Below are 72,089 nucleotides of genomic sequence, written 5' to 3' on the forward strand. Positions count from 1 at the left end.
CGACCTCCGAAGCCTCACAGAGAAAGTCCGATTCCTTCTGCACCTGAGATTCCTTCCCCAAAATGGAAGCAAGCCCTCTTTATAATAATAATAACAACAACAACAACAACAACAGTAGCAGTAGTAGTAGTAGTAATAGTAGTAATAATAATACCACAGGTCGAATTTTGTGCCTCAGGGACTATTCTGAGGGTACTATCAGTATGCAAATTACAAAATGGAAGCCCAGAGAAGTTGAGTAACTTCTTGATGTCACACAGCCAGTAAGTCATGGCACCAGGACTTGAGCAGAAGAAGCATCGTCAAGCCCAACACCCCCACCTCCCAAGGTGGTTCCAGGTATCATGCCACCCTGGCTTCCCCCCACTTCCCACAGCCCTCCCCGGAACTGGACTCACTGCTCCACACAAGGTCCCGCCCCCCAGGGCAGAAGGAGTGGGGCTGGTGGTCCTTCCCCATCGCTACCCTCACCCCACCAGCTGTTCCCAACCCTTAGGCCCCCAGAACACTGTCTCCCCCACTCTCTGCCCTCTTGGGCTCACTCAGTCCAAGGCAAACCATGTCCTAGTAAAGTTACTGAATGTCTTTTCTTGAAAGATACTGAGACTATGTCATTTCCCTTTTCTTAACTGTCTTTCCTTTTATGATATGATAATCAAGGTCTATTTTTGGCCCTAGGGCTAATATCCTCAACTGGCAAAATAAAACTTGGCCCACCCCAAGTGGTCCCGAGATTGAGAGAAGTAGACTTTACCAATCTGTGAAAGCCCAAGGGCCAGGGGACTTGGCTGTCCCCCCTTCAGCAGGACCCTACCTGCCGGCCCCTAGAGTTTCTCAGTGCTGCCCCAGGGGGATGACCTCATGGAGGAGACCTGCCTCTCCTGTCTCAACTTCAGGGTGGCTCCCCGAAGAGTTCCAGAAAAAAACACCTTCACCCCCAGCCACCCCCTGGCCCACTTACAAAAATGATCTGGTGTCTTTACCCACTCGCCAGACAAACCCGTGCTCCTCAGGTGTACTCTAAGGCAGAGGTGACAGGCTGGCTGGGAGGAGCCCCTGCCTCTGGGAGCAGATATAAGGCTTCAGCCCTAGAAGGAGGGCAGGATGGGGGTGGCCCTGAGAGCGTGGCATGGGAGTCTCGATGCCCAGTGCTCAGGGCAAGAGGCAGGAGGAGGGACAAAAGGGAGCCCTGAGCCAGAACCGAGGCAGGACTGGGCAAGGGGGTGAGGGGGCAACGCTGAGGGTCTATGGAAATGGCGGACAAAATCCAGACAGGGGCCTTCTTGTATCTCTTGACTTAAGGCTCTGGCTGAATCGCCCTCCCTCTCACACCCTTACACATGCACACTCACACACACTCACACACTTTATTACACACACCCCTACTCACATTCCTCACACTCATACTCACACTCTTACACTAACACACAATCTCTCCCATCCACTCGTACACAGGTACGCACACACACACACACACACACTCACACATCCCACTCCACAAGTGGTCCCTGGGAGTGATAATCTTTCAACCACGGGGTCAGTGGTCCCAGCACACCCCCAGGGGCCAGGTCACGTGTCCAGCCCCACACGGCTACTCCAGCCGGGCCTCAGGCCGCCCCACCCCAGTCTAATCTGGATTGGGGAACTGGCCTTCCTGTGACTCAGACACAGACCCTGCTTGGGTAACACGACACTGGAGGACGATTTGATACTTGTAATCATTCACCAGCATCTGGCCTGTCTGGGGAACAAAGGCAAGTTAACAGGGAACAGAGCTGTGGCCGGCCTGCCAGGGCCTCTGCCATCCTGCGTGTCCACAGCCGTGCCTCCACAGGCCTGCGCTGCCTCGAGCCACGGAGGTCAGCGAGCAAACGTGGGCAAAGGGCCACTCCTCCGTGTGTATGGAGACGTGCGGTGGCCGCGGGCAGGGAAGCGCCAGCCCTTCTCTTTAGCTCTTAATGCAACAGCCGCACAAAACCAGTGCCGCATCCGGGAGAAGCCTGCTGCCCAAACTCACTAACCCAGGGTGCAGGGTGCCTGTCTCCTCCCTGCTGCATCCCAGCACCTCACGGAAGAACTAAGTCTCCCCAGAACTCAGCTCCATCACCCCATTGGGTCCTGAAGCAGCACCAAGAGTACCCATTTTGCAGATGAGAAAACTGAGTCTCAGTGAGGTCAGATGACTTGTCCAGTGATCGGCCTCTGACTGGTGGAGCCCAGAGTGGAACCTAGGCACGCTGACCCCCAAGGCCAGGCTGATGAATCAAACAGTAGACCCTCAATGTTGGTGGGATGAATTTTTAAAGTTCCCTGGGTGATTATGAGGAACAGCTGGGTTTGAGTATATCCATCCCACCCGAAACCCCAGTGGACTTCCCCCCAAAATCTGCCCCCTTCCTGATTCCTGATAAAATAGTCATCCTGTATGGAAAGCTCACTCCGGGTCAGGCACCAGGCATGTTCCAGACACTTTACACAAATGGATTCACTGACTCCTCCCTTGCAGCCCATTAGACAGAGGAGGAAACTGAGGCACAGAGCAACGAGGTGGCACAGCCCTAAGAGGCAGGGCTAGGATTTAGAGCCAGGCAGGGCTTTGCCCCTCCCCCCCCCAGGCAGCGGCCCTGAGCACTGCCACCCCGCCCCACCCCCAGCCCCAGGCACAGCAGCGCTGTCCAGCAGTGTGATTTTTATCTTGACAAGTGGCCCTTTCACAATTGCTATTTCCCCTCCAGAGCCCAAAGCGGAAATTAGAAGGGGAGAAAAAGAAAGAGGACGACAGCAGGGCCTGATGGATGTGCCCAGCTGGATCACACCTTGAAACCAAAACTCCATTCTCCTTTGTCTGCGCAAACAATGTGTGCGAGAGGTGGGCAGGAAGAGCAGGCCATTCACCCCGCCCTGGCAGGAGAGCCTGGCACACCCCAGGCCTAGCAGGTACCCTCCAGCCCAGGAAGCCAGCAGGGGGCGGAGCGGGGGCAGGTGCACGCACGGGGTTCCCAACGGCTAAATCACAGAGGCGGGGAGCTGGGCACCCAGCCCTGGGGAGGACTCCAGAGACCCACAGAAAGGCTGCAGAGAAGACTTTTAGATCACCACATCCCTCCCACCTGTAAACAACCCTGAAAGATTATCAGGAAAAACATTTCCGAGGTGGCTTTAAATCACCTGAGACACTCAGATCGACACACCCTGAAACCAGCCTAAGCCTCTCGGTCGTAGGTTCCCCTACACGGGATGACTGTCTAGGGGATACAGAGGTGGGAGCGAATCTGCAAGGGGCTTCCAGGAATGAGCCAGACACACACACACAAAGTGTGACACCGGGCAGATTGTCTTGCCACAAAGCCCAGCAGGTCTGTGTTTGACGAGTCGGCATGAGGATGATACTAATACCAATAAAAAGCTAACATTTATCCACCATTTACTATGGGCCAGGCACATTCATGTCATCCTCCCAACAACCCAATGACAGAGGCTCTCCATAAAAACCCCTATTTTACAGATGAGAAACTGAGGCCCAGACTGGTTAAGTAACGTGTCCAAGATCACACAGCTAGTAGTAAGTGACAGAGCGAGGATCTGAGCCCAATGGCCCGGCTCTGGCAGATGGATGCCAGCAAGGTTGGGGATTCGGAGGCCTGAGGCAGGGACCGGTCAGGGGGCATTGGAGATGTTTGCATAGAGCAAGAGGATTCTGGGTGGAGAAGAGGCAATGGCCCTGTTCCTGCCCTGTGCCCTGCCCTTCAGGAACACTAAGTACCCATCTCTCTGCTGAGATTGCATCCCGCCCAAGCCCCCCGGCCCGAAGTGAGGAGAACAGGAACGCGGTGCACGGAGAGCCCAGCGCCTCGCTAGATGTCAGCTGCTATGGGGCTCATGAACGAATCACACGTCCTCACTCATGCCAGCAAAGCTGCCAGCAAAGCGCCACTCTTTCTGAGCCACCAGCCTGGGCACCTTTTGTTGTGCGGGGCAACTCGGCGCCCTCCAGTGCCTCCACCAGTAACCTGTGGCGCCCGCTAGCTCAGCCATCAATCTTCACCCGCACCTCCAAGACGTCTGCTCGCCCCTGGGAAACCCTGCTGAATTTACGAGCTCCAGAGTCCAGCTTCACCGGCGAGGGAAGAAAGGGATAGTGTTGCCCATCAGGGACCTCGTGCTCAGAAGCCATAAACCACGCTGGTGACAGCTACGTGGCGGGTCGAAGGCCCTGGCGGGTCATTTGCGCTCTGCTTAATGGCCACGGGGATGAGGCAGTCGCTGTTTGAGATCCCCGGGTGGGCCACTACCGAAGCTTTAAATCTGCCACAGGAGGTTAAGGAAGGAGCTGCCTCTTTCATCTTCTTTTTGGGGTGCCTGATTGCAGCCTTCTCATGTTTCTCTCTCGTTCCTTCTGGTTTGTTCTACCTCAGTTGGCAAGATGGCCACGGCGCTCCCAACACACACAGTGAATTTCTAACTTGGGGACCCAGGGAAGTGACAACCGCTGCATTTCCCAATCTTTTTTTTAATTGTCTTTGGAACAATAGTTTGCTGTGCTCCAAAGCACACCGGCTCATCTCCGATGAGGCAAAGCATAAGGAATGAGGGGGTGGGAGGGGGGCAGCCGAGGCCACCACAGGGAGCAAGCCGTGGGCAGTTGCGGGTCTGGAGGCCACCACCAGGGAGCTGGGGTCCTTCGTATCTCCACCGGCCCTGCCAGCCACAGTGTGGTCTGAGCCACAACCCCTTGACTCCTCTCCCCCTGGACCCCTACCTCAAGCCCATTAAATGGCCACTGAAAGCAAGAGCTAGACCAGTCTTCTTGCCTTGTGCTGTGGCAAAGAAGTATTGCGTGTGGTCTTAACCAGGGAGTAATCTCATATTACCAAAGGCAAATATGGTCTTACTTGGTCTAAGACTCTGTGTGTGTGTGTGAGAGAGAGAGAGAGAAAGACAGACAGACAGACAGACAAACAGAATTAAGGGCAAAAGGGAGTATTAGATGAACTATCCACTGCACAAGGAAAGAAAGATCTAGCATCTCTTGACAGGCTGTGAATGCCCTTTAATTAAGTAATAAATTTGGGACCAGGGACATGAGGCTCAGTCAAGAAACGCTCGGTTTAAGCACCCATTCATCAGTTTGCCTCTGTCAGGGCACTCCGTGTCACCGTTGCCGAGACTCACCAGCGCATGGGCACTGGGGATAGAGGTGGCCCAAGCGCACATTCTGGTTTGCTTCCAGCTCTTTCCATGTTGAGAGAAACAGAGGCCGAGGGAGACAGAGGCAGGGAGACAGCGACAGCACAGAGGGAGCGCTGTAATTCCATCAAAGGGCTCAGGTGGCTATAACCCACCAGCCACGGCCTTCAGCTTCTGGTTCACCCTTCGCCATTACAAGCTGGATGTCACCTGTTGGGGACAAGTTCTCCAGAACTTTCCAGGAGGTCAATTCAACAGGTAAAGAAATCCACGGAGAATGTGTCCTCTGAAGCTGCCTTCCCCACCAGGTAATGTGGGCTTAAGCACCCTGTTATCCACCTATGATTGGGAAGGAGAGAGGAGGATTTTAGGCCATGAAAGGGTCCCGTTATCAATACCTGAAGCCACATCAGCAATGACCCTACTCTGCCGTCAGCACCTCCTGCAGAAAACGAGGGTAGGGGATTTGGAGACCCTCAGGGCAAGCGTTTCTTCAAGAGCATCCACTCACACTTTTCTTATTATTTCTAATTTGTGCACCTGTCAACACTTCCCAAGACAACAAACAAAATACCAAGGAATAAAAGAGCAATGTGTTCCCTGGCGCATTTATTTCCAGATGCCCTTGTACCTTTCTCTGTCCACCAAAGGGACCTTTTCCAGCTGCCAAAGTCGGTCTCAGGATGGGGATTTTGAGCCCACTCCTGAGCAGGGCTAACTTGTTCCTCCACAGGTCAACATTAAAGGTTAAGGCCCAGGATAGGGTCTAACAAATTATCCTGACCCATGGAGCTGATTTTGGGCTGATTTCCCTCCCGCCTCCCGAGGATGGCAAGTTGCAGGTACACTGTTCTGAATATCGGCCTCTTGCCTTTGATCCTCTGCCCTGTGTCTCTCAGACGTGCAGTCGGAGCCGCAGCCTGGGACCGGCACGCATCAGACAAGGCTTCTGGCTCCTCTTGGTAAGACCTCAATTTAACTTAATGGACTACACAGGGAACAATTTCTATATGATTAATTAATTAGGGTCCTACTAGGAAGGATAATAATATAATGACTTAAATAAGACTGCAAGGCCTAGCTGCCGGTTTATAAAAAGAATACCAAGAATAGCACAATTCAAAAGACATTCAAGAAAAGGGAGCGTGGAGGAGTGGACCCAGCTCAGACTAATGCCAGGCTTAGTTCAGAGGGGTTCAAACTCAGAGCCTGACTTTCAACCGGAGAGTTGCCTGCCTTCTCTGAGCTGTTTCCTCCCTCAGATAAATGGAAGGATTGAGGAATATTTGTCAGGGCTGTTGTGGAAATCCAATAGGTGAATATATGAAAATTGCCCGGGATAAAACAGGCTTCAAATGCGTGGAAAATATTGCTCAAGAAATTCCAGCACAATAGCTGGTACTAAGGATGGAAATAAATGGAAAGAGGTCTGGCAAACATGGTCATTCTGTTTTATCAGCAAGCATCTTCTTTGTCATTGCACTTTGAATCTGCACACTCACCTCAAGTCCTTAGAAAGTAAGTGGAGGGAAAATCCCAACAAGAAGCATCTTAGTTGATTACAGATGAGTAAATGGTTATCATTTACAGACGAATAAAGGTGATTCTAGTTAGTAGGTTTGTTGGTTAGTATTGGATTTGTGCACATTAGCATATTAGTGAATGGTCCAGAAGCATCTCAGGGCCCCTCTGTGGCTTACCCACACTGCTGCTTCTGCCCATCCCCCATGCTCTTGGCCATATCACCACTCAAGGTCTCCCACCTTGGGTCCCTCAACTGTCCTGGTGCTGCGGACCCAATCCCTCAGGACCTTGATAGATAACTCCTCATCTTTTTTTTTTTTTAAAGATTTTATTTATTTATTTGACAAAGAGACACAGCGAGAGAGGGAACACAAGCAGGGGGAGTGGGAGAGGGAGAAGCAGGCTTCCCGCTGAGCGCGGAGCCCGATGCGGGGCTCGATCCCAGGACCCTGGGACCATGACCTGAGCCGAAGGCAGACGCTTAACAACTGAGCCACCCATGTGCCCTAGATAACGCCTCATCTTTTTTTTTTTTAAAAGATTTTATTTATTTATTTGACAAAGAGACACAGCGAGAGAGGGGACACAAGCAAGGGGAGTGGGAGAGGGAGAAGCAGGCTTCCCGCCGAGCAGGGAGCCTGACATGGGGCTCGATCCCAGGACCCTGGAATCATGACCTGAGCCGAAGGCAGACGCTTAACGACTGAGCCACCTAGGCGCCCCAAAAGAAATCTTTATTTTTTAATTTTCTTTTTTCTTTTTTATTTATTCATTTGAGACACAGAGATACAGAGAGGGAACATGAGCAGGGAGAGAGGCAGAGGGAGAGGGAGAAGCAGGCTCCCCACTGAGCCAGGAGCCCGATGTGGGACTTGATCCCAGGACCCTGGGATCATGACCTGAGCTGAAGGCAGACCCTTAACCATCTGAGCCACCCAGGTGCCCCCAAAGAAATCTTTTATTTATTTATTATTTATCTATCTATCTATTTATTTATTTATTCATTTTAGACGCCGAGATACAGAGAGAGAACATGAGCAGGGAGAGAGGCAGAGGGAGAGGGAGAAGCAGGCTTCCCGCAGAGCGGGGAACCCGATGCGGGGCTCGATCCCAGGACCCTGGGACCATGACCTGAGCCGAAGGCAGACGCTTAACGACTGAGCCACCCAGGCACCCTAGATAACTCCTCATCTAAAGACCAGCTAGTAAATATTTTAGGCTTTGCAGGCCATGGAGTCTATGTCACAACTACTCAACTCTGCGCAGTGTGGAAGCAGCCATGGAAATTTGCCAATGAGTGTGGCTGTGTTCCAATAAAACTTTATTTACAAAAACAGGTGATGGGACAGATTTAGCCCAAGAATCGAAATAGTTCTTAGGTGTTCATGGATTGTAATAATTAATATATTGGATCTAGAATATCGGCCTCTTGCCTTTGATCCTGGCTCACTTACTCACTTCCTGGCTGGGGCTTTTCATACTTTAAGTCATGATCAATGGGGGACATCTCAGACACTGGGAAAAGTCCAACATAAAAGATACATTGAGACATAGGTGCCTTTTAGTGTCTCTAAGTCACAACACATGTATCTAAAGCCCACCACACCTTGTCGTCTGGAATGCTGGCATTTTCAGATCACAGAAAGATCTCAAGCTAGACTAGATCACTGGCTCTCAAGCCTGAGAGTGCAACACAGATTTACTAGGCCCCACTCCCAGAGTTTTTGATGCAGAAGGTCTGGGGCGGAGCCAGAGGATTGAAGTAGCTAACAAACTCCTGGGCAATGCTGACGCTGCTGGTCCGCGGACCAGGCTTTGAGAATCACTGCGCTACATGTCAAAAACGTAAAGATATACTGCCACCTAGTGGATGGTCGTTAGAAGTACCCAGTGCCAACTATTCATTTGATTTTAAAGTGCACTAAAAATTAAACATCTTTTGTCGTGGAGAAGAGTCAAATTCATAAAACAAATTTGTCATTTGTATACTGGGATTCCATAACCATATTCCAAGCTTCTGTAAAGAAATAAGGTGTCACGTTATTTACACTAACATGGCAGCAATTTTAAATCAACCTAAACCAGAAACAGATTATTTTCCACCAGGGAAAAACACTTTAAATATCTAAATAGAATAAAAACGCTGCTGGCTCTGTTCTCTGGCCACTCTCTCCTTTCCAGATGCACATACCTCTTCTGAAAGGAAAATCCACGCCCCAGCCTTCCAATCTGCTGTTGACCAACTGCCTTGACCTGGTGCAAGTGATAAAATTCAGCAGGAGACTGGCCAAAATTAGCGTGTTTCAGACCCTGGACTTTGTGATCTTTGCACACACCGAACAGTAGCCATGAGAAAGGACCCTAGTGATGGGCAACCGTGTAAATATTTGTGCTCCAACATACTAAAAATGCAAGTACCCACTCCCACCTACCCATCCCAGCAAAAGACCTGGGTCTCTAACCGCACCTGGCACAAAATACAGCGCACTACAGTCACCGATAGCAGATGATGGGACTCCATGCTTGACGAGCTGCTGGGTTTTTGTCAGCGTGGAGAAACGTATTAGGGCCGTGCTACAAAGGATGGAGTGGTACCCGGAGAACGGAAATGACAGGGACCGGAACGGTTTTTGATGCCAACAGTTTATATTTGATCTCCAGATGTGATGCAGCTGACAGCTAATTAGTTTGACTTAGATCTACACAGATCTCCCCTTCTTTTTCCACACATGCTGTGGGCATGCTAGTGTGAAAATGTGTCTGCCTGGGGTTGTGCTTTGATTGAGAATTCTCTGGAATGTACACACGCGGAACCCCTGAGAACTCTGGAGCCTGGGCTCGTGGAGCATCTGGTGGGACAGTCTTTCCCTCGTGCCTGGCCCCAGAGCAGGTCATGAATGCAGTGGTCTTCTTTATTCGAGCGGCTGATTCCAGCCCAACAAGCTGGAGCCAATCGCTCAGCTTCATGGTTCTGTGTACGAGGCCACCATTAACTGCAAACTTCAGTGGTCAAGAGCTACTGGATGTGAATTCTGTGTCTACTAATGAAAAAGCAACCGTGGTACTCGAGCTGGTGAGCCGTTGGGGAAGAACGAGAACCGCGCAGAGCCAGACGGAAGCCTTCGCCGACACAAGAGGCAACACAGGGACGCAGTTCCTGGCTTCTTCTTCGTGGCCAGACTCCAATGTCACAGCTCCGGGGGACAGCAGGGACATCAGGGTCCTCCTCCCCTCCGGCCCCAGAGGCCCAGAGCCAACACGAATGGGGCCCTGCTATGTGCTAGGCGGTTTCAGAAGTGCTTGGAAGGTGCCATCATTACCCTTATTGTGGAGACGAGGAATCCGAGACAGGAAACTGATTGCCCCGGGTCAACAGTAGGACAAACTGGCATTTGATCCTGGAAGTCCTTCTCCAAAGACTATGCTCTTCACCACTACACCAGAAGACTTCAGGCATCGGCCTTGCTCTAAGTCATCCCTGGCAATCCACCCCCTGTTGAGTGGTCTTGGGAACGACACGTGTGGTCTTCACTCCCCTGTGGTGGAATTACACCTCAGCCCTCACCACGACTCCATAGTGGACTAAGTGGATTTCCTTGCCCCCTGACTTTGGGCTTGGCCATGTGACTTGCTTTGACCAGTGGGATGTTTCACCATGTGCTTCAAGCAGGGGCTTGAAACGTGTTTGTGCCATCTGCCTACGCCCCTGTCCTACTGGGCCCTAGAGTGAGATTCGTGGAGCCTGCCCAAACTGGACTGAAGCCCAAAGCCAGACACACCTGAACCCAGCCTTAATCGGCAAACTCCAGCCAACCCAGTGGTTGTTGACTATACCACATGATGTGCCGATATAGATCATGATCATGTTCTAGTCAATGATACACCAGGAAAGCTTTCCAGAAAAAAATGGAGACTCCAGAGAAGAAACATTCTTTGACTTTGCCCCCCTCTTCCTCCCTGGACACTGGAATGAGGACATATTGCCTGCTGCTGGGAACCATCTGGTGACCACAGGCAACAGGCATGAAGACAAAAGGCCAATATGTGGAGAATGCCCAGGCAGAAAAGGGTACCAATCCTAGGTCCTTGATGACCTTATCAAGCCACTGAGCAATCGCCCACCTCCACATTTTTGTGCGAAAAGCAATCCCCTCTTTGTTCAAGCCATTATTAGTTGGGATTTCTATTAATCACAGCCAAAGCCATTCCTAACTGCCACTGACTTTCTAAAGTATGGCAAAACCTGTTACAAAAGCTGTATCTTCACATCTCCCTCTTTTATCTGTAAGTTGTCTGGTCTATCCAGAATAGCAGGAGGGAAGTCACAATCCTTGCTAATGTAAGTCAACCAGTAGCTGTTTCTACTCACCCTAATTATTAGTTTAAATTTTTTTTAAGATTTTATTTATTTCCTTGAGAGAGAAAGAGAGAGCACGAGCAGGGGAAGGGGCAGAGGGAGAGGGAGAAGCAGACTCCCTGCTGAGCAGGGAGCCCAACGTGGGGCTCGATCCCAGGACCCTGAGATTATGACCTGAGCTGAAGTCATGCTTAACTGACTGAGCCCCCCAGGGGCACTAATTTTAAAGTTGTCCGTTTGAGAAACAGCTTAACTAAAATCAACCCTTGATTTTTGTTCATTGATGTAATCATGTCTCAGGAACACTTCCTAGCATATAAGAAGTGCTCAGTGTAGCTTGTTGGATGAATAATGTAATTGAGTTGTTGATATTTCTCTCCATGGGCAATCACATGTGTGTGCTGGGAATCTGTTTTGGCTGCTTTGTCTTCTCAAGGGGACTCCCGGAAGTCACACCCAAGTGAATTTTGTGAAGCCTGCATATCAAACAGACCCTCCAAAATCAATGGAAGTCTTCTCATGATATGGTTACAAACAGAAACCATAACAGAGATATAATTCTTATACCACAAAATTCACTTTTTACAGTGCATAGTTCAGTGGTTTTTAGCATATTCACAGAGTTGTGCAACCATCACCACAATATAACTTTCGAACATTTTCATCACCCCAAAAGGAAACCTCATACCCATTAACAGTCAGTCCCCATCCCTCCCTCCCCCATCCCACCCAGCCCTGGCAACCACTAATCCACTTTCTGTCACTATGGATTTGCCTATTCTGGACATCTCGTATAAGTGGAATCCTACCATACGTGTGGTCTTTTGCATCTAACTTCTGTCACTTCACAAGATGCTTTCAAGGTTCATCCATGTTGTAGCCATCAGGACTCCATTCCTTTTTATTGCTGAGTAATATTCTATTATATGGATATACCATTTGTTATTTATCCATTCATCACGCTGATGAACATTTGGATCGCTTCCACATTGTGGCTCTTACGAAGAATGCTGCTTAAAGTTTTTGCGTGGCAATATATCTTCATTTCTCTTGGGTACATACCAATGAGTGGAATTGCTGGGTCACATGGTAACTCTATATTTAACCTTTTGAGGAACTACCAGACTGTGTCCCAAAGCCGCCACACTGTTTCGTATTCCTGCCCGCAGTGTATGGAGGGTTACAATTTCTCCACATCCTCACCAACACCTGGTGCTCTCTATCTCTTTGGTTAGAGCCATCCTAGTGGGTGTGAAGTGGTATCTCATTGTGGTTTTATTTTGCATTTCCCTGAGGGCTAATGGTTTTAAGCATCTTCTCTTGTGTTCATTGGCCATTCATATATCTTCTTTAAAAAAAGTATAGACATAGGGGCGCCTGGGTGGCGCAGTCATTAAGCGTCTGCCTTCGGCTCAGGTCATGATTCCAGGGTCCTGGGATAGAGCCCTGCATCAGGCTCCCCGCTCGGCGGGAAGCCTGCTTCTCCCTCTTCCACTCCCCCTGCTTGTGTTCCCTCTCTCTCTGTGTCCCTCTCTGTCAAATAAATAAATAAAATCTTAAAAAAAAAAAAGTATAGACATAAAGTTAATCATATCTGTGTAGGCTCATTTTGCTGAAAACTTTTGCAAGTCTACATTATGAAACCAAAATTATTTTTTCCCTAATAATGAACAAAGTAGTCTTAAAACCTGGTTAACTCGTGTGCACAGATTTCCCATATCCACGACAAAGGAAAAGATGATTCTGTTTTCTCAGCCACTAAAGTCCCATTACCGAGTATGTCTGGCAGGAAAAAAAAAAAAAAAAATTCAGTCTACTTGAGCAAAAGTGCAAATAGAATTGGTGAAAAGTTTAAATTCTAAATGGCTTATAGAATTCCCTTTTATTTTTTTAAAAAGATTTATTTACCTATTTTAGAGAGAGAGAAAGAGCATGAAGAGGAGGGACAGAGGGAGAGAGAGAGAGAATCCCAAGCAGACTCTGCTCTCTGTGACCTGAGATCACAACCTGAGCCAAAACCAAGAGTTGGACACTTAACCGACTGTGCCACTCAGGTGTCCCACGAATTCCCTTTTCTTCTTTTAATTACATGTAGTAACTGGAATAGCTTACTTTTTATTTTAAAATTATAACTTTTCAGGGCTCAGTTGAAGTGCATGCAACTCGATCTTGGGGTCATGAGTTCAAGCCCCACGTTGGATGTAGACTACTTTAAATAAATTAGTTACAACTTTTCCCACTTTTTTATTTATCTACTAATGTTTGTTCTCCTGAGTTGCTATGTGCCAAGTGTTATACTAAGTTAATTCCAACAGTTAGTTCATTTAAACTTCACAAGAACCCTACCTATGAGGTTAGCAGCATATATTAGTTATCTATGCCGTGCGATAAATCATCCCAAAATTTAGTGGCTTAAAACAACCACCATAATTCATTACCTCTCAGAGCTTCTGTGGGTCAACATTTGGATAAGACACAGGATGGCTTGACTCTGCTACACAAATCTGGTGTCTCTATCATAAGACTCTAAGGCGAGGACTGAAATACCAGTGTCACTCAAATATCTGGCCGTCAGTCCTGGCTCTTGACGGAGACCTTCACATGGCTTATCCATGTTCTTCACAACATGGTGGCTGAATTGATTCCAAACCAAGCATCTGAGAGAGAACCAGGGGGAAGCTGTATATTGCCTCTAGGACCTAGGCTTGGTGTCTCTCTGGCATCACCCATCATAGTTACAAAAGTCCACTCAAGTTCAAGGGAGGTAAACACAGGCCCTCCCTGCTATGGATTGCATTATGCTCTGTGATGGTTAATCGTATGGTGAATTTGATTGGGCCACAGGATGCCCAGATTAAACATTATTTTGGGGTGTGCCTGTGAGGGTGTTTCTAGATGAGATTAACATTTGAATCAGTGGACTCAGTAGAGTACCTTCGCCTCCCCAGTGTGGGTGGGCATCATGCAATCCACTGAGGGCCTGAATAGAACAAAAACTAGAGGAAGGGAGAATCCATCCTCGGCCAGCCTGCCTGTTGAGCCTGGACTTCAGTCTTCTCTGCCCTTGAGCTGGGATTTACACCACGGCTCCCCTAATTCTCAGGCCCCCAGACTCAGACTGAACTACACCACTGGCTTTCCTGCATCTCCAGCTTACAAACGAAAGATTATGAGACTTCTCAGCCTCCCAAATCACGTGAGCCAGATCCTCATAATAACTCTATCTATACACACATAGATATATATGTGTACAAATTTATATAGATTATACACACAGAGACACATACACATTAAACTACATATACGCGTGGGGGGGGCTCTTTTTATCGAATACATGTACCCCCAAATTTCATATGTTGAAGTCCTAACCCCTATACCTCGACTTTGACCTTATTTGGAAATAGGGGGTTTACAGAGCTAATCAAGTTAAAATGAGGTCATTAGGGTGGACCCTAATTCAATATGAGTGGTATCCTTATCAAATGGGGAAATTTGGAGACAGCTCTGCTAACCAGGAAAACACCATATGAAGATGAAGGCAGAGATGAGGGTGATGCTTCGACATGCCAAGAAATTCCAAAGATCACCAGAAAAGCACCCAAAGCTTGAGAAGAGACATGGAGCAGATTCTCCTTCAGAGCCTTCACAAAGAACCAACCCTGCTGGCCCTTTGATCTCAGACATCCAGCCTCCAGAACCGTGAGACAATAAATGTCTGTTGTTTAAGCCCCCCTCCACCCCAGCATGTGGTACTTTACTACAGAAGCCCTAGGAAACTAATCCACCGACTCTTGATGGAGGACCATCAACATCACACTGTAGGAAGAGCCGGTGGGATGGGGTAGACATTGGTGTGGCCATCTTTGGAAACTACAATCTGCCAAAGCCCATCCTCTGGCCAACAAAAATTTACAGCCCTCCCACATGCAAAATATGCTCATCCTCTCCCACAAAACCACCAAGTCTTGCCTTACTACAGCACTAGCTTACCGTCCAGGATCTTATCATGTAAATCAGGTCCAGACAACATCGAGGCTCCCAGAGCACAGTTAAAGAGCACAGCTCCTCTTGATCTAAAAAGTCATCCACTAAGGAGACCACATGCCGTGGTGGGACAGGTCACTGAAGTCTTCTCCTTTCAAAGTGATCCTCACTCTCCTGAAGAGCCTGAAACCATCATCTCTAAAATGACATCAAGGATCTCTTTCAAATTTATTCTCCCCTCATTTCCTCCTTCATAGAATTAGATGATGTTGAAGTTGGAAAGCAATGTAAAGGTTAAGCTAAGCCCCACACACAACCTGGAAAGATCTCACTCTAGACACAATGTTGGGTGAAGAAAGTCAGACCCAAAAGAGTAGATACTGTAGGCTGCCATTTATAGGAAGATCCAAGGCTGGCAAACTGCTCTGAAGTGATAGAAGTCAGAATATTCGCTACCCTTGGGGGCGGTTTGACTGCAAGAGGCCACAAGGGATCCTTCTATGGCTTGACCTGGTTGGTGGTTGCCCACGTCTATAAATATGTACAGACTCGGGGCGCCTGGGTGGCTCAGTTGGTTAAGCGACTGCCTTCGGCTCAGGTCATGATCCTGGAGTCCCGGGATCGAGTCCCGCATCGGGCTCCCTGCTCGGCAGGGAGTCTGCTTCTCCCTCTGACCCTCCCCCCTCTCGTGCTCTCTCTCTCTATCTCATTCTCTCTCTCAAATAAATAAATAAAATCTTAAAAAAAAAATATGTACAGACTCATCTATTTATGCCCTCAAGATTGTGCCCTTTATTATACGTAAGTCAAACGGCAGATATTTTAAAAAGAGGTCTAAAAGAGTCCCGTGGTTCCCATACTTAAGGATTTAATAAACCAATCAAACTCCATATACACACCCCATTTGGAGGAAGTAATTTTCTACAGCGACTATGGATTGATGAAACTAGGAAGAAACAAAACACTTGCTTCTTGGATTTAAAAAAAATACGAAAAGATTTCAATTAGCAATAACCGCACCTCGGACTTGAAGCTATGCTCCGCAAAGCCCACAAGAGGGCGCTAAACAGGTTGCCATGATCTCAGAGGCGGTGTTCAACTGTCCCGGCTCTCGGTCCCCACCCACTTTCGGCTTGGAATGGTCCCTGTGCACACCGGCCTCTAAGCAACAGGAGAGGGCTAGACCAATCCTTATTTCAGGGCGTCTATTATATTAAAAAGAATGAGAAATGCCAAGACAGGGTTTTGTAAAAATCCTGTGTATTTTAGATGTTTTACATTTAACCATTACACGTATGTGATAAATGACATATGTATGGAAGATTTCACGCATTCTACTGTATTTCTGAGATGTGCGGCTATTTCCTACATCTCTCCCCAGGGGGCCATTTCCAGCTGAAGAAATACATACCTGCCCCTCCCAACCTATCTCACACACACGCACACGCACACACACACAGTTTCAGCAAGGTGAGATGTCAGTATCTTCCAGTTTCTTAAGGGCTCCAGCCTGTAGAGCTCCCAACAGCCTGTAGGTTTTCAAATAAAAATCCTCCAACCTCATCTAAGGAAACAAGACTGGATACAAAGCTAACTATTCATCCAAAATGTAAACATTTTTAAAGATAAGAGTTGTTTTGGGTTTGTTTTTGTTTTGTTTTGTTTTGTCTTTTAAATGATTCAACCATATGTTCTGGTTCTATGGTAGCAAAAAGCCAGGTGGGACCTCTGGTCCTCAGATCCCTGGGTTCTGCGAGTAGTTGTCATTTGTCGGAAACTGGATTTTGACTCTAACTGCCTTGGACTGAAGAAGCAGCCCAGGGAGAGCACACAGTTAGTTAATCTTGCATAAGTGATGAGCTTCTGAGGAGAGTCCCAGAGGAGCAAGGCCAGTGCGTGCAGAGCATGCTCAGTAGCTGCTACCCAGCTGAGTGCTGCAGGGGAGGAGAGGTCTGGGGAAGGGGGCCTTCACAGCTCAGGGCTTCCTATCGCTTCAAAACTTCAGACTGGCAAAAAGAGGAAGTCCTTGCTGCCAACGCTTTTGGGGGCAGGGTGGAAGTCACATGGAAATCTTACCTCCCTCCAAGATTTCTGAACGTTCGGGTTGGCATTATCTTGTTTCAGAGGTGAGGAAAGAGAGAAGACCACGGGTAGGAGATGTCCATGAAGACGATAATATTTATTCATTTTGCTATTGCTATTATAACTCGCATCGATCCCACTAGGAACCAGGCACTGGTCTAAGCACACAATGCTCCCAACAACCCTCTGAGGTAGAGATTATGAACACTTTTTGGAAGCTGGGGAAAATGAAGCACAAAGGGGGTGGGTGCCATTATGGACCTCACCTTGCCACCCCCCAATGAATATGCTGAAGCCCTAAGCCCCAGAGTTTATACTTGGAGATAGGAATCTTTAAGGAAATCATTAAGGTTGAATGAGGTCATAAGAGTGGGGCCCTAATCCAATAGGACTGGTGTCCTTATAAGGAGAGGAAGTGACATGTGGACATGGAGAAAAGACCACATAAGGAAGACACAGCAAGGTGACCATCTGCAAACCAGGGAGAGTGTCCTCACCGGACACCAACCCCGGCGGCACCTTGCTCATGGGCTTCTGGCCTCCAGAACTGTGAAAAAATAAATTTCTGTTGTTTACCACCCCCCACCCCAGGCTGCGGAATTCCTTTATGGCAGCCCTTGCAGACTGATACAAGGTCACTTGGCCCGGATCTTTTGCCTGGCATTTTAATCCAGGCCATTTTCTTTTTTTTTAAAGATTTTAATTATGTATCTATTTTAGAGAGAGAGAAAGCCTGCAGGTGCAGGCGAGCGGGCAGGGGGTGGGGCGGGTAAAAGCAGAGGGAGAGGGAGAGGAAATCTGAAGCTGACTCTGTGCTGAGGGTGGAACCCGACGCAGGGCTCAACCCCACAAGCGTGAGATCATGACCTGACCCTACACCAAGAATCAGACGCTCAACGGACTGAGCTTCCCAGGCGCCCCCCAGGCCACTTTAATCCATGGCTATTGCACTGTGCCTCTTGCCCTGGTAGAGTGAGAGAGAGCCCCACTGGGGAGCAGGATGATGGTCATAGAACTACCAATACGCATGGGCACTTAGTCTGCACCAGCCCAATGCGCTTAGCGCGGATTATCCGTGTAAAACCAACAGCAATCCTGGGAGGCTAATGCCATGATTGTCCCCATTTCCTAAAGCTGTAGGAGCATTCCAACGGGGGAAACAGGCTCCAGAGCCAGCGTGGAACGGTAGGCTATTCTATAAGTAATTGCAACCATGAGAGATCATTCTGTTTTGGTCAGCTCCACCACTTGGCCAAAAACTGTTCAACTCAGCCTTGCAAGTGAGATAACATAGTTGAGTCGAATAATAATGAAGCCCCCCACTTCACTGAGAAGGCCTTTGAAATAAATGAGCCAACGAGGAAGGTGTTCCCTCTAAGACATCACAGCCTTGGAGGAGAAAGGGCCTGTGGGGAGGCAGCCCTGCCCTCATGGGCAGGGGTGGGGAGAAAGAGGAGCTCTGTTAGAGGGACGTGACTCAGCCAGGACTACTGCAGTGGATGAACAGGGTCACTGTCCTTGCTGCCTTTGAATACACAACGGCTAACGGGGACTCAGCCGTTAGGATCCAAGGGGGATTCTTAATATTGCCCCTGTTTCCCACTACATCCACCAGAGAGGGATCCAAGGGGGATTCTTAATATTGCCCCTGTTTCCCACTACATCCACCAGAGAGAAAGAATGCCCCCATTTCCACTTCCATCGCTGCCCTCTACCTCCCCCCAAAGAGGCCTTGCTTCCTTGTTCAGGTGCTCAATTTCATCAGTCCTGTGGGTGGAAGGACTGGCATAAAGCGTCTTCTTTTTGCTGGCATAGCATTTCCCGAAGGGCAAGATGTGTTCCACAGGTGGGCACAGGTGAGACAATTCTTTTGCAACCCGCAAGCCTCAGCACAGTGATAAAGTGTTTTCATAACACCTCTCGTGTTTGCTCATATTTGAACAGAGAGACCAGACTTCAGATCCAGAGACTCCCATGGGCAGCAAGCAGTGTTTCCACCTTTTGGTAACTCCAAATGACACATACAGTCACACAGCTCACTGATGCCCTGCTCACGCTTTTTAATTCTTTTTTACTCTCTATATTGCATTTTAGATGGTTCCTGTTGCTTTGTCTTCAAGTTCACACATCTCCTCTTCTGTGACGTCTGATCTGTGGTTAAACCCACCCGGTGTATTTTTCACCTCAGACATGTAGTTTTCATGTTGAGAAGTTCAGTATGGGTCTTTTATATATCTCTCTTCATGTCTCTAACTTTTTGATCATGTGCAGTAAAGTTACAATTACTGTTTTGTCTCCTAATCCAAACATCTATATCACCTCATGCATTGGGTCCAATTTTCCAGTTTCTCTAATTAGATGCTAAACATTGTGAATTGGATGTTGTTGGGTTCTGGATGTTTCTATGCTTTTTATAACCAATTATTCTTGATCTTCATTCTGGAATGCATTTAAATTACTTGGAAACAGTTTGATTCTGTCATGTCTTAATTTAAAAAAATTTTTAGACGAGACCCAAGCAGCATTCAGTCTACAGCTAATTATTCTCTACTATGGAGGCAAAACCTTTTCAGCATCCTACCCCATGAATTATGAACTTTTCCATTCCAGCTGGTGGATAAACACTATTCCTGGCCACACGTGAATGCCAGGTACTACTCCCTCCACTCCATTCAGGTGGGTCTTTCCTCCCCATCATCAGCTCACACACATGCTGATCTTACTCTGCCTCATCCTGGAGGGGGCCCTCTCTGCACTTGCAGAGTTCCCTGTGGGCGGCTCCCTCCTCTCCCAGAAAGGCGCTGCGAGCCCTTGCCACTGTGGTCTCCCCAGACTTCCAGCTCCATCTCCTCAACCAAGGGAGCTGCTGGGCTTCACCTGGATTCTCCCTCCGCACACCACAACCTGGAAGTTCTTTAAAGGCAGTGAGCTGGGTGATCATATGGCTACCCATGTTTGTTTCCCCTGTTAAGAGTCCACTGGCCTTCCTTGCCTGATTTCCACGATCTTAAAAACTTGTTTCATATATACTATCCTTTTTTTTTTTTTTCCCGGTTGTTTCAAGTGGCAAGGTAAATCTGTTTCTTGTCACTCCATCTTGGTTGGAAGTAGAAGTCCCCTGTTCACTCCTTCAATTGGATTTTATAATTTTCTTCACATAGGTTTTATGAAGACCCTCTCATTAAATTTGTGTCTAAATATCTAATTTTTATTGTAACTATTTCCTCTCATCTCCATTCCTACTTCTAGACTAGATAAGCTGTTTATGTAATGTTTACACATGCATATTGACTTGTGTGTATGTACTATTTATCAACAGATGTCCTGAGATTGAACAATGCATTGGTCATAAATTTATTCAGTGGCAAGAAAGGAAGATGAGCGACATCTAGAGCTAGTGTAGCTACTCAGCAATGGCAACAGGGACTCAAACTCTGCTCCACACTCCTCAGCACACTGACTTTTGTCCTCATACTTGTTACCTCATTGCACAACATGGCTGCTACAACTCTAGGCCTCATGTCTGTGATCAAAGCAGGAAGAAGGAAGGGGTAAGCAGGGAGTAGCAATTCCCTTACCAAGAAAGCAAAGTTTCTCAGAATAACTTAGTTGGTGTCCAATTGGCCAGCATGTGAACATTTGACCACCTACAACAGCAAGTCAATCTGGAGAAGCAAATGTTTAGCCGGAAATTTTGCCACAAATTCACAAAAAAAAATCAGGGTTCTGGTGGGTAACAAAGAACTGAGAATTGATATTGGACACACAACTAATGGGTCTACAAACTACTCTTGCATTCTTAGAATAAACCTTGCTACCTTATCGTGGACTATGCGTTTTGACTTTTTTTTTTTAAGCTATTGCAATATTCAGGATCAAAGACTTGAACTAAGATAGTGTAATGGAAATAGAAACATACTGAATATATGTTGGGAGGCAGCATCAAGGCCCTGTAATCAGACCTAACTGCACATAGAAATACTAGCAGCAGAAACAAAAGGAGTACAGAAATAGAAAGTGCTACATAAATTTTAAAAGGGAATAATCACCAGTGGTATTAAATGTTAAGCTGTCTTTAAACACAAATGCTGATGTAATTTTGAAATTTTCTCTTTCAGATTTGGAATGTCCTCATTTTAAACAACACATAGAAAAAAACTATTTACCAATCTTTCTCTCTGGACTTTTTATTAAAATAAAACTATTGTTGTGATAATAGGATAGTGGTCTTTATCTTTCAGATACTGAAATATTTATAGACAAAAGTATACATTTAATATTTGCTTCAAAATAACATGGGACTCATGGAGGGGAAAGTAGATAGAAATGAAGCTAAAACAAGACTGGCCAGGAGTTGATTACTGAAGATAGGTATTGGGTACATGGGATTCATTGTATTATTCTATCTTCTTTTGATGGTTTTGAATTCCGCATAATTAAAGAAAAGATTTTAATGTTTATTCAATGGAAGCATGTAATTTTGCATATATATACAAATATTAATTTTGAATGCTAGTGCTTCGTAGGGATCCTATTCCACAGGATATTTGCTTTTTCTAAAAGGAACTGTACATGATCAATATTCATGATGCTTCCTGAACTTGGTCATAAGAGGCCATGGGTAGAGAGGGCCCTCCAGTAACCATGGCCACCTTCCTCCTCGCTGTACTTAGCTTCCAAGTCTACAACCTCAAAAGGTTGCTGAGTCCAACTCTACCTTTTGTCAAATTCGTAACATTCAAAGCAACAATGACTGCATTTATGTATGCTGCAACCATCTTCAGCCCAAAATGCTTCAAAGATTAAATAATCATACCCATTTAAAATACATAGAAAAATAATTAGTATTTATACAAAGTAGATTTTTTACAAAACAAGTACACTACCTCTTAAAATACATCTTATATCCAAGCACAGAAATGTGGGAATATACATGGAAGTATACGTTTAAGAAAAAGCATTTATTTCTAAATGTTGAGTGGAAAGGCAAAGTAGACGGAGTGCTGGTTGAAGAGAACCTCAATTTGCCAGCATTCTCAAGCTTCTAAAAACAGTTCCTGAAGGGATTAGACCGCTGTTCCTCTCTCCAAATTCTGTTTAATTTCAGCTGTGTATTTCCCATAGAATCTTTCTGCCTTCTTGTTGAATTTGGCATTCCTTTCATTAATGTAGTCGATGTCTGCATCATCATTATAAGGACGTCTCCGGCTATACTTGTCTCGTTTTTCAATTCTGAAGGAAGAAGAAAAAAATTTACAAAATTCAAAATTGCCTTTTTTTTTAATCTTAATAAAACATGGCCAAATAGTTAAGAACAGAATCAGTGCACCGAGAATAGCACCCTTGAAGGGTGAGGGAAGTTTTCATCAAGATCAAACTGAAATTGCTAATTGACAGCACAACCTGGGGTATGAACCCTGAAATTCAATAAATACAAACTCATCCTTAGAATGCTTCTAAAAGAGCAATGATACACTGTTAGCCACTGGACACATGAAGCTCTACTTAGAAGAAAATGACAATACTTTATTAGTAAGAACCACAGTTAATATGAATGGAGTATACACTATATACTGGTATTAATAGTTTTATGTATTAACTCCTAAAATAGAAATTAATTCTGCCTAATATTCACCCATATCAGTATTAAGAAACACAAATATAACAAAGGTTCATTTACTAGAACATTCGTACTTCTTCAAATCAAATAGTGGAATGCTTATGAAGGTCAAAGCCCTTAAACAATCATTTTCTTTGGGCCTTTCCCTGCTTCAATCATGAGAACTTCATTTCAGCAATATTTTGCACCTCCCTCCCGTATCATATGGATTCAACTCACACATACTGTCTGTCCCCAAAACGACTACAGACGCTGAGTCAGAAATGAACAAAAACAGTATCTGCTCTTTCAATTCGCTCTAAGCACGCTATGTCCATTTTGTCGTTAAACATTTAAAAGTTCAGGCTGCTGTACTGAGTACTCACTGTTTTTCCAGATCCATGACCATCCTATCAACCTCTTCTGTGGAAGGCACGTGTGTTCCATGAAGAAGACTGTTGGATGTTGGGAAAAACTCTTCTCCACTGAAAAGACAGCAAAACAGACTTAAAGTAACACTAGACAGTTCCACATTTGCAAATTTCAAACCAAACTACCACTCCTGGTGAGCAATAAAATACATACATTATTTTACACATGATATTATATATATTATAATAGATACAGTGTTGACTGTGGGATCCTACCTTAACTTTTACATATATATATATATATATATATACACACACACACACATATAAAGCAAGCAAGCAAGCAAGCTAGAATTGGAAGGGACCTAAGATATCTCCTCCCCCAGCACCTTCATTCTACAGATTTAAGAGCCAAGGGCCAGAGATTAAGGGACATGCTTCTAGGTTCAGGTTCTTTCTCTTCCCACTAACGCAGGGGTCAGTTAACAACACCACCTGCTTTTGCAAACATCTGACTGGGTCCCAGCCACACCCATTTGTTCACGTATCCTCCATGGCTATTTTCACATCACAGCAGTGGAGTGGAGACCAAAGAGCCCACAAAGCCTAAAATATTTGCAGAAAATGTTCACCCATCCCGGCACTAAAGCATCCGGCCTCCTAAAACATCTGAGTAACTATGATAATCTGGTTGTTAAAGTCTCAACACCTAGTCTTAGAATGCCCAGCTAGAACAATTACTAGGTGGTTAGCTGAACTGCTGTGGAGTGAGCAATAAATAGTATTGTCAAGGCCAGAAAGCATTCTTAGGCAGCTGTTAATGACCATTACCTAAGCTTTAAAGTGTGTTTGTATTTACCTATGTGTGTATGTATGTATACACCACACACACACACACACACACACCTATGTCCCTTTGCGATGAAACAGGACTTGCACTAATTCTGTCAACTTACTGTTTTTCTCTCAGTCTCTCATAAGTTTCCATGTCGGGTTTGATCTGCTTGGTCAGCCGATGATACTGGCGTAACTGAGCAGCAGCATAATCTAAAGATAAAAGGAGAATCGGAGAAGATATATTTCCCTGTTTTGTCATTATGATCCAGAATATCAGAATCATTAGTACTATTTGCACAAGACACTAAACATAGCTTCTACCCTGAAGATGCTGACGATACAGGCTTTTGTTACTTTTACCACAAAGAATAAAAGAATCCAGCTGGCTGAAGTACAGCTTTTTTCACTTCTGCCCATAAGATATTATTTGTATTTTTCTTGGGTTTAAGCCTCTTGGAGATTATTCCACGAAGGGACATATCATTTGGGGGGGGGGGGGTGGAGCGCCTATCCTTTCTTAAAACCAGAAACACTGAAGGTAATGCTAATCTAATGGGGCCATTCAGTCAAGGAAAAGCAAGCTTTACCTGAGAATCCCAGGTCAGGGTTTTTCCTCCTCTTCTTCCTCTCCCATCTTTCTGCGTCTTCTGCACTGATCTCCAGCAGCTTCACTTTCTCATAGTCCTCCCCTCTCGCTGCACATTCCTAAGAAGAGGGAAAAGAAGCTAATACCTGCAATGATGATCCAAGCAAGTACTGGATCTATTTTAAATCAAGGTTGAACAAAGGTATCAGGCAATATTTTAAAACTAATGATTATTATTTGGAGGAAATATGGGAACCTGCTATGGTGTGTAAGAGTGCGTGCCTCAATTTAAAACACATACTCAGTGGGTAGCAGGTGCCAGGCCCCTTGGAAATGTTTTACATGCACTGACTCGTTTAATTCCTCAGTAACTCGAATCATTGTTATTATAGTCCCCGTTTTACAGATGAGAAAACAGAGGCACAGAGAGGTGAAATAACTCCTCCAAAGTGTTGCTGCTAGTCAAGAGCAGGGCCACCACATGGACTCCAGCAGTCTGGCCCCAGACCCAGGGTACAAAACCAGGTACTACAGTCACTGTACAGAAGAATGACTGAATAAACCACTTATGAGGCCAGCAGAGTAGATCCTAACCTTTTTCTTTTCTTCTTCCTGCAGCTCCCATTCCAGACGAGCTTTTCTGGCTTCCCAGTTAGCAGGTAACTTAAGTCTTTTATCTTCTTCAACAACTTCCTGGTGATTTAATTTACGAGCTTCATTCTAAAACCGTTAACACAAAATTTGTCAGCTGGGACATGAAAACAAATCCAAACAAAATCTTGCCCACTTTGAAAACGGTCAGGTAAGATACATTAACAAGGGGACTCTGTTTTATCCTAAAAGCAACAGATAGCCATCAAAGGATTTTAAGCAAGGGAATGGCCTAATTAGGGTTTTTTTTTTTTTTTTTTAGATTTGAGAGAGAGAGAGCACGAGCGAGCACACGCACGAGCAAGAGGGGGAGAGGGAGAGAGAATCTCAAGCAGATTCTGCACTGAGCACAGAGCCCGATGAGGGGCTTGATCTCAGTACCCTGAGATCATGACCTGAGCTGAAACCAAGAATTGGATGCTTAACTGACTGAGCCACTCAGGCACCCCTCAATTCTCTTTTAATCCTAATTCAAGCAAAAAGCTTCAATTTGGGGCTGGAGGCTTTAACACTAATCTTAGTATCTCTAACCCTTTCCAAGTCTCTCCTCCTCCTTAAATATTTTAACATTTTACTTTATGGCAAAGGCAAGGTATTTTCCATTTGAATTACTCCATGAAGTGTGATTTAAAATGAATTTAAGTGGGGTGCCTGGGTGGCTCAGTCGGTTAAGCGTCTGCCTTCGGCTCAGGTCATGATCTCAGGGTCCTGAGATGGAGCCCTGTCGGCGGGGAGTCTGCTTCTCCCTCTCCCCCTGACCCTCCCCCCTTTCCTTCCCACCCCCAGCTTGTGCTGTCTCAAATAAATCACATCTTATAAAGTGAACTTAACTGCACACAACAAAATATCATCTTAAGGACAACCTACGTTAGAGGTTCCTTAGGTCACAGGTTGGCGGCAGTTAGTCCAGGAAGCCATGTCTCCTAATTTCCAACCACATGTACTTTACACAGTCCCTCCAAGTCAATATTTAAGTGTGTGTAATTCTTCATTAACTTTTTCTAGGCAAACAGAGATACTCCTCTCAACTACCATCCCTCTTACACACTTGTACTCTTGGCTCTGGCAATGCCCTCCAGTTGAAAACACCAAGAACATACCTATAGTCAAAGCTGTGTTTGCTGCACTGAAGGAGAGCAAACCATGGGGAACTATAGGCATTTTGGTGAGAAGGTGTTAGGAGAGGCTAGTTACAGGATTTGGGTTTTTATCAGGTGCCTGGGGTGGGGGGGGTAAGGTTCAAGGGAGTATGGCGGTGCTCTGGATAAGACAGTGTCAGAAAGGCAGGGCATTCGATGACTGGGTACCCTGTTTTTCTACAGGATTAACGGGGTGAGACTAATGCTGTAATTGATCCTAACAGTCACTGGAGTTAGCAGAAGAGGGGAATGTGTGGTCATTTCTGTGGTTTGAACAGTACTGTTTTTGTCTCACTCCAACAGTCAGAGTGATATTGGGGGTTTGTGAAACCACAGCCAAGCTGTCAGTCAAGCCACTTAAGTGGAAATAGACCAGAGCTGCTTTTTCCTTTCTCAGCTCCAACTGCAGCCAGTTGTTTGCTGGACTCTTATCCCTAATATGAGTTCCCTTAATTTGCATTTGGTTCCTCTGCTTGGATATTTCTTCCTCCAATTTTTTTGTCTGATAATACCTTACACATCTTTCAAACCGTAGTTTAGGTGTCACCTCTTATATGAGGCACTCTCTGGAGCCCCTCAAACTGTATTCATCTCTCCTCTACACTCCCAGGGCACTTTGTTCTCAAAGCTAGCATGCCATATTTCTGGCTAGAAAATCATCTCTTCTACTTAAGAGCAAAAGCCATATCATAATCAGCTAGTTTCCCACCAACTAGGTGAACCACTGACACTACAGACTTTCAGAGATTTGCTGATTATTTTTTAATGAACAGGCAACCAGCTCTCTTATTAACACGGACGAGTTTCTTCCAGCCTCCAGCTCCACATATCCCCTAGGTAAAACGAAGAGTTTGTCAGACTCATACAGCAGGGAGGCTGTTAGTAATAGAGACTCCCAAACCTAGCCCAGATTAGTTAAATCAGAAGTGGGTGACAGGAGGGTTAGAGAGAGCATGTGTTATTTTCAAAGGTGATTTCAATCTGCTGCCAGGGTTGAGAACCACCGGGAAAGATCTTTCATCCAGTTCTGCGGGTCTGTCAAGCATAGTTTTGCGGCTTCCTCGTCCCTCCACAAACGCGCACGGGCCTGCCAGAATGACCAGCCTCAGCTGCCTTGGAGGATACTCACCCGCTTCAGGTGCAGCTCCCGGAATTTGCGCAGCCTCTGTTCGCGCTTCTGGGCGGCCAGTTCCGCGGCCTCCGCCAGGGGCTGCCCCCCCTCCTCCGCGCTGTCCACCGGCACCTGTGGCGAGGAGGACCGACTGGAGGCGGGACGGCCCGGGCTGATTCCCCGCCGCTTCCGCAAGGCCGGGCCGAGCCCTCACACCGACCCCGACTTCATGGCGTCTGCGCCTCCCTAGCCCGGCACCCAGCCATCTCCTCCACCTCTCGCCTTTTGTGTCCCCCCGGAGCCTCCCCCTACAAAAATCCCTGGGTAGAGCCGGCGGAACTTACCTTCTCGGCTAAAATCGCAGCCGCCATCACAATCTCTCTTTCGCCACTTCCGGCAACAACACAGAGCACTTCCGTCTGCCTATGGCCCACCCAGCCCATACGTATTAAGAAACCTACTATAAGCCCCGCCCCTTCCTGGAGGTCTCAGGAGCTTGGGACCAATCCCTGCCACTTTTAACACTGAGACGTTTTCGATTGGGTAGGGCCTTGCGCAGCCGCAAGAGGCCTCAGAGGCAAGGGCGGGGAAGCGCTCGGAAGGCGACAGCTAGGAGGGACCGGCGGGACCTGGAGCCGGATAGGAAGTCATCCCAAGTGCCTGCCACTCCCTGGAGCTAAGAGTGTTTGCTATTCAGCGCTTAGTCTCAGTGTCACCTCCTGCGAGGCAGGTCTCCCCTGCCTGCCTTGTCTCACCTAGGCCCTCAGTACTGTCAAGTGGCACCATTTTAATTCTCTTCGGTAGTGTGAGATACTTTTCTCGCCTGGTCGGTTTCCTTTCCCCCCACTGCAGAACTGTATAAAATTTCTAGACAGGAGAGGCTCCATTTTGAGAGAAGCGCCATTTTCCTTTTTAAAACAAATAGCTAATGAACTCTGGAACGGGGCAAAAAGACCTTTGAACTGGGCCAGAAACAGCAATTTTTTACCAACAGTTGTACCTAGAGTCAAAGGGGGACTGGCGTCTGGCTGAAGATAGAGGAATTAATGCGTATCAGGAATAGTTTCGTTCGTTAGCAACAGTAAATCAGTCCATCAAAGTGTAACCAAAAGCTGTTCAGCCTGGTAGTACCAATTGACAATTTCGTTTTCTTTTACTGAAGTCATGTAATTGCCCCCCTTCCCCTTTCTCAAAAGCCCCTTGCTTTCCCCACACAGGTGACACATTTTTCTGGTTGCTGCTGGAATCTGTGCTGCCCGAATTGCAATTCTGAGACCCCAAATAAAGGCCTTTGTTCTTTTTCAGTTTTGCCTTCTTTTCTCAGTTGACGTTAATGGTGTCAGAAGCAACACACCACTCTGACTCCTGAGCCACCGCTGGATTTGAGCAGGGTACCTTCCTGAGCCTATCGTGCTCTGTCCTCTCCCCAACCAACTCCAGGTTCTGGTGGTAAATCCTCTTGGTTCCCAACCTCCCCTTTTTTGGTTAAGGTTCAGGCCTGATTTCTTTGGGTGTCCTTCTGGTGCGGGCTTCTATCTGTGTGACTTACAGAGAGAGATGCTTTTCTCTCTGGTGACTGACTACTCAATGGGGTGTTTGGTTTCAAAAATTGCTGCTGGAAAGCAGCCCCTGTGTGGAAGCCAAGCTGCATTTATGTTCAAATATTATGGGTCCATTCCTTGTAAGTTTCTGTCTTGTCCTTACTATGGCCACTTTGGGGATCTTCTGAGATTCCAAAATTAGTTTATTTGCATGCACAATTGGAAAATGAAAAGAAAACCAAGCAACCAGGGGTGAGAAGTATATTTAAATTGGTATTTGGAGCCTCCAAGAAATTAATTAATTCTAAACCTGCTTCCTTATAAGAAAATAACTCTAAACTTTCTCAAGCTAACTGTAACTGAGAGAGTATTTAAACTACAAAAGTTTACAGTCTTCTGAGCGAACTGGTGTGACTACTTATCCTCTTCCATCTTCTCCCTCTGCTCTCCACCAGTAAAACCCCAGTCTAAACGAACTTCCATTCTATAATGACAACCCGGAGGTTCCCCTAGCTCCTCCAGTCATCCAGACTCCTTCTAAAGTTAAACCTAATGAGAGAGGCTCTGGGACTTTATCAGTTACTTACACCCCTTGGACGAAGGCAGAATTACAAGCCATTATCAAGGACTTTCCCAATGCCCTTGAAGACCCTCTAGGATTTGCTAAGGAATTCAATTTAGTTATTCAGATCTGCAAACCTGGTTATTCTGACCTTTATTGACTTATCCATATGCTTGTGAATGAGAGTCATGCAAGGGACTGGATGGGGAAAGTAGGCTGGACATAGCATTTTGATGATTTTTCTAAGCGAAAATGCTACAGGGGAAAAAATGCTTTTAAGCTAGCTGAAGAATTACATAAAACTATTCTGGCAGCTTTTCCAAAGACCACAGATTAGAGAAAAATTCAACAATGTACTCCAAGGCTAGATGAACCTGGTTTTGATTATTATGATAGATTGGAAAAAACTTTTAAACAATACCCTGGTATTGACAAAATTAAACATGAAATGTCCTTTTTCTTTAACTCCACCTTTGCTAATGGGTTAGAAGGTGAACTTGGTCCCTTAGTTAAATGACAGTGACTCAGCTGGGCCACCATGGAGCCTCACGATCTGGTTAATTTGGCTGATCAGTTATCTCACACCACAGAATGAGCAACGAAAAAGAAAGGACTCACAAGTCCAAGCTGCCCAGATCATGCATCTCCAATTACAATTACAACAATTAACAACCCCCAGAAATCCCCAAAATCTTCAGGGTATTTTTCCTGTCAAAGGTGTTTGCAATTACTGCAGAAGAATCTGGCCATTGGAAGAAGGCTTGCTGCAAACTGACAAGACAAAATCAGCTGCAAGAGCCTCAGAACGCTTTCCCCTCTAAGGACACCAGCAGCTGGGGAAGAATGCTCAAATGACAGAACAGGGCAGCTCTGAGGCCGGGAGGGGGGTCTTCCCATGACCTCAAACTGACACCTTAGGGGAAATAAATCTTATTGGGAATGAGGTGACAGGAGCTCTTACAGACACGGGAGCAACACTGTCAATTTTCAACCCCACCAGGCTCTCTGTCTCCCTTCCATGGAGTACAGAAACGTTGCAAAAGGTGGGAGTGACTAATATGTCATGACAGTTTTTAAATTCTTACCTATCCTTTTTTCAGCTGGGGCCTTTACAAGGCACTCATCCATTCCTTCTGATCCCTATAATTCCTACGTGTTAGGCTGCGATTTTCTTGAGATTTATCAGGCACACGTTTCCTTCTCTCAAAAGGGGTAAATGTTTTTTTAAAATGCTAAATAAATAACTCCAGTCATTGCAGCAACGAGCCACATTTTGGGTGTAGAGATAACTTTAAAAAGGCGGGAGGAATGTTTCCGCAAATAGCATAACAGCACACAGAAAAGTCTATAGAAAAGGAGCCTACATCCTTTCCTGTAATTCAAAACCTACAGCACCCCCTCCTGGACACTGTCCCTGACACTCTGGTCCAAAAGTCCTACTGACATCAGACGTATAAACTCTGCCCCTCCTATCTAAACGGTCAGGTTGATATTAAACCACTCCCTAATATTAAACAATATCCTCTAAATTCTGAAGCCATTGAAGGGATTAAACCTGTAATTGAGGGGTGTGTGTGTGTGTGTATATATTTATAAAATGCCAATTTTTCCCATCTGAAAATCTTGTGGCAGAGGATGGAGGTTTGTACAGGCCCTTACAGCAACCGATAATGTTGCCGTTCCACAACATCCACACGTGCCTAATCCTCACACCTTACTTTCTACTATTCCTCCAGACAGCAAATCTACATGGGAGTGGATTTATGTAGTGCCCTCTTCAGTATACCTGTGGACACAGCCAATTTTTATTTGCCTTCACCTCGGAAGGAAAATAATAAACATAGACAGTTATATCTCAAGGTTACACTGAAAGCCCTACTTATTTACCCCAAATCTTAAAAGCAGACATAGCTGATGTAACCTCCCTTCAAAATTCTACTTATTACAATATGTGGACCACTTTCTTCTTTGCTCCCCTTCATAAAGAGCTTGTTCAATTGACAGTATCCAACTGTTAAAACAGTTAGTTGGGAAAGGACATAGGTAGCAAAAGAAAAATTACAATTTAAAATACCCCAAGTCGGCGGTGGGGTAGAAAAAAATAAATTAAAAAAATAAAATACCCCAAGTTAAATATTTGGGATATGTCACTAGTGAATAAGGATTTCTCTTCAATCTTGAAAGAATAAAAAGCACTGGCTCCCTTCCCCTTCCTCAAACCAAACAACAGTTGTGGGGATTCCTGAGATCAGCTGGATATTGCCAGAATTGAATTCCTAATTTCTCTGCTATTGCTCAATCCTTAAATTCCTTACTTAAGGCACCGTAACCAGAGCCCTTCCATTGGACTAAATTAAACCAACAGGCTTTCGAGGAGGTGAAACACCTTGCTCAATCCATGCTCTGCGGCACCCCAAATTATCAATTGCCCTTCTTCCTCTTTGTCCACAAACACAAAGCTAATGCTTTAGGAGTTTTGACAGAGAGACATGGAGACCAACACAGGTCTTCAGGGTACTCCAGTCAGCAACTGGACCCAACGGCTGAAGGACTGCCACCCTGCGTGAGAGCTCTAGCCGACACTGCTGTTTTGTCAGAAGACACAGAAGAACCAATCATGAATTCCCCTGGATCATTTAAATTTCACGTTTGGTGAAAGCTCTCATCTGCTAGCAAATGTACTTCTTCTGACATTCTCCTGCTGTCACCTTCAAACATCTCTGTGACCAGATGTCACTCTTTAAACCCAGCTACTCTTTTTTTTTTTTTAAGGTTTTATTTTTAAGTAATCTCTACACCCAATGTGGGGCTCAGACTCATAAGAGATCTTGATCTTGGGGTTGTGAGTCCGAGCCCCACGTTCCACTGACCGAGCCAGCCGGGCACCCCTAAAGCCTGCAACTTTTTTGCCTCTTGCCTCTGATGAGATTCCTCGTGACTATATTACTACAACTGGTCCACTGTGGACTCGTGGACTAGATCTTCAAGAAAGCCCTACCAGAAATGCTGAATAATTTGGTTCACTGACAGTTCTTATTTAAGGGTTAAAACAGGAAAATATCAGCAGGATACTCTGCAACCAGCTACAGACAGAACTGAGGCTCATCCTCTACCTGAGGCCTCTGCAGCTCAACATGTTGAACTGTTCTCATTTCTTTTGTATAGTTGACACACAATGTTAGATTAGTTTCGGGTGCGCAACATAGTGATTCAACAAGTTTATAAGTTTTGCTGTGCTCCCCAGAAATGTATCTACCATCAGTCACCACGCAACCCTATTACAGGACCAATGACTACATTTATTCCCTATGCTGTACCTTCCATCGCCGTGATTTATTCATTCTATAACTGGAAACCTCAACAGGCTGGACTTTTGACCTGAACTAGAGCTTGCATTCCGGCAAGAGACAAATGTCTGATATGACATAATGATAGCAGGTATGCGTTTGTGGTACGCATGGTTTTGGTATGCTTTCGAAACAACAACGATTTTTAACCTCCTCTGGCCAAAAGATTAAAAATAGCTTTTATGCGTTAGAACTATTAGACTCTATTCTATTACCAAAGTCATTAGCTAAAATTAAAAGTCCTGGCCACTCTGCAACAAACACGGAGAAAAGCAAAGGCAACCATATATCACACCCTGCCGCAAAAGCTGTGGCTTTGCCAAGCTGTTCTACCCTAAAATTAATGTTCACTTCAACCACTATTGGTGATTTAAAAGAAATAACTAAGGATGCTCAACAGAACGCCACCTTTAAGGAAAAGAAAAGACGATCAAATCAAATTGCAAATTTGACTCGACTATCCATCTTTGGTCTGGGTCAGATGCATGGCCTGTCCTTCCTGATTGTGCACAGAAAACTACTCCAAAATTAGTTCATGAAATGACCCACTGGAGCACAGAAAAAATTATAAATTGGGGAAAACAATACTTTTTGGAACCCTTCCCACAAAGCTGCATCTGAAATCTATCAGCATCGTCCAATCTGTCCAAAACATAAGTCTGAGAAACCTATTCACAATTCCATGGGGCACTTCCCACTGCCTTCAGGACCCTTTGAGGTATGCCAGTTGGATTTTATCCAGCTGCCACCCTCTCAGGGATATAAATATGGGTTGGTAATGATTTGTATGTATGCCCATTGGGTAGAAGGCTTCCCCTGTCACAGAGCCACTGCATCAGCAATAGCCAAGTTATAATTAGGAAATATCAACTCCCAATGGGAGAATCCCATCTGAATTGCACAGCAATCGACGGACCCATTAGTGGGCAAATAATTAAGACAATTTTGATATTTGGCCTATGTTACATTTTCATTAGTAATCAGGATTGGCAGAAAGGACAGATGGTATAGTTAAAACCCAACTAGCTAAATTTAGAGAAGGCTTTAACTCACCCTGGCTTAAGTTACTGCCAATTATATTGTTAAATTTAAGGTGCACACCTTTCAAAAGACATAAATTATTGCCCTTTGAGATCGTACCTGGGAGACCTATGAGATTAAGTTCAGGAGTTCATGAACCTTTATTAATTAAAGGATAAATGCTTGAATATTACAAGGGGTGATAGAGGCCTTAAAGAAAATGCATGCTTGGTAGAAAAGTTCTCCCACAGAGTGCTCCCAGGAGACAGACATCCTACAGCACCACCTTCAACCTGGAGATTCTGCCTATTGGAAAAGACATCTCCATAAGGATCCTTTATAGCCTCAATGGAAAAGACCCTACCAGGTTACTTTGGACAAATCCTTGTGCAGTTAAACTCAAAGGCATTGATTCTTGGGTTCATGGTTCCCATTTAAAGAAAGCTCTAATACCTGGTGGGCAATCCATTGCTATCAGAAAATTAAAACTTATGACATCCCAAAAGCAGGTGACATCTGAGTAGACAGCTATCCCAAGACTCTGGACCAGGCCTGTATATTACAATTTCAAAAAAAAATTTTTTTTCATCATACTTTATACTCTCCTATTCCTCTTATCCTATGATTGTTATACCAGCTCTACTCTCCAAAGTTTTATTCACACATGTAACCCTGATCCTTGCATTTCTGATTGTAGAAATACTTGTCTATATTGGGGAGTTCTATGAATACTTAGGTGCCTAAATACTTAATATTTAAGGAAACTTGAAGGCTATATGAGCATTTTATAGGATGATTAAGCCAGTTGAAATATTTGCGATATTACTCCTTCTGATTGGAATTCTCATGACTTTTGATCTTTGACACAAGGTCAGGCTTCTCTGCTGGTGGTAAAATACCCTCTTTAATAAACTCCAGTTCTTTAGAACTGGTTTATGTTAACACAGATACAAATGTGAGTTTGCCTCACATTTGGTCCCAAAGCCCTGGAGCTCTTATATTAATTTCCCCAATAGAGATGGGCAGAAAATTCACAGCCCAAGTACAATCATATAATTTTTAGAAATCATTTGGTTGGGTTTCTGTCTATCCTATGGTGTCCAGTCATGGATGGACAACTGATGGAAATGTCTTTCTGCAGTAGGCACACTCATTTGCCCAAAATAAAAATCAATCCACCTGTTGAATATGTGGACAGCTTCCTCTCTCTAGCTTGTTAGAATGACCATGGTGGATACTACCACTTCCTGGGGGGTGATTGGAAGGTCCTAATGCAACACATCAAGGAAGAACATGCTGAGATTGGTATCCTTAGTACATCTGACATCAGTAACCCTGATCCAGAAGCCTGGCCTACAGCACACACTATAATGACACAGGACGTAAGTATTCTTCTTCTGTTAACCAAACTATGCAGGCAGCCCACCAACTTGTTAACCAAAAGAATCCTAAAAATATGACTGTCAGAACCATGGGTGGCTATACCCACATTCGGGATGGATTTATGTGGTTTACCCCAGGATATGAACATTTGAACACCCAGGCACCCCTGTGTTGGGAACAACAACAACAAAATCACTCTAAACAGAACCAACCCAATTACATCCAAGATGTGGGATGGATATCTGGAACTTTGTGAGCATTCTGTTATACTGAAGGAAAGTGACTGGTTTGGCACTGATAGGTCACACTGTCCAGGTGTTTACTGAGCAGCCCTGAATGGAGCTCAGTGGTTATGTGGCATGGATCTTAGGCCATGATTTCCACCTGGATGGTTAGATCATTGCATCCTGGCTTTCCCTGGGCATGAGGGAGAATTCATCCCACTGTCTTTGTTCTCTGTGTTGGCCAAGATGTTATGATGTATACAGAGGCTTTACCAAATTTACCCAACAAGCTTTAAATGACAGCCAACAAAGAGTATTGTGTGTTCTCACCCAATGAATCTGCTATCATGTCATCTTTACTAAATCGTATGAGAAAACAAATAGATGCCCTAAGCAATCCTTGTACATAAGTCATTTTATATCTGTGCAATTGCACCTGTAGCAAAATTCCCCAGAAGTGTAATAACTGAGTCAAAGAGTAAACGCCTTTGTAATTTTTATAAATATTGCCAAATTGCCCTCCCTAAGGATTGTACCAATTTTCAGTCCTACATGACCTCTCCATTTGGTCTGGGTTTCCTCAAAGAATGGTGACTGGGTTCAAAAAACAAGCATCCCAAAAGAACCAGGTGGAATCTGCTTCCCCTTTTATGACTTAGCCTCAGAAGTCACATAGTGTCACTTCTTCCGCAGTCACATATTCAAGGATTAGGGGTATAGATCTTACATCTCCTTGGGAGGTGTGTCAGTGTCACATTGTAAGAATAGCACATAGGATGGAAGATCTTTCATCTTGGGAAATTCAATTGGCCACACAACTTGTTCTGTTCTTTGTTACAAGCTTATAAATCTATGTAAACTATAACTTGAACAAAGAGCTCTTCTAAGACTTCAAAAAATGATGAAATTGTTACCATGTCCCATGAAAAGAATTGTGCTAGATATTTTGTTTGCTCCTTTAGAACCACCTTCCACCAGTGTCCACTCTGTTCTGCACCCACGAGTGCTGGCCTCTATGGACTGCATCAATAAGCTCTCTTGTTTATTGCTCTCTTCTCATTGGATCCTTCCAACGAGTGGCACCTACAGAAGATAAGAAGTCTGGGAGAAATGAGGTCAGGATATTTATTCCCTGCCTGGATTATGGGCTGGTTTCTTTAGTCATGGCTTCCGTCTGAAGACCTTCTCCTATCCTATCCTTCCCTCACCTCTTTAGGATTAGGGGTAGCAATGGCTTCCCCCTGCTGCTAGCCCCGGAATGCTTCACTTTCTTTTGCTGGTTTCTCTTAACCCAGTCTACAACTCTGTAAACAGTCCCTTCATTAAACTCTCCTTAATTATGTGGTTTCAGTTTGTAGGGTTCTGACAAAATATTTTGTAAAACCTGTAATTCTGATGTGATCTTACTGTAAATAATTTTATCACTGACATTTCTGTATTCCTAAAGAATGTAAATACACGTAAGACTCCTCTGTCAAATCATCCATGATACAGAAAAATAAAGGCCTAGATTTGCTTCTTTGATAACGGTTAAGAAATTTGTCTCATTTAAATTAATGGCATTAAACAAGAAATTCCACATTTATTTAATTACATGTATGTAAATGCAACAAAGAAGAAAGTATGAAGAGCTATAAGAGGGGAAACTGACTCTTCGGGTGGTGGAGGTTAAGGCTTCCCTGAAGAAAGACATTTAAGAAAACCGCAGGCAGGAGAGGGGCACATCTAATGCCAACTGGTAAAAGTCAGCAGTTACTCATCATTTGCTATGGGCCAGGTACTAGTCACAGATACTTCACCCATATTATCTAATTTGTCCTCAAACTACTCTGTGACATGGGTATTGCTTTACTGTCTTTTTCATAGATGATGAACCAAAGAATAGACTAGTTAGTAAATAAATAAGAGCGATTATACAGTTCATTATTGAATGAGTGGACAGGTATATGAAGAATGCTGTTCTGTGCAGAATTTTCAGAAGAAAGTCAAAGCCTCAAATTAATCCAAGAAATCTTTCTGCATCACGAAAATGCTCCAGATACCAAATAATCCCCAACCAATCTGTTCACTCATTCAACAGTATGAAATTAGTTCATACCCTGCACCAGATACCGTTGGGGCCACAAGGAATCAGCTGTTCCCTTGGAGCTCACGTTGTACTGAGCGGGGCGACAGTAAACTGCTAGGCAGGGATTAAAACAAGGTGACGTGATGGTAACCGTGAATCTGCTTTGTATGTGGTATTCAGAAATCTGAACTATAAGGTCCGTCAGTTAATGGGCACAACTTGTGCTTTGGGTCGCTTTCTCACAAATTTGGTGGTTTACTCCCTTTTCCCCTCTTCCTCCTCTTTGCGGTCCTGACGGCGCTGACGCCGGGTCTCTCCTCCGGTTTTACCCGCACCGCCCAGGTGTCGCTACTCCACGCCCCTGCGCACAGGCCTGGCCCAATCGGATGCCGCCCAGGGCTGCGACGGGCGGTGATTGGTTCCTCATCTCCCGGGAGACGCAGAAAGGGGCGGGGTTTTCCCCCGAAACCTGTGGCTGCAGGCTGCCGGAAGAGAGTCGGAAAAGTTATTTGTTGTCGCCGGAAGTGTGAGGGGTAAAGCGCAGCTGGTTGATGGCCGCTGAGGCTGAGGTTGAGAGGGTGGGTGGTAGGCTTTGCCCAGGGGTTGGGGATAAGGGCGTCTGCGGCTAGAGGTTTGGCCTAGACGTAGAGGCGATGCCAGGGAGGGAGGCGCCCACACCGTGGGTCGGGACGGCGGTGAGGGCTCGGCCCGGCCCGGCGGGACCGGCGGGGAACCGGCCCCGGCCGTCCCGCCTCCAGTCGGTCCTCCTCGCCGCAGGTGCGGGTGGACAGCGCGGAGGAGGGGGAGCTGCCCCTGGCGGCAGCCGCGGAGCTGGCCGCCCAGAAGCACGAACAGAGGCTGCGCAAATTCCGGGAGCTGCACCTGAAGCGGGTGAGTAGCCCCCGAGGAGCCGAGACCTGTCACCCGGGCGGCCCGTGCGCGTTGGTGGAGGGACGAGCAAGCCGCAGCAGCGCGCCTGACCCGCGGTGCTGAAGCAAGATCTTTCCCGGTGGTTTCGACCCTGGTAGCACACTGGAATCACTCTAGAACTTTTTAAAAATGCTCATGCTTAGGTCTCACTTCTAGAATGTCTCACTTAATCCGTTTCTGGACCCAGACACTGGTTTTGTCTGTTGTCGCACAGCAAGTTGGCCACTCACTCATTCATCCTAACACCCTCCTCCCCACTCAGCCCCGAGCTCTTGGTGTGCCATAACCAACTAGATAGGGTGGATACAGTGGTAAGTGTGGTAAGACTCCTGTCTGGTTATGGAGGCAGGTCCATAACCAAAAATTACTCCACGACTTGGTAATTGTATGTTAGAGGGAGGAACAAAGTGCCTCAGAAATTCAGAGAAGAAAAAGACAACTAAAGACTAATGGGACAGCTAAGCTGCTTGAAAGATGAGTAGGATATTATCAGATAAGTAAAGGAGTTGGGGGAAGAGGTGTCCAAGCAGTAAGAACAAGTGCAAAGGCAGAGTCCTCATTAGGGTGGGAGGCCTGTAGCCAGCGGGGGACAGGGTATGTGTGAGGAGTGTAGTTATCTGTATTTGCCCAGAAAAACTCAATTTAAAAGCTAGTCAGGCACACATACTTAACTTGAAATACTGTGTAAAGAGTAGGCTGGACGTTATGTGAAGAAGTAATAATATAATTCAAACATCATGATTTTGTAATCTTTAATAGATTACTGGATCTAGGTAATCAGTAACTGCAAACATCACAAAAAGGGAGAAGATCAGAGATTGTGTGTCTCCTGATAGAAGTATATAACACTAGCTTCATATAAGTAGACTTGTTAAATATTACCTGAACTGAATGGAACCACTAGATCTAATGACCAATTTACAAGAAATACAGGGGTCAACAGAATCATAGGGAGGCAGCTAGCACTTTGGGAAATAGGACAGTCAGCCTGATCATTTTCACAGTCCTCAAAAGAGCAGGGGTAAAAAAGATGGAGAAGGAAACTGTAGATTAAATAAAACTTAAGAGATGTATTGACTAATCACAATATATGGAACTTGTCTGAATTCAAACTGTAAAAAATAATGAGCACTTGAGACCATCAGGAAAATGTGAACATTACAGGATAAGAATTATTTTGGGAATGTGATGGTGGTATTGTTAAAAAGGTATCAAAGGGGCGCCTGGCTGGCTCAGTCAGTGGAGTATGCAACTCTTGATCTTGGGGTTGTGATCAAGCCCCACATTGGGTATAGAGATTACTTAAAGGAGATATTAAAATATTCATAGATAGGGGGAAAAAACAGCCAGAAATCAGGAAATTTGGTCTTGGTCTAACTCTGCCACTAACTCTGTGATCTAAAAACTTTCTCAACTTCATAAATATTAGATTGGAGTCTCTCTCCCATCACCTTCACAGTTTATACATGTGACCACCTGTCCACTTGCTCAGTGTTTATCTTTAAATTGCTGTTTAAATGTAATATTACTATTTAAGATAGGAATTTTACATTTTTATGTCTTTATATGTTCTCTTTTTTTTTTTTTTTAAGATTTTATTTATTTGACAGAGAGAGAGACACAGTGAGAGAGGGAACACAAGCAAGGGGAGTGGGAGAGGGAGAAGCAGGCTTCCCGCTGAGCAGGGAGCCTGATGTGGGGCTTGATCCCAGGATTCTGGATTCATGACCTGAGCTGAAGGCAGACGCTTAACGACTGAGCCACCCAAGCGCCCCTATAGGTTCTCTTTTCATCTTTTCTGTTTCTGGGGGTTTTTTGAGTTTTATTTGTTTTGGGTTGGGGAGGTCATTTTGTTTGATTTGGTTGGAAAAAAAGATTGTTTTTTTTTTTCTGTAGCTTCCCATAGTCGGAAGGATTTTGTGGGTTGCATTCTGATGGTGTCTCCTACCCTATTTGTTTGTTTTTTTTTTTTAAGATTTTATTTATTTGACAGAGAGAGACACTGCGAGAGAGGGAACACAAGCAGGGGGAGTGGGAGAGGGAGAAGCAGGCTTCCCGCGGAGCAGGGAGCCTGATGTGGGGCTCGATCCCAGGACCCTGGGATCCCAGGACCCTGGGATCATGACCTGAGCTGAAGGCAGACGCTTAACAACTGAGCCACCCAGATGCCCCTACCCTATTTGTTTTTAAAAGGAGGTGTTAGGAAAGGTGTTTTCAGAAGTGTTAAACCCATTAGTTGCTGAGAATTTGTCTTAGACCCAATTTGAATTAAAAGAGACATGAAAATGGAATCACCTCAGTGTGTGACTCAGTGTCATTCAGTAGCATCTAAAATCCTCTCAAGTCTCTCCAGTCAGTGGAACTCATGCTGTGGGAAGCCCTGTTTCAATCCAGTCCTAAAAGACTTGCTTACATCACACAGCCAGAGAGTAGTCAAGTCCATATATCCCTCAGGTCTTCTTACTTCTAAACCATAGCTCTTTCCATCCCTACCACCTGGTTCCTTGAAAGTAGTAAAAGAATATTTAAAGTTATAGGAATAGGTGTTGACTTCCTCATCTCCCCCTCCATAAAATTCCCCTAACACGAATACACACGTAAAATTCTCTAGTGGCTCTCCGCCGTTCAGGATAAAATCCAAAGGTCTGCTTTGGATGCCTGCCGTACAAGAAGACAGGTAATGTCTATTTAGATTTGTTTCCATACCTGTGCCGACAAACTTTGTGTGTTCTGGTGGTAGAATGAAGCTCGAATGCTAAATCACCAGGAAGTTGTGGAGGAAGATAAAAGACTTAAATTACCTGCAAACTGGGAGGCTAAAAAGCTCGTCTGGAATGGGAGCTGCAGGAAGAAGAAGAGAAAAAAGTAAGTACAATTCCACCATCCTCACAAGCTGTGGATTCCAGGATTCTCTTGTGTTTTGCCGAGGTGGCATACGGCATGGAAGGTGAGCACTCTGGCTCTGAGAGAGTTGGGAGACTAAAATGTGTAAAACACGTAACAGCAGTGCCTGGCACGTACAGTGGCATAAGCAGTGGCTATTAGAGTAAGAGCCTAAGCTACAGTAACAAAAGCTCCAACAATAACAAACTGTAGGGGCGCCTGGGTGGCTCAGTCAGTTAAGCGTTTGCCTTCAGCTCAGGTCATGATCCCGGGGTCCTGGGATCGAGCCCCACGTCCAGCTCTGCTCAGAGGGAGCCTGCTTTTCCCTCTCCCTGCCAGTCTCCCTGCTTGTGCTCTCTCTCTGTGTGTCAAATAAATAAATAAAATCTTAAAAAAAAACCCAAAAACTATAAAGCTCATGAGTCTCTCATGTATCAGCTCCCTGTTGAGCAGCCCAAGTCATCTGGCCTGATCCAACTGCAGGGGAGGTTGGGAAATGGGCAGCCATGAGCTAGGAAAGGAGGGGAGAAAGGATTTTAATGGACACCTAATGTGTCCACCATGGCTGTTTTTGGTGTCAGTGTTATAGAGGTTTTTGTTTTTTTTTTAAATAAGAAATGCAGCTCTGATGGGTTGGTTGTTTTTTTTTTTTTAAGATTTTATTTATTTATTTGAGAGAGGGAGAGGGAAAAGCAGACTTCCCGCTGAGCAGGGAGCCTGATGTGGTGCTTGATACCAGGACTCTGGGATCATGACCAGACACCCAACCAACTGAGCCACCCAGGCAACCCTAGATGTATTACTTCTTACAGATCATAGCAAATTGCACACAATTTTCTTTTCAAGCTAATCAACTTAAACAGTCTTGATAGCAGTCTTTAGGCCTCTCTTGATTTTAAAGGGATCAAAGAATTATATAAGGGAATAAAACTAATGTTTTTTCCCCTTTTTAGGAATGTGCAGCAAGAGGGGAGGACTATGAGAAAGTGAAGCTGCTGGAGATCAGTGCAGAAGACGCAGAAAGATGGGAGAGGAAGTAGAGGTGGAAAAACCCTGACTTGGGATTCTCAGGTAAAACTGGCTTTTACTTTATTGAATGGGCCTCTTAATAACAGGTCTAATAATGCCCCAACATCTAAAATAGTCTGGATTTTCCTTTTAGATTATGCTGCTGCTCAGTTACGCCAGTATCATCGGCTGACCAAGCATATCAAACCTGACGTGGAAACTTATGAAAGACTGAGAGAAAAACTGTAAGTGATTTAATGGTATATTCTTAGCATGTTACCTGGAAGGACTTGAATTTAAGAGTGCTGATTCTGGAGCTTTGCTTCCTGGCCTTGGGTTCTGGCTCCACCACTTACTAGACATGTCACAGTTCTTCTCCCTGTTTCCTCATCTGTATCCAGGGAATAATAGTGCTTACCCCATAGGGTTATGGTAAAGATTAAATGAATTCATCCCTACAGTGTACTTAATGTTTGGCACATAGTGCTGTATGCAGTCTCATCATCATGATTACTGTTGCTGTTACTGTGTCCCTTACCTATGCAGGATATCTACTTTGATCAGGTGCAGTAAGCAGTGCTAAGCTGCACTTGCTCTTTCCCTAAGACAGGTAATGTGCTTAAGATCACAACTTTTGTTTTGTTTTTTTTTTTAAGATTTTATTTATTTGACAGAGAGAGAGATAGCGAGAGCAGGAACACAAGCGGTGGAATGGGAGAGGGAGAAGCAGGCTTCCCGCCGAGCAGGGAGCCCAATGAGGGGCTCGATCCCAGGACCCTGGGATCATGACCCGAGCCGGAGGCAGATGCTTAACGACTGAGCCACCCAGGCACCCCAAGATCACAACTGTTTTAATAGGGATAGTGGAGTAGAGTAGAGAGGGCTCTAAATTGTTCAGAGCACACCATGTTCTCATTCAGGCTCTCTCACTGTACGACTTGGTTGGGTGAGTCCACTAGCCTCTGGTCCTCAGCTGGTGCCTCACTTGAGCACTAGAGTAGATGATTTCTTAAGTACCTTTTTTCAGGTCTGATTTCTATTTCTTTGAAATCAGATATGATCCCAGAGGTTTCCATTTTTGACCACTAAACATTGTCTAGTTTTGCTGGTATAGAATCTTTATAGTGTTACTTACACCTTGCTTTTTCTCAGTGGAGAGGACTTTTACCCAACATCCAACAGCCTCCTTCATGGAGGAAATTGATAGGATGGTCATAGACTTGGAAAAGCAGTAAGTACTATCATGCAGCCTTAAGTTTTAGTACTGATTTCATGCCTCATGACAAAATTAACTGTGGTCTTGAAGTGTAGCAAAAGGTAGAAATTAAGGAATGCCTGAATTACTAGTTTGAAGAGTGGTCTCATCACTATTACTTGTATGTTTGTGTTTGAATAGGGTAATTATTAGGCAGAACCAGCAGTATATATATGAATTATATATATGAATTCTCTCAAAGTAGTGTAATGTCACTGCCCTTGTATTTTCAACATGAGCTTGTGTTCCCAATCTTAAAACTAAACCATCTGACAGTACTATTAACTTATAAAATTCATTAAAGTTCAATGAACATATTTCTTCAAAGAATTTTTTTCTGAAGAGATTTTCAGTCTTAAAACCAAAAAAGAGGGGCGCCTGGGTGGCTCAGTCGTTGAGCATCTGCCTTCGGCTCAGGTCATGATCCCAGAGTCCTGGGATCGAGCCCCTCATTGGGCTCCCTGCTCTGCGGGAAGCCTGCTTCTCCCTCTCCCACTCCCCCTGCTTGTGTTCCTGCTCTTGCTATCTCTGTCTCTGTCAAATAAATAAAATCTTTAAAAAAAAAAAAAAGAAAAAGAAAGCAGCTTAGAATTTTGTATATGTTTCCATTACTGATTCTACTCTTAGTTAACTATTTGGGCATGTGTTATTAAAATCAAAAAAAGAAGGCAATTTTGAATTGTGTCAATTTTTTTTCCTTCCTCCAGAATTGAAAAAGGAGACAAATATAGCTGGAGACATCCTTATAATGATGATGCAGACATCGACTACATTAATGAAAGGAATGCCAAATTCAACAAGAAAGCAGAAAGATTCTATGGGAAATACACAGCTAAAATTAAACAGAATTTAGAAAGAGGAACAGCAGTCTAATCTCCTTTAGGAACTGTTTTGACTGCCAAATTGTAACAGTAAACCAGGACTATTACCTTTCCTTTTATAATTTGTAAAGTGTTCTATGACTATGTATTTTCATGCTTATATATTTATTATTCACTCATTTCAGAAAAAAAAGTCATGTATTTATGTGTTCAGAATGTGTGCTTCATGTGTGTACCCTGCTGCGCTTAAAACTCCTAGCTACAAACGTGAGTCATCATCATCTTTATATTTGTCATATGTTTGGACTTGACCTAGAATTGAACTTGGGAGCTTCAGAGATAGAATGCTAAATTGGGACTAATTTTTCTTGTAAGCTATGGTAGGTGGTGAAAGGAAGGGGACAGTGGCTACTGGAAATTCACCCTGGCCAACCCTCTCCAGAAGTAGTCACAATTAACAGGTGCTAGCCTATCCTATGCTCTACCCCAGGGCCCAGGTACATTTATGGGGCAAGCCCAAAAGGTATGAAACTGATCCTCTAAAGACATTTTGTAAATACATCACTTTCAAAAGCAAATTTCCCATGGAATAAAGTAAATAAAACATTTGGTCAAAGTATTATTAAAACTTACATAGTACAATTTTTTTTTAAAAACCTAATTGAAATTTTAACTTTATTTCAACTGTAACTGAAAAATGAGGGCATGTAGTTTGAGTAGTAGTTATGGGAAATACAGGACAGAAAACCTGAATAAAGGAGGTTATTTGTGCCAGCTTATATGAAAAGAATAGGACTGGTATCAGTAAGTTGGGCACACCAGTAGCTCTGATTTAGTTAATGATGGGCTGATTAAGATGGTAATGTAAGTGCTACTAATAATGGTATATTCAATGTATTGTGAATAGGGAAACTTTAATGTTGTACATTCAAATATAGAATGAGATAGATCTATATATACTAACATGAAAAGATGCTCATATCCAAAGAGTTTGTATAAGGCATAAAAAAAAAAAAAAAAAAGTGGCGCCTGGGTGGCTCAGTCGTTAAGCATCTGCCTTCGGCTCAGGTCATGATCCCAGCGTCCTGGGATCAAGCCCCGCATCGGGCTCCCTGCTCAGCGGGAGGCCTGCTTCTCCCTCTCCCACTCCCCCTTGCTTGTGTTCCCTCTCTCGCTGTCTCTTCTGTCAAATAAAATCCTTAAAAGAAAAAAGAAAACCCAGCATGTACATCATACTATATATGATTGCCTCTGGGGAATGAAAACAGAGGCAGTAATTTTACTTGGACTTCCTTTTAAAAATAATGCAAGGGAGGGACCCCTGTGTGGCTCAGTTAGTTAAGCGTCTGCCTTCAGCTCAGGTCACGATCCCAGGGTCCTGGGATCGAGTCCCGTATCTGGCTCCCTGCTCCTTGGGAGCCTGCTTCTCCCTCTGCCTCTCTGTCTCTCATGAATAAATAAAATCTTTAAAAACAAAACAAAAAACAACCAATGTGTTTAAAAAAAAATAATTCAAGGGACATCTGCCTTTGGCTCAGGTCATGATCCCAGGCTCCATGTAGGGCTCGTTGCTTAGTGAAGAGCCTGCTTCTCCCTCTGCCTGTGCCCCCTTCTTGTGCTGACAAATAAAAATCTTAAAAAAAAAAAAAAATAGTAATTCAAGGAAAGAAGCCTGGGTGGTGCAGTTGGTTAAGTGTTCCACTCTTGGTTTCAGCTCAGGCCATGATCTCAGGGTCCTGGGATTGAGCCCCATTTCAGGCTCCCTGCTCAGCATGGAGTCTGCTCGAGATTCTCTCCCTCTCTCCCTCTGCCCCTCCTGCTAGTGCTATCTCCAAAATAAATCTTAAAAAAAATTCAAGACGAATACACACCTATGCTGCTGTCTCCTCAAAAAAACTGATCACCTGTTTTATGTGGCTCTCCAGTATTTACCAAGAAAACATTTAGTACCAGCGTACTAAGGGAAAAGAGGAGGGAAAGATTAGTAAGGATAGGTTTTATAGACATCATAATCTGGATTTAAAGGAAAAACAGGAGCACCTGGGTGGCTCGGTTAAGGGTTGCCTTTGGCTCAGGTTATGATTCCAGAGTCCTGGGATCAAGCCCCACATCGGGCCCCCTGCTCAGGGGGTAGTCTGCTTCTCCCTCTCCCTCTACTAGACCTGCTGGTGTTCTCTCAAATCAATAAAATCTTAAAAAAAAAAAAAAAGGAAACACGGATTTCTCCAGAGGAGAAAAGCACTCCCCAACAGTCACTGCTGCTTCAACCAGAAGAGCAGATGTCAGTAGGATTTGAGGATTACTCTGAAGGTGACTGGGTGGATGGTCAAATAGGCAATATTGTAGAAGTTCAGCATAGAAAAGGTGCATTTTGAAGAGCGCGGGAGTAAGCACTGGAAAGGAACTCGGGAAATTCTCAGTTAGTAGATGGTAGAAGGCAGCATGGAGGAAATTGCTAAGAGCTTGTAGAGAGAGAAGCAGGCCAAGGATACAATCCATCAGTGGGCAAAGGACAAAGAGCCAGTGTAGAAAATGGAAGAGGTCAAAGGAAATAAATGCATGTAAATCCCTGCAAGAAAATTTTGACGAAGGACTCTAGAGAAAGAGTGAAAAGCACTCGTTAAGACCAAGTTTTATTTTACTAGATAAGCTTAAAGAGAGATTTTCAGCAAAGAAAACGAAAGGGAAGCACGCTATGGTGACTTAAATACAGTTCCTCTAGTTCACACTTTAAGAAAAAAAAGCAAAGGATTTAACACCTGAACCAATCTAGGGATGTGCTTTCCAAAATGGTGGCCATCCACCATATGTGACTTTAAAAGTGGCTAGGACAAACTGAGGTGTGCTTTAAGTGTAAAATACATGATTACAATACCTAGTACAAAAAAAGTAAAATGCCACCAATTCTTAGAATATTGAAATGACATCTTAGATATACTAGGGTAAAAAACTTTCACTAATTCTTCTTACCTTTTTCAATGTGGTTCCCTCATTTTCACTGGACAGCACTGAATCTAGTCTCTTGGTATAATTTCTCACCATCGGCACCATCTTGCTATACTGTCCACCACTGACACAGTAACAGGGTATTACACCTGGGCAACTGCATCCCACTTACATAATGAAGGCCAGTCTGGCTTTACACACACAGTACATTATCTTCTGTGTTACAAAGCCCAGGACAAACTAAACACCACAGACCTGGCCAGACCCAAGAGACAAGGTGAACTTAGACAAGAACACTGTTAGTACTTGATGGGGCAATTATGAAAAAAAAAAAAAAAAAGAATAATATAAACCATATTCTTTTCAGGACACTAGATAAGAGAAAATGAGCCAACAGACCAAGAAATTAAAGAGTATGAAATAGCTAAGCCTCAAGCGTGCTAACAGACTGAAGAAGCTAATGGTGAAGAATGCCAAAGGTAAAAATCACTGCAGAAGTATCAGAAGTGGTAATTAGCCCAGACCATTCTTATGTAACGGAGTTTGGTTGAAGAGTTACAGGACTTATCCAGTCACTCAGCTGTTCAGGGCTAGTATTCAAATACGTGTCATAATCAGAGCAGCAAATGCTGCTACCAGCGAAATGAAGGTAAGAAAGATTATCACATCATTAATTCTTTTCCAAAGTCTCCCTCACAAGGAAACCCTCTGCAACTTTGCTAAGGATACCAACTAAAGATACTAACAAGGTGTTCATATTAGCCACATTCTCAGTTACAACTCAAATCCTCATGTTTTATTGGATTTGGCTGTAACCAGGCCAGCCTACCAATGTTCTCAGGTCTCCTTAGAATAAAAATGAACCTACTGCATAAACTTTTGTACTTCTTTAGAAGCATGTCCCCCTCCTGGTAACTACTGTTAACCTAGATGTAAAATGGACATGTTCACCCAGAGCAGCAACCCTTTCTCACGGAATTTTCCGTTCGTTGTCCATTTAAATTTTTCGTAAGGTCAAATTTTATTAGAGCAGCTCTTCCCCATACAATGTTTTAGGATACAAATATTCTATTATCTGTACTTTCCAGTAACACAGCCACTAGCCTTAACACTTCAGAAGTGGCTAGTATGACTGAGAGGCTGCATGTAATCACATGTGGCCAGTGGCTGTTACTGATTGGAAAGTACAGGTAAATACTAGACAGCACAGCTTTAGTTAACAGCAAATTAAGTTCCACCTGAGAACCTTCGTTACTGTCCCTTCTACTTAAGAATTCAGGACTTCTGCCTGCTCATCTATTCGTATTATTTGAGTGTTTCTTTTCCTGAGTTATTTGTTTCTTATCTAATATTCTGCCTATCCTGTTTACCTTATCATCCCTATTGGAAATCTATTTCCTGAGACTACACAAGTTGGTGGCAAAAGAGAAAGAAAGAAAAACATACTTCAGAAAAAAAAGGCGGGCGTAATAAAGAAATGCAGCTAAACTTCACAGATTGTAGAGCTCAATGAGGCATTCCATTTCTATCTCTCTGGCTGAGTCTCCTCACCTAAAGCTTGTAGTTTAACTCGTCCAAGACAATACTATGCCAGAATTCCATAAATTTTAGGCATAACTTCTCAAATTTAAACGAAGACCCACATCAACTGGCGAATATTAAGATTCAGCTCTGGTGTGGAGACTTTGAGATTTAGCATTTCTCACAAACTGGGTAAGGTCAGTGAACCCTATGCCGTCAGTCCATGGATTTGGATTTGGGATTAGCAAGGCTTTAAACAAGAGACACTTTATGCTTCTTTAAGATTCATTATGTAATATATACATACATAACAAAGCGACAGAAATTTAAACAAGAAATTTATTAACAAATATAAACAAATCAATTACTGTTCTTATAAATTTTGCTTTTACATAAGTAATCGATATTATACAAAACATTTACAAGTATATGTACAAGACTCCCACCTGTATGAATCCTCTGGTCCACGTGTGTTATCTCTTATCTATAAGAGAAATCTAAAATATTAATATTTAAATATTAAAGATTTACATATTTCTTTGTCATTGTTTGTAATTGCAACAATTACCACTAAATGACTCCCAGAGATGGAATAATGTCAGGAACACACACTTGCAATAAAGTGCATTTCAGCCAACCTTATACATTAGTTTTCTTTTTTTAGACAGGTACCCACAGTCCATATGGACTTTTTTTCTGGTCTACTTTGGGGGATCCTGAAGAGGTCTCTTCAGCAGCAGCTTTAGCGGATTTCTGAAGCATTGGCTTTGCTACAGAATTCTGTAAGAGAAGAAATTCTTAAGTCAGTTATGCAAACACATACTTGTACTCAAAATACTTGCTTTTTACAAAATATACTAAATAATTCCATTAAAGATTAAAACTTGAGACACCATCCAAAAGCAAAGAATGGACCCCATATTTATCACATGATCTAAATTGTAAAGCCTACTTTAAAAACTACTAGGAAAAATCAGACATGTGCAAAGTTTATTACAAAATAATGCACTGAAAGTTTTCAGTTTTGTTTAAACCCTTGGCTGATTTTAAAATATTCTGATTAGGGCGCCTGGGTGGCTCAGTTGGTTAAGTGACTGCCTTCAGCTCAGGTCATGATCCTGGAGTCCCGGGATCGAGTCCCGCATCGGGCTCCCTGCTCGGCAGGGAGTCTGCTTCTCCCTCTGACCCTCCCCCCTCTCATGCTCTCTGTCTCTCATTCTCTCAAATAAATAAATAAAATCTTTAAAAAAAAAAAAAAATATTCTGATTACAGCGTTTTCTGAGATGTGCTTTCTAAATAATTCAACAAGTATAGGAGGGATGTGTAAAAAAGTAAAACACTGATAGCAAAATGTGAGTATCAGATACAGAGGGAGCCAATATACTGGTCACTTGTAAGAATGGTACAAAAAATTATGAAAGGTTTATTCTATCTAAAGTGGCTTAGTAGACCCCAAAGTACCACCACAAAAACAATGAGCCTTCCAACAAAAATAAAAGCCCACATAATAGAATTATGTCCCTAAGTCCAATTTTGAGTAGTCAATGCCTAGATATACTTACGTTAGAGCTAAAAGCTATGCTTTTTTGCTGGGAAGGTTTTTCACTGGGATTTTTAGTTCCATCTTCTGCTTGTCTTTCCAACAGCTAGAACAGGTAAGAGAAAAAATACTTTAAAAAAACCATACCCTTGGTTTACCATACTGTATAAAATGCAGCCCAACCATATATAAATTTAGTTGTAGAGACACAAATCGACTTGGATCTAATCATATACTTAACAGCCTAAACGACATTAGTATTCCAGCTTTCCCCTTAACAAAACTGATTCAATAATCAGCTTAAGACACTCTTCCCCAATAATATAGTATTATATTCCTCTGATGCAAATTCAATTAACTCTGAAAGTAAAGTCATACCAGAAAATACCTAGTTTCTAAGAACTAAGGCGTTTGCCAGTTGGACACCTAATCATCTGAAAAAGCAACTGGACTAAGATCTTGTTCATTACTAAATACTTAAGCAAACCCACACCTGGGTTTGAATGATAGGTTTATCTAGAGAACATTTTTCCTATCTTAACTGATTCTGTCAAACTCATAACTACCTTAAACCTTGAAGGCTATGAATTTTATACTTTAAGACCACAGTGCAATTTGCCAATGCACATCCTGGACATTTCTGGAAAATTATAATAAACTTATCTGCAAGTGAAGCAGGCCTCTTCTTCTGTAATCTCTCAAAACATCTGGAATATATTGCATATATTATGAAAGGGACATCTGTATCACAGATGTCCCACATTACAAAATGTTTAAAAAAAAAATTGTCTTCAGTATCTTATCAAAATAGTACCTATCCCAAATTCTAGCATGCACATGGATCTACCAACAAAAAACTAAACTTTCAGTGTGTGAACATAAACTTCAAATTAGTAAAACCTCTGATGTTTTTGCCCATGTATCAATTACCAACAGATTTTCTTCATCAATGTCTGGAGACCACATTCATGATTTCTATAAGACAGAAATAAAGCAGATAAACTATACTGTATGTTGAATACAGAATTTGTGGGAACATAATGCTGCAAATGAAAACTAGAGATAAAATACTCTGTAAAGGCTAGTTAGAAAAAGTCGACAGGTACATAGAAATCGCCAAATACCACCTACAACTATGAAAGTAATTAATACTGTGTCACATGAAAATGAAGATCACTAATCTCCCATTTTCACGAGGGAGAGACCTTCACTAGAGCTGCTATTTTGATCTTAATTATATTTAGGCTTTCCAAGAAGCACTCTAAAATAAATCAAATAAAAATGGCCAATTAGATCTTTCCAACAGTAGCTTTCTGAAGATTTTGTTTGGATAAACCTAGAGTACTTACCTCAAACGTTGCACCACTGTTTGGTACAGCTGTTCCACGGTTCACCTCTTTAGATGCAAGAACTTTTCTGAGACTAGCCGGCAAGTCAAAGTTAGCTGTCCCTAAAGCTTTTGCTGCATTGGCTTTTGCTATTTCTAACAGCTCCATTCGATCTACAAAAACAAGACAAGACATTCCTTAATCCTGTAGTACATTTCCCCAAAGGCTGCCCAATCACAAAACAAGCTTGTATTTTATTTAGATTAACAATAAAGACATTTAAATATTTTATTTGTGGGTAAAATACAGCTGGAATCACAAAAACAAAATTCTATACCTCATTTTTTTGCTTAAAACAAGCAAGCATCCCTAAATAATCTTCAACAACTGGTTTTCAGTTTTCCTTACCAAAGGCCTGAATTTCTGTTTTCCCTTTCTCTTCAAATGTGTTTCTCTGAACATAACAAGTTTTTTTTGTAATAGATTTTACATATGGCCCAATCATCACAACTAATGAACCAATGCAGATACAATCCATTTTCAGACTCCTATGAGTTTTAGTTTACATGTCTTTTTCTGTTCTGTGATCTTATCCAGCATTAAAACAAATCATCTGTATTAAAATACTGGAACTGCAGCGCCTGGGTGGCTCAATCGGTTAAGCATCTGCCTTCCGCTCAGGTCATGATCCAGGAGTCCCAGAATGAGCCTCCCATAGGGCTCCCTGCTCAGTGGGGAGTCTGCTTCTCCCTCTCCCCCTCACCGCACTCATGCTTTCTCTCTCAAATAAATAAAATCTTAATAAGTAAAATATTGGAACAAAATCCAGTTGTTCCAGTAACACGGTATTGAGGGAAAAAGTTGATACTCTTCTTCCCGCTCAATAGATAACAAAAGCTTAAGGAATAAACTACTGAGTCACTAGTAATACCTAGAAAGGCTCCACCGAGAAGGGCCAGCCACTAGGAAAAAGGATTTCCTCCACCGCGAGCTGTTTAATACCACAGTCGACTTCTAGACCCCAGGGGAAAAGAACGTCCACTTTAAAACTGGGCACCAAAAAGAGCGCTTTTAACTGCTCTTAACCTGCTTACGTGTGTCCCTTCCCTCTTTGCTCCCAACGAAACTACTAAGATTACAGGCACCAAAAGCAATGGAAATATCCACACTACACGGCAACTCTGGTCCCCCCGCGTACTCGTGCTGTCGCCAGCCACGTACAAGGATGCGCTGGAAAGGTTCGCGGCAGACGACTCACCTTTCTCACTCAAGCGAAAAGGGGTGGGGCTCCGCGACCTGGTCCGGGAGCTGCCCCTCCATCTTCTGCGTTCCTCCGGGTACACGGTGCGGCCGAAGCCGTAATAGCGCCGCCCCCGCGGCAGCGCGTAGGCCCGTCGGGAATACGTGCGTCCCCGCGAGCCGGACCGGCTGCGAGAGCGAGGCCGCCACGGCGACCGGCGGTATCTGTTGGACGCGCCGTAGCGCCTGTCCCGGTACCGGCGGCCGCGGGAGCGCGAGCGGCTGCGCGAGCAGGAGCGCGAGTGGCGCCTGTACTTCCTCTGGTGGCGCCGCCTGGACCAGGACCTGGACCTGCTCCTCCTTCGGGGCCGGCTCCGACTCCGCGACGACGCCCGGCTCGAGCCGCTGGAGCGGGACCGAGAGCTCCCAGAAGACGAGCGGCTCCTGGACGCCGAGGACAGGCGGCTGGATCGGCCCGACCGAGACGTCGAGGGGGACTCCTTGTCCTGCGGCGAGCCGGGCCACAGGTCGTTCACGTACTGAGACATCTCGGCCCGAGGCTGCAAACTTCCCTCCGTCTCTCAGGATCCCTACCCGGAAAGTAGGCGCCTAAGAACAACCGGGGGGGGGGGACCGGAAGTGAGTCGCACGGGCGGGCCCCAAGCCAATAAACTAACCGAGCCGCTCCGACTCCCAGAAGTGGCAATCCCAAAGGCCAGCCTGCCCGCGTCCCCTTCGTGCGTCACCCCCGCCTCACGTACCTGGGACCGACCCCGTCACCAGTAAACTTACCACCACAGGCCGCCAACGCCACACCGAAGGCCAAAGGAAAGGACGAACAGAGGCCTTCCTTTCCGAAGCTGAAGATGAAGAGAGACTTTTCAAAGCGGCTCTTGAAAACCAGATACTCGACCTCTCCCTCCGCCCTCCGGACGCCGACCTCCGCAGACGCGCCTAAAATACCAGAAGCTGACGCGCAGAGCATGCGCAGAAACGTTGGAGCGGTGGGCGTGGCTCCCCTCTCGCCCAACCGCCGCCCTTTCTCCTCTCTTCCCGCGCCCCGCCCCGCCCCGCCCACCTTGCGCAAAGTCCTGGATGCGCATGAGTCATCGTCCCCCCGGGGGGGGGGGAGCGGGGGTGGACCTGCTGCATCCGGGTAGCCGTGGGCATGTTCTTTGTTGAAACTGGTAGAGTGGGGGATTTTCGCGCGACCCTCTGCTGGGCGGGTGCGGGCTGGGCCGTTGCCTCCACCCTCTGGGAAGTTGCAGAATCGGGCTGAACCTCCCTGGACCCTTCACGGCCACTTCTTCCTGACCAGTGCCGGGCTGCGGACTTCCAGGATCTCTGTTAGTGCAGTATTAACTTAGAAAAGGTTGCTTATGCCCATGTTTTGCGTAGTAAAGGTTAAGAAAGTTGGAGACAGAAATGCAAGACACCCACAGTTGATCTATATATAACCAGGGGGTCAGAATGACTGCTGAGAAGTCAAATCCGAGGACTCTGTGCTTGGTGTTGGGATTAAACAATGGTGACTGTTTTATTTCCGGGGATTTGTAAATGGGATACATTCCGAACATACTTAGGCTTAATAAAGCATGACAATTGCCTTGAAATAACTTTTCTTTGAATGAACTAATCACATCTGTAAATAGTCATTATATGAGCTTCTTTGCAAGTCAAGAGTGGCGGTTTTACTAAAGTTACTTTCTTCGGAGGAGATACAAATAAATTTTTCTCTTACTCATCTTCAGCCCACATCCCCAAACAGGCAAAGAAATGGAGGGGATAAAAACCTTATCACAGAATCTGCACCCACCCACGTAACCTGCCTTGGTACAGTTCGCAGTACCATCCACATCTCTAGGGAAACATCGCGATGGAAATCGTTCTTAAGGAAAGAAATGTTTCTTTAGAAACGTTTTTCTAAGTGGTATCACAAGTAAACTGAGAAGACAGAGTGCACAACTGCCAGGAACTTTTCCTGAAATTTCTCATGAAGCTGTATGAGTGGACAGAAAAATAAAATGAGTTTCAGATTTGAAAAGTGTAAAAAGGATGTGTTGGGGAAAAATAGGATGATGGAGTCTGGAGCTTTCGGTTATTAAAAAGGAAAGGGTGGTAGTCTCTGTAAATGGTTCAAAATATCAGTTAAATGTGTTCCTAAAATAAGGTGAGTAGACTTACCTTTCTCCTTTCGCCTTTTCTCCTCTCTTCCTTGGGCATGTTCTTTGTTGAGATCCAAGAGACAGGATCAGAGGAGCTTTCAACCAAGGGGCCCATCTAGAGTGAGCTACAAAGAGGAAAAAGAGCTCTGAGTGATTCTGACATAGAAGACATATTCATCGATCTTATATCACAGTCTACTCCTTATTCCTGGACAGTAGGACAGTGAGTAAAAAAATCCTGGATGTTAACAGAATATTGGAAACAATGGGATATGTTACCTTGCCCTTGTGCATGATATTGGTATATTTGTATCTAAAATATGTGTAAGTCTACCTGAGTTAAAGTGCAAGAAATGTGTTTCTTTTTTTCTAAGCAATACCGTCTTCTCTGAGTATTTATCCCCTCACTTGATTCAAAATCCAATTTTGCTTATCACTAAAGCATCTTGCACAGAATTTGTAGGCTAATTCAGGTAGAAATGACATCTTTACAAATAGCACATCTTCCCATCCAAAAATGTGACCCTTTTCTACATTTATTTAAAATTGTTTAGGTCCTTCACTGTGATAGGCAGATTAATGGCCCCCAAAGCTGTCCACACCCTAATTCCCAGAACCTGGGAATGTTACCTTACAAAAGGAATTTTGCAGATGTGATTAAAATTAAGGACCTTGTGAAGACATTATCCTGAATTATGGAGGGGTGGGGGAGGTAGGCCCAATCCAATCACTGGAGAAATTCAAAGCCTGAGAAGGATGCCACTCCCTGTTGCTGCTTCTGAAATGTTGAAGGCTATCTGCAAGGGCCTGAGAGGCCTCAAGGAGCTAAGGTCTGCTCCTTGCTGACAGTCACCAAGGTAACGAGATCGCAGTCCTATAACCTCATGGAATTGAATAGTGCCAACACCTGAATGAGCAAGGTGTTGGAGATTCTCCCCTAGTCTCCAAAAGGAACACAGCCCTGCTGATGCCTTGACTTTAACCAATATGAAAGATTTTTTTCACTTGATAGGTAAATTCAACCCATTTACATTTATTGGAGTAACTGCAATGTTGATCTTACAGTATCTTATTTTACTTTGCTTTTTTCACTTTTTCCCATTTTATTTTGCCAGCCTGATCAAGTTTCTCTTTTTTCCCCTCTCTCACTGCCCATTTAGAGGTTCCACAATGCTTCATCATGCCATTAGTGGTTTAATGGTTATTTTTTTATCTCTACCAAATATTTAAGTCTGTTTCTCCTCTCCTCCTGTCTTCTTCCACAAATATTTATAGAATGTTTATTGTATTAGATGATGTTGGGTAAGTTAAGAAAAATTTAGTGGCCCTTTCCCCTAACAAAATTAAAATTTTTCATTAATTTTAATGACAGCTAATTTTGTAACGAGTGAGGAAATCCAAAGATATACAAAGTAAAAGCTAATAATCCATTCCTTGGAGATATGAAATCCTCTAAAAGAGGTCCCCGTTATTTTGCCCATATATTAGAAGTAACCAGTGTTAACAGTTTAGCAAGTGCCCTGTCATCTTTCTCCAAGCTCTTTCAAATATACAAGCATGTGTAGATTTTTATGAGTATGGACTCATTCTAAAAAAACTGATTTAAAACTTGCTTTTATAACCAATATTATTTGAGATAAATCATATAGATCTAATTTATGTTTATCAGCTGTATAATATTCCATAGTGTAGAAATACCAGAAATTAATCTTTTTTCCCTTATTGCTTATTCCTGGACAGTCATGTGGTATCCAGTTTTTCCACCACTAAAAACTATGCCTTGGAACCAGTGTTGGATTCTGGAAATGTCAGCAGTTGCAGAGCTCCTCTGAATGCTCCTAATCCATGGTTTCAAGGTCAACAGAGCCATGTTCAGGATACAACCTGGAGCAGCTGATTGCAATTAATACCCCAGCACTATCTGAGGAGTTACCTCCAAGATATGTGACATGGTAGCTCCGGGGTAAGTTCAGCTCTCTCAGACCAAGAGACAGGATCAGAGGAGCTTTCAACCAAGGGGCCCATCTAGAGTGAGCTACAAAGAGGAAAAAGAGCTCTGAGTGATTCTGACATAGAAGACATATTCATCGATCTTATATCACAGACAAGTTGATATCAGACATCTCTGTTGTTAGAGCGGCTGTAGAATCGTTAGCTACAGTCACCAGTGCAACAATCAAGGCAAGTAACACAAAGATCAATAAACTCCAGTCTGATGTGACATTCCTGTGTTCCAGTATGTCCCAAGGAACTCCTCCCACTGGTTCTCCTCCCACTGGTTCAATCATCACCCCATGTGGGTTCATGCTTCCACTGCCTACAGTTATTGAGCTGAGCTATTATTCCTTTTTTTTTTTAAGATTTTATTTATTTATTTGATACAGAGAGAGAGAAAGCACAAGCAGGGGCAGCAGAAGAGTGACAGGGAGAAGCAGGCTTCCCGCGGAGCAGGGAGCCCAATGCGGGGCTCAATCCCAGGACCCTGGGATCATGAGCTGAGCTGAAGGCAGACGCTTAACGACTAAGCCACCCAGGCACCCCCAGGCTGTTATTCCTACTGCTCCTCCTGATAACCATTTCTCAGTTTGGTAGCTCTGGCATGGAAATATCAGGCTCACAGTGCTATTCAAGAGGCACCCCTCGATATATCAAGCTTAACACATGTTTCCCGCCATGAAGACTTACCACATGAGGATGTTATCTGTAACATCACCATGGAAGCTGCTCTCCTCTGTCCCCACTGCAGCCACCATAGAGAGGTGTTAGGGATTCTGTACTGTCATTTGGCTTTGAAGAAGCCAGGAAAGCAAGTGAGCAGCACACAGATCCAGATGTGTATCTGCCAATATCATTCCTAATAACCCACAAAGGTGCAATTACTGGTGGTGGTATTACAGTATAAGGACAGATCCATGCCTCTACCTAACAAAGAATGTGACATTCATGTCCATGCCTAATGGCCACCCAAATCGCTTGTTTGAGAATTACTCAACCCTGCAAGCAATATAACTCTTCAGTGCACGCCTTGCTCACTAGGGTACTCAATCAGACAAGCTGTCTCAGCCACACTCACCTGAATGTCAAAGGAACCGTCATTAACCATATGTGGATTATGTTACATGTATTACAAATTCCTTCACAAGGAATTTGACTTCAATGATAGCACAGTAATCGGAGGTAAAATAACTAGACAATGTCAACTGGTCCAGAATGGAAACAGGTGAAGTACTGCACAAGGCTACACTATTGATGCTGTAAGACTTCCTTTTCAAAGGTTAGATGGCATGTAGTCTACTGCATGCCTGCTCCCTCAAGTCTTTCACAGCCTTCAGTTGACCGTGCTTGATTTTTGCTGCCTTCGCTCAGCAACCAAACAATCTCAGGTACTGTCTCAGGAGACTGGGCACTTGTCCGGCCTGTGTAAAGATGAACTATTCTGTCTTCAGCCTAACAACAGATAGCCTCTACTTCAAGGTACAATGCAGTGAAGCCGTGTTTTACCAGCTGGACAGGATCTTATATAGTAATTTGCCTTCCAGAGGCAAAGGATGATACATATCAACTAATCTGACCAATAAAATGTGCCTTGAGTAGTCACCCTGACCATTGCCCTCATTTTCAGCAACCATTTTGTCAAAGCACATTAATGGGCAAGTTTTTACTGGGAGACATCCATCAGGATCTTATAGCAAGCTCCCGTGCTGGATCCATTGTATTATGCAATTAGACCTAAATCTGATTTCTCTGAAATTTTTTTTTTTAAAGATTTTATTTATTTATTTGACAGAGAGAGACAGAGTGAGAGAGGGAACACAAGCAGGGGGAGGGGAGAGGGAGAAGCAGGCTTCCCACAGAGCAGGGAGCCCAATGCGGGGCTCGATCCCAGGACCCTGGGATTATGACCTGAGCCGAAGGCAGACGCTTAACGACTGAGCCACCCAGGGGTCCCTCCCTTGCATGTTTTGTGCATGATCAGTGCACCCACATGAATAGTACTTTATGGCACATTAGATTACCTTCATTTACTTTCCTCCATCCACAAGACTGGCTTGGAGAGTTAACCTCATGGGCAGCTTGGCTGGGTGAGATTTTAAACCTTGTAAGACTTGCAACTTTGCTAGGAACAAAAGTCACACACAATTTTATTTTTTTTAGATTTATTTATTAGGGTGCCTGGGTGGCTCAGTTGGTTAAGCAACTGCCTTCGGCTCAGGTCATGATCCCAGGGTCCTGGGATCGAGTCCCACATCGGGCTCCCTGCTCAGCGGGGAGCCTGCTTCTCCCTCTGACCCTCTCCCCTCTCATGCTGTTTCTCTCTCGCTTGCTCTCTAATAAATAAATAAATAAAATCTTTAAAAAAATAGATTTATTTATTTATTTGAGAGAGAGAGAGAGAGCAGAGGAGGGGAGGGGCAAAGGGAGAGGGAGAGAGAGAATCTCAAGCTGACTCCCTGCTGAATGTGGAGCCTGATGCAGGGCTCCTTCTCACGACCCTGAGATCATGACCTGAGTCAAAACCAAGACATAAATGTGAACATCTGCTTCTCAAGCAGCAGGGTCCTAGTTTGTCCGAAATACTGAACTGCCTGCCCTTCCAAAGCTAACTGGATACACTGAGGTGGTAAATAGTTTTACTTAATTGGATTGGAAAGAAGAAAATACTTGCAGGATTTGGGGAATAAAATTCAAAAGGCTTTTAGTTTTAATATATGCTCTCCTTAGACACCTAAAACAGCTATGGTACAAAAATGCATAATTTCACACCTTATCATGCACTATAGAATACGACAAAATATTGTCCTTAATGAACATATTGAGCTTCCTTTCTACAACTTCCAGAATCCTCTGTCATGAGGATTTACTAAAGGAATTTTAAACTATTTTTCCTTGACATTCTGCTGAAAAGATTTCGATTAAAACTACAGGAAACAATAGGGCATAGATGACACTGGAAAATAGTCATTTCTATGGGGTACTGGGAAGGAAAACCGGTAGGCCCAAGAAAACAGTGGGAAAACAGGAGTCAAGATAGGTTTAGACCAATTAGAATCGTCTTAAAATTGAAATACAATGTACTGGGCACCTGGGTGGCTCAGTCAGTTAAGCACCCAAATTTTGATTTCAGCTCAGGTCATGATCTCGGGGTCTTAAGATTGAGCCCGGCATCCAGCTCTGCACTCATTGTGGAGTCTGCTTGAGATTCTCTCTGTCCCTCCCCCTCAAATAAATATATAAATAAAATCTTTAAAAATTGAAATACAATGTACTTACCAAAACATTCATCCTTTTAAAGTATACAATCCTATGGTTTTTAGTGTATCTACAATGTTGTGGATTCCAGACAGTCACTAATTCCAGAACTTTTCATCACCCCGTCAAAAAAATCCCTTACCCATTGGCAATCATACCTCATTCCCTCCCTCCCCAGTCCCCTGCAACCACAAATCTACTTTGTTTGTGTGGATTTGCCTATTATGGACATTTCATATAAAAGGAATCATATAATATGTGGTCTTTTGTGTCTGGCTTCTGTCACTTAGCATGTTTTCAGGGTTCGTCTATGTTGTAGCAAATATCCATACTTCATTCCTTTTTGTGGCTGAATAATAGTCCATTGTTTGGATATACCACATTTTGTTTATTTTTCATCAGTTGGTGGACATTATGTTGTTTCTACTTTTTTGCTATTATGAATAAAGCTGCTATGAGCACCCATGTACAAGTTTTTGTATGAACATATGTCTTCAGTTCTCTTGGGTACATACTTAAGAGTGGAATTGCTGGGTCATTTGATAATGCTGTGTTTAACTTTCTTGTGGAATGCACCATTTTACATCCCCCCCCAATAATGTATGAGGGTTCCCATTTCTCTACATTCTTGCCAACACCTTATTTTCTCTCTTAATTTTTAATGACAGTGGGTATGAATTTAAAGGCGTTTTGGTGAAAAGAAAAGCAAAGAATTGGGCTGGTGGCTAGAGAAGGTGGTTGGATCAAGCTTTTTTGTTTTTTTTTTGTTTGTTTGAAGGTGGGCTATATTATACATAGCATATTTGTATACTGATGGAAAAATCTCGTAGAAAGGGGAAAATGGATGACATGGGAGAGATGTTGGACAGTTGTGGGGTCCATGTAGTAGGAGCAGAAGTGAGGATAGGTCTAGTGAACAAGGGGAGGAGCTGACCTTACATGTGAGCACAGACAATTTATCCAATACAACAGGTGATGCTAGGGTCTGAATGTTCCTGCCCCCTCCATTCATATCCTGAAATATGACCCCCAAAGTGACCGGATTAGGAGGTGGGGCCTTTGGGAGGTGATGAGGTCATGAGCATGGAGCCCTCCTGATTGGGATTAGTGCCCTTCTAAAAGAGACCCCAGAAAGATCCCTCATCCCCTCCACCATGTGAAGACCCAGTGAGAAGTCAGCAGTCTGCAACCCATGATATGGTCTTCACCAGAACCTGACCATAATGCACCGATCTTGGACTTCCAGCCTTCAGAACCACGAGAAGGAAATTTTTGTTGTTATAAGCCACTGAGTCTGTGGAACTTTGTTATAGCAGCCCAATGGACTAGGACAAGTGAGAAGACAGAGTGTGAATCCAGGTGGAGGTAGGACAGCTTGGTGGTGAGCACCTGTGGAAGTCCTCTTGTTATTTTTTTTCCCCAGTGAAATAAGCAGCTGAGATTGAAGAGAGGCAGGAGTTATTCGGGGTCTGAAGAGAAAGAAGAAGATCCAGTACAGTCATCTTGGGTGACAGTGACTAGACATAGAAGGACAGCGAGACATCACTCAGAGCCACTTGACATTGTGATCATGAGTTTAAAATGAGGCCAGTCAGTATCATTTTTTTCCAGCATCTGATCTTCTCTTACCATATTAGAAGTTTTCAATTTTCAATGAATGGAGTTAATACTGAGTTGACGTTACATACACAAAAGACATTTTTCAATTTGCTGTTTTTATGATAATTGGAAATGCTTCATGCTAGATTTTATTAAAGTTAAGGACTTTAGATAACAGCAAAGAGTAACACATCCTGGTTCAGTTTTTCTGTCCAAGGTAATTAGAATAAACAAGGATTTTGTTTTAGTGCTATTATTTCTCTTGAGGATAATGTTGCTGAATAAAAAAAGGATGTGAAACTGACTAGTTTTGAGTCTTTTCCTCTACATATTATTTTCAGAAAAGGGGGAGACTAGAAGTAGATGGTAGCTTCTTTAAGGATCTGGTATTCTCTAGAAATTTCTGGAATTCTGAATTATGCTTAGTCATCCATTCATTCAGTCAGTCAACAAGCATTTTCTCAGTATTTCCTCTTTTACCAGTTACAGGAAAAACAAAACTAAAGTAAATATGATTCCTACCTTGAAATACATCACAGTCATCTGGATATTACACTGTTTTTAGAAAAGGCAGATATACTTTTATTTGAACCAAGAGAACCTGGTTCTATGTCGTATCACATAAAATTAGCACTTTTGATAAAGAGAGAATGTTATGAAATTTGTAAAATGAAAAGTTAAGACTCATTCGTAAGTTTCATACATTACATACAAAATCTTTCTGGTGGGGCCTCTACTCTTTCCACAGTGCCCAGTGTGCTCCTGAGGACCACTTGTCCCAACTACAATCAATCGTGTGCTTCATGGAATCTTAATTAGAATATGCTATTAGAGTCTTCAGATTTTTATACTTTCCTTTTTGAGAAGTCTTTCTTTTTTTTTTTTTTTTTTTTTAAGATTTTATTTATTTTGACAGAGAGAGACACAGCGAGAGAGGGAACACAAGCAGGCGGAGTGGGAGAGAGAGAGGGAGAGAGAGAGAAGCAGGCTTCCCGCGGAGCAGGGAGCCCGATGCGGGGCTCGATCCCAGGACTCTGGGATCATGACCTGAGCCGAAGGCAGGCGCTTAAGGACTGAGCCACCCAGGCGCCCCGAGAAGTCTTTCAAAGAATTAACAATTTTGTGAACCTGGTAGTGCTAGTGTTTCAGACGGCCATCGCGTTCAAGGGCGGAAGCCCGAGTTCTTTGGCTGCAGGACACGCAGATGGACAGTGTGTGGCAGTGTTTAAACGCTGTTGCCACCCTTCTACACATTGACTGCAAGTGCATCCCAGGATTGTATTTTTCTATTGCTCTGTCACAGTTTGTTTGCCAAACGGAACACAGGAAACAAACAGGCAGTTTTCTCGTACAATTCTTAAAAAATGGTCAAAAGGAACTCCGTTGCTGAAGAAAGGAATAAACACAATGTAGTCCCTGAACATGGCTGTCTGTAGGTTGTTACTATGGGGAACCTTAGTTTGGTCAAACGATTATCGTCATTGAAAATTCTGAAAGATCAAGGTTCTTTTTGGTTCCATAATACTTAAAAAATGAAAACAAAAGATGAGCAAGCTATCAAATTACCAAGGTTTCACTTATATAACTGTAATTACAGATAGAAAATTTGATTGTGAACTTATTTTTCCGCTCATGACCTCATCACCTCCCAAAGGCCCCACCTCCTAATCCAATTCCATTCTTTTGAATGAAAGAGAACCAAACTATTCGTTATTCAAAACTGAAATTTATTTCATGGATTTTTTTTTCCCTTAGCGTACATAAAACAATGAATTTGACACCACCCCCTAAACATAGGGGAGAGGGTGTGTACCTTCCTTATTATCCTCCACATTCTAAGGTGATTAATATCTTCACTCATAGTGATTGATATCAGACTAGGTCACTTAAACACAGAAATTTATTTTTTTCACAGTTCTAAAGGCTGGAAGTTCAGGCGCAAGGTGCTGGCAGGGTCAGTTTCTGGTAAGACCTCTTCCTAGCGTGCAGATAGTTACCTTGTTAACTGTGTACTCACATGGCCTTTTCTGTGTGCATGTGTGTTCCTGGTGTCTCCTTCCTCTTCTTATAAGGACACCAAGTCCTATTGGATTGGGGCCCCACACATATGACCTCATTTAACATTAATAACTTCTTTGAAGTCCCTATCTTCAAATATAATTGCATTCGGGATTAGGGCTTCAACATATGAATTGGGGAAGGGGGATACATTTCAGTCCATAACAGCACTTATTAACAGACTTTATGTAAACTAGGGTGCCTGGGTGGCTCAGCTGGTTGGGTGTCTGCCTTCAGCTCAGGTCGTGATCCCAGGGTCCTAGGAGCAAGCCCTGCATCGGGCTCCTTGCTCAGCGGGGGGTCTGCTTCTCCCTCTGTCCCTCAACCCTCTCTCTTTCTCAAATAAATAAATAAAATCTTTTTTAAAAATAGAAGACTTTATGTAAAGATAATTTTATTTTATGGTTACTGTCCTTGTACATAAGCTTTCCCGGTATTTCTCTTCCTTTCAAATATGGTGCTATCACAAAGATTTTGCTTAGAGAAAATGTGATTCCTTATTTCCCATGTTGCCATTCCATCCCAATTTACTATAATACAGATAGATCTGTTGAGTGCTCAGTGTATTCCAGGAATTGTCCCAGATTCTGGGGACACATCTATGAAAGAACCATTGCCCCTGTTCTTAACTCATATCTGACCAGACCTTTAGAAATTCAGAAAATTGCTACCTTCAAAGACATCTAGGAGTTTGGGAGTCCCAGATTGTGAACCACCTTACTTAACAATTCAACTTGCTCCAAAAAAAAAAAAAAAAAGTATTTTATGCATTAATTCACTTATTCAACCAATATTTTTGAGCCTAAGATACAGCAATAAATTGGATAAAGTGCCTGGTGTCATGAATCTTGTATTTTCATGGAAGAGACAGACAATAGGCAAATCAACAAAGACTATAATGTCAGGTTGTGATAACTGCTTTGAATTAAAACAAGGCTAAGGAGAAAAGACAACTTGTGGGGGAGGCTGCTATGCAAGACAGGGTGTGAGGGAAGGCCTCGTTTAAAAGGTAACATCTGAGCAGAGACTTGAAAGGAGTGAAGGAGCTTGTGTGGGTGTGTGGAGGATGAACATTCCCAGTAGAGAGGCCAAGTTCAAAGGCTCGAGGGCAGGAGCGTGGCGTGTTTCAGAGCCTGTGACAGAGCAGAGCAACGCCCAAGTAATGGTACTGATGAGGTAGCCAGGAGCTAGAGCATGAAGGCTTTTGTTCTACAAGATGAGAAGACATTGAAGCATTTGAAGAACAGAAGTAATAGGATCTGATTTATATTTTAAAGCCTCTCAAGCTGCTGTGTGGAGAAAAGATGGGGGGGTGGAGGCCTAAGATGAAGCAGGGAGACAACTGCAGTGATTAAAATGAGAAACGAGGCTGGATGGCACTAAAATGATAGCATGGCCTTGCTGGGTGTGTGTTGCGGGGGAGGGCTGTGGGTGTGTGTGTGTGTTTTAAAGCAGGCCCAACAGGTGTTATTATCACAATTGATTAGCAATTTTTTAAAAGATTTTATTTATTTATTTGAGAGAGAGAGAGTGAGCAAGAGAGAGAGAGAGCACAAGCCAGGGGATGGACAGAGGGAGAAGCAAACTCCCCGCTGAGCAAGTAGCCCGATGCGGATCCCACGACCCTGGGATCATGACCTGAGGGGAAGGCAGGCACTTAACCAACTGAGCCACCCAGGCACCCCTGAACATTTTTTTAAAAAAGATTTTATTTATTTGAGAGAGAAAGAGAGAGAGAGAATGTGCATGAGCAGGGGGAGGGGCAGAGGGAGAGAGAGAAGCAGACTCCCCACTGAGCTGGGCATCTGACATGCGGCTCTATCCCAGGATCCAGAGAGATCATGACCTGAGCGGAAGGCAGACACTTAACCGACTGAGCCACCCAGGTGCCTATCCTGCTGAACATTTTGAAAGAATAACAGAACAGCAAAAAATGCTATCAAATGAATAAAGTCATGGTCCTACAGCTGCAACAATTCTAGGGACCTTGATCCAACTTCAAGAGATCCACTCCTGCCCCAAGTTTTGCCCCAATTGATAGAGATGCCTGTCAATACTGTACTCAAAAGAGACACTGGAAAAAGAATTGCCTACTTTTAAATGGAGGACCTGTTAAACAATCCAGTTGCCATGTAAAAGAGAGCCCTCAGCTCCCAGACTCTGGTGATCACTGTCAACAGTGACAGGGCTCCGAGAATTTGCCTGGTAAGCTACTTCCAATAATTCCTTAAATTAACAAGGAAAATTAAACTACACTTAAATGGGGAAATTTCTACCGTGTTGATAGATACCAGAGCAACTCTATTTACTTTACACCCCACCATTATACATGAAACCCCACCATTATACATGAAGAACTTGGAGTAATAAAAATATCTTACCAGTGGAAGTTTCTAGTCAAGTTCAAAGAGTTTCTTTACTGGAATCCATAACTGTTACCCTTGGCCCTTTCTCTGAAGGTCACACCTTTCTATTATGTGATTACCGCCCTTGTGAATTTCCTAGGTAGAGACCTGCTTTCTATATTAGGAGGCCACATAAAATTCTCCTCAGGAGAAATAGAGTTTTCAGACTCATCAGACACTGAAGCATTATGTGTTCTCCAAGTCCAAATTGATTGTCCCGAGGAGACTATTCAATTCGATGGAAGTGTAGATGTGATAGATCTCTCTGAAATCCTTGATACTCTGTGGGCCTCTTCCACAGATGTGGAAAAAAATCAGAAGTACCAAACCCATTAAAATTCAGATTGATGTTTCTAAACTGCTTCCTCCATACCCCTTAAAACCCAAGGCCAGAAAGAGCTCACTCCTATAACAGAAGATTTAGTAAGTCAGAGGCTTATTCCCTATACCAGTCCTTGAAATACTCCTGCCTTGCCTATGAAGAAACCTCATGGATGGGGATGGAGATTTGTATAAGACCTTAGAGCCGTAAGTAAGATTGTGATACTGAAGGTTCCAGTGGTAGTGTAGTGAGTTCAGCTATGTCCATATACAATAAAATAGAAGAAAGACAGTATAGAAGAAAGTAAAATCTACCAGGTGTACCACCAGCCCATCGCATCATTATTTTATTGCTAGCTAGCTCCTATTACCCATCATTCTTATCTTTTATAATATAAATAAGGATTTTTAACTTTTGATAATGGAAAACTTCAGGCAAATACAGAAGTAAATATTGCAGGATAAGAGACCCTCATCTACTCATCATGTAACCTCAACAACTACCAACACTTGGTCAATCTTGTTTTACCTATACAGATATCCAATCATCTTTCTCACTGGATTATTATTATTATTTTTTGAGAGACAGAGAGAGAAAGCATGGGGGAGAGGAGGGGCTGAGGGAGGAGTAGAAAGAAAACTGCACAAAGACTTAGCCATATACTGCCAGTTAGCACCACTGTCTACAGGGGAGCAAAGCGAACAAAACCCTGTGCCTCTATCTAGAAAATGTCTAATAACTTGCTAAAGTTTAAGTTTCCAATTCTGTAGTTATACTACGGTTACCACCCATGCCAGTAGATAGCCAACTTTTGCAACAATGTTATCCAGAAAATTCTTAATATCTTACTAAAGTTTAAGTTTGCAATGTTCTAAAGTTCAACCCATATGGATAATGGAATGAGAATTGACATGGAAGCTGGATATGGCTTAGTCCGAGTTCTCCCAATTTACTTCATTATGTCCAAAAGCAAATCACATAAAACTTGGAGCCTGTTCCCTCAGAGGATGACTATGACAGCTCAGTTTTCTTTCAAGCTCTAGGTCTCTGACTCTTTAACAAATTGACTTTGAGAAGTACTGCCTCTTGTTGGGAGTTAGAAGAGAAAGCTTAAGTGCTCTTCACAGAGTTCACTGCAGGTGAAAATATTCTAAGAATAAGGTTGAGATATAGTAACTGTGACAGTTTCTCAGACTTCCCTTGTTTTTGATGGACAGGTTTGAGGAGTACTGGTCATTAACAAAATGGGCACACAGGGCGAAACTAGTCCCAGGTCTTTGTGACCAGTGTGTTGTCTAAATACTAACTCTAAATGAATTCAGAAATCTGCCACTGGCTCACCCATTTTTGTTTACAGGGTTATATTACAGCCCAGTATATTCTCATAGGAAAAACTTCAGGAATTGCTGCAAGAAGCAGTTGACTTATGTATTTATTTATTTATTTTGCTCTTTTTATTTATCTCTAGAAGCATGTTTGGTGGGCTTCTCAAAATCTTAGGTAGGGACTTTCCAATATATTTCTTGAAGCCATTTTTTTAAGATTTTTATTTACTTATTTGAGAGAGAGAGAGAGAGAGAGAGCACATGAGTGGGGGGAGGGGCAGTGGTAGAAGGAGAGGAACAAGTAGACACCCCTCTGAGCACAGAGCCCAAGCTGGGGCCGATCCCAGGACCCTGAGATCATGACCTGAGCTGAAGTCAGATGCCTCTGATCTTCTTGCCATTTTTTGTTTGAACTTCTTGCTAGTTTTGAAGTCTCCCAGCTTGTGAACTGTTCTTTTGTATGCACAATAAACTCAACATTTTAATTTGATCTGATTTTAGTTTTGACAATTTCTGGTGTCAGAAATGGGATCTGAAGAAGAGCCCTAAAGAGCCCCCAGGTGGGTGAGGAACCAGGTGCCAGTACCTAATGAGCCCATTGTGCTCACTGCTTTCTCACTGACTATGGAGTTCCAGGTTAAGTCTCTCCTAAATCAGAAGGCACCCCTTGAAGCCATTTTTGAGCATCTTCTGGACTCACTATCTTGTTAACAAACTGGTAAAAATCAGGTAGTCTAGGAACACAGGCACCAAGAAAATTTTTAAGTTCTTCTATAATTTTAATTTGGTCCTTTTAGGGTCTGGAAAATCACTTACAATAGCTCAAAGTTTGGCTTGAGACCAGAGTTTAAATTCTGCTGAGGCTAGGATCCCTGGTTCACTAGAAGGTCTTATCTTAAAGGACAGCTGATATTTAGGGGGTTTGAAGGGAAAGGGCCAAAGATCAAAGTGGCTAGTGGGTTCAGAATAATCAGGTAGAGGAGGATAAAGAGGAGCAGAGGAATTAGTTGGAGGTTGCTCAAGTCACTCATGTCAGTCAGAGCTTTGGCCTTAAATTTTTCATTGGCTTCTAGTGATTCCTCTAGAGAGTCTATTTTAGAGTCGCTTTGCCTTTTGGAGGCCTTTATACCAATCAAGGAATACATTCCATTGTTTTGGCAAGGTTCAGGATCATCTCTTTCAGGGTACCCCTAAGGTGGACTATCTTATTTAAGTTAAAATTTCCCCAAAGTGGCCACTGAAATTCCAAGTTATCCTATGTAGACAGCACCCATTTTTCCAAAAAGGGTAAGATCCTGGGGTTAAATGGATATACATATAGGAAGCAGGAGTTTTTGAAAGAAGTGGGTAAAGAGTTTTAGACCAATTGGAATGAATCTTTGCCTTAGATTCTCTAAAATGGCTGTATCTATAGGGATCCTGAGAATTTTACTGCTGCCTAGAAACACAGGTAATCATGCGTTTTTCTCCTCTTACAAACAGAAAGGTAACCAAGAAGGTTGAACAAAACACAGATATACACAATAAAGTCAGAGAGCTCAAAACATAAAGAAAATGGAGCTCTGATTTAGGAGAGACTTAACCTGGAACTCCATAGTCAGTGAGAAAGCAGTGAGCACAATGGGCTCATTAGGTACTGGCACCTGGTTCCTCACCCACCTGGGGGCTCTTTAGGGCTCTTCTTCAGATCCCATTTCTGACACCAGAAATTGTCAAAACTAAAATCAGATCAAATTAAAATGTTGAGTTTATTGTGCATACAAAAGAACAGTTCACAAGCTGGGAGACTTCAAAACTAGCAAGAAGTTCAAACAAAAAATGGCAAGAAGATCAGAGGCATATCATTACAAGATGGCTTATAACATGAGACTGATAACTTTGCAATGATGCATTATTACAATGGATGTTTCACAGGAATGGGTTAAAAGTGATTATCTTAGGGGCACCTGGGTGGCTCAGTTGGTTAAATGTCTGACTCTTGATATTGGCTTAGGTCATGATCTCAGTGTTGTGTGATGGAGCCCTGCATCTGGCTCCGTGCTCAGCTTGTAGGCTGCTTAGGATTCTCTCGGGGCGCCTGGGTGGCTCAGTCATTAAGTGTCTGCCTTCGGCTCATGTCATGATCCCAGGGTCCTGGGATCGAGCCCCGCATCAGGCTCCCTAACGGGCAGCCTGCTTCTCCCTCTCCCACTCCCTCTGCTTGTGTTCCCTCTCTCACTGTGTCTCTCTCTGTTGAATAAATAAATAAAATCTTAAAAAAAAAAAAAGGATTCTCTCTCTCCCCCTCCCCCAGCTTGCACGCGTGCACTCCCTCTCTCTAAAATAAAAAAAAAAGTGATTATCTTACACCATTTTCGTAAAACAATTTAAGTTTTGTTTATGATTATCAGAGGCATTTACAAGACAGAGCCTAAACTAAATTTTGCTCACATTCATGAAATAAGCTAGGTTAAGTTTTGCTTACATGGCTTACCTGGTTTTATCTGCCTGGGGGATTTTTAAGCCTCATCTCCATTTTATTTTAACAGACCCAATTCGACCTACAAACCCCTTCCTTATCCCCTCAGCCAAAAGTAATTATTTGGTGGTTCTCTTTAGCAAAAGATAACTGGTACCACAGTAGGGGAAAATCTCAAAGAGAATCTACTTAAAACAGGAACCAAAATTCCATAGTTAAGAAGGATAAAAGAACTGACTGTAGAGACAGCCAATTCAGGACAAAGCTAAAACAAACTAAAAAACATACACACAGATCATAATATAATAGAAAATAATTATACATAAGTATTATTATTTAACATAAAAATATGAAAGACAGGTGTCTGCTTGAAAACATATATTCCATTACTTATCTTTAGATTACCTATATGCCATTATTTAAATAGGACTAGTTAACATTAACAGTTAGTAATAATAGGACTGATTAAATAATGTATGAAAAACATGTAACAATATTATTATGCCTTTGTCTCCTCTGATACAATAATTAACTTTTTTTAAAACAATTATTTAAATTTTAAAGGCTATATTAATCTTTAGTCTTAAGATGTAAAATACGTGACTTTTTTCTTTCAAAAAAGATTTATTTATTTATCCTAGAGAGAAAGAGAGAGAGTATGAGTGGGGGAACGGGTAGAGGGAGAAGAGAGAGAAAGGGAAGCCCAAGCAGACTCTGCACTGAGCATGGAGCCCGACTCTGGACTTGATCCCAAAACCCATGAGATCATGACTAGAGCCGAAACCAATAGTTGGACAGTTAACCAACTGAGTCACCCAGGTACCCACAAAATATGTGACTTTTTAAAAGAACATAAATACAATAAGATGAACTAAACAGATGTTGCTATATTTATTAAAAATGACAATGGCATGTTTCTTTCTGTCTCATAATACAGGATATTTTTACTCTTTCTGTTTCCTTTTCCAATAATACTTCTGTGAACTGCCTGCAGCCTTTAGGACATCCTTCTTTTCTTTTATGTAGCAGTAAAACTGAATATAGTCAAATATAAATTTCTCTTTGACTTGCGACTGTGCTCTTACCAAGCCCACATTACATCGATTGCTGGTGTCAGTCCGATGCAATAACATCAACTGAAACAGCCTCTCAACACAAACATTTGAGCATGGAATACTTTGGATTTTACTTAGGAGCAACAACAGGTTTTTAGAGTTGTAGGAATTTGTTTCCAGCTGTCCAAAAATGCCCATCCATTCTTTATCTATAGGCTTTTTTTGGTAGACCAGCTGTTTGTCAATCAGGTCCTTTGCATCTATAAATTCATTGGAGAGGTTGTCTGTGTCTCAAATGTCCATCATTTTTAAACATTCTGAAGCACACTGGATGTCACTGTAAGTTAAACCTCTCTTTCTCAGGGAAAATGGTTTTCAAACACAGACATAATTTGATTGTGAAATTG

General features: G+C 43.6%; 2 protein-coding genes and 1 pseudogene across 3 annotated transcripts; 1 reads left to right on the plus strand and 2 right to left on the minus strand.

Moving 5' to 3' along the window:
* Positions 1-21,309: 21,309 nt before the first annotated feature.
* On the minus strand, positions 21,310-27,848 carry SYF2 (SYF2 pre-mRNA splicing factor). Its single transcript, XM_021683560.1, has 7 exons — positions 27,773-27,848; positions 27,447-27,560; positions 25,122-25,247; positions 24,529-24,646; positions 24,061-24,151; positions 23,120-23,218; positions 21,310-22,366 (listed from the first exon to the last, which is right to left on the minus strand). The coding sequence occupies exons 1-7, from the start codon at positions 27,797-27,799 to the stop codon at positions 22,201-22,203; spliced, it is 741 nt and encodes a 246-aa protein (XP_021539235.1). The 5' UTR covers positions 27,800-27,848; the 3' UTR covers positions 21,310-22,200.
* Positions 27,849-38,109: 10,261 nt separating this feature from the next.
* On the plus strand, positions 38,110-44,522 carry LOC110575388 (annotated as a pseudogene).
* A 4,743-nt stretch (positions 44,523-49,265) lies between these two features.
* Positions 49,266-54,064, minus strand: RSRP1 (arginine and serine rich protein 1). Of its 2 annotated transcripts, XM_021683561.2 has the most exons (5): positions 53,838-53,985; positions 53,065-53,654; positions 51,828-51,979; positions 50,501-50,584; positions 49,266-49,717 (listed from the first exon to the last, which is right to left on the minus strand). In XM_021683561.2, the coding sequence occupies exons 2-5, from the start codon at positions 53,591-53,593 to the stop codon at positions 49,598-49,600; spliced, it is 885 nt and encodes a 294-aa protein (XP_021539236.1). In that variant the 5' UTR covers positions 53,594-53,654; positions 53,838-53,985; the 3' UTR covers positions 49,266-49,597. The 2 variants fall into 2 exon arrangements, 1 of the variants encoding a protein (XP_021539236.1); XR_006539888.1 differs by lacking the exon at positions 49,266-49,717 and having other exon boundaries at positions 50,526-50,584; positions 51,409-51,979; positions 53,838-54,064.
* Positions 54,065-72,089: the final 18,025 nt, after the last annotated feature.

This window comes from Neomonachus schauinslandi, chromosome 4 (assembly GCF_002201575.2).
Source record: "Neomonachus schauinslandi chromosome 4, ASM220157v2, whole genome shotgun sequence".
Taxonomy (NCBI): Eukaryota; Metazoa; Chordata; class Mammalia; order Carnivora; family Phocidae; genus Neomonachus; species Neomonachus schauinslandi.

Coding starts and splice junctions, on each gene's coding strand:
- RSRP1 (XM_021683561.2), bottom strand. CDS start 53,593: ATGTCTCAGTACGTGAACGACCTGTGGCCCGGCTCGCCGCAGGACAAG. Junction 50,585..51,827: donor ACAGTGGTGCAACGTTTGAG/GTAAGTACTCTA, acceptor TACCTGTTCTAG/CTGTTGGAAAGACAAGCAGA. Junction 49,718..50,500: donor GCATAGCTTTTAGCTCTAAC/GTAAGTATATCT, acceptor CTTCTCTTACAG/AATTCTGTAGCAAAGCCAAT.
- SYF2 (XM_021683560.1), bottom strand. CDS start 27,799: ATGGCGGCTGCGATTTTAGCCGAGAAG. Junction 27,561..27,772: donor CTGCGATTTTAGCCGAGAAG/GTAAGTTCCGCC, acceptor TCCTCGCCACAG/GTGCCGGTGGACAGCGCGGA. Junction 22,367..23,119: donor GTCATGGATCTGGAAAAACA/GTGAGTACTCAG, acceptor TTCTTCCTTCAG/AATTGAAAAACGAGACAAGT.